Raw genomic sequence first — 70017 nt, 5'->3', positions numbered from 1 at the left:
CTGTCGTTCTGCCCTTGAACAGGCAGTTAACCCACTAGGCCGTCATTGAAAATAAGAATTTGTTCTTAACTGACTTGCCTGGTTAAATAAAGGTTAAAATAACAAATTTAGGTTGGTATTGTGGAGTAACTGCAATGTTGTTGATCCATTATCAGTTTTCTTCTTTCACAGCTGTTAAACTCTGTAACTGTTTTAAAGTCACCATTGGCTTCCTTCCACTCTGGTAACTGAGTTAGGAAGGATGCCTGTATCTTTGTAGTGACTGGGTGTGTTGATACACCATCCAAAGTGTAATTAATAACTTCACCATGCTCAAAGGGATATTCAATGTTTGCTTTTTATTTTATTTTGACACATCTACAAATAGGTGCCCTTTGTGAGGCATTGAAAAACTTCCCTGTTTGTGGTTGAATCTGTGTTTGAATTTCACCACTTGACTGAGGGACCGTACAGAGTATGACTGGGGTACAGAGATGAGGCTGTCATTCAAAAATCATGTTAAACACTATTATTGCTCACAGTGAGTCCATGTAACTTATTAAGCACATTTTTACTCCTGAACGTATTTATACTTGCCATAACAAAGGGGTTGAATACTTATTGACTGAAGACATTTCAGCTTTTCATTTTTAATTAATTTGTAAAATGTCTAAAAACATAATTCCACTTTGACATTATGGGGTATTGTGTGTAGGCCAGTGACACAAAATCTCAATTGAATCTATTATAAATTCAGGCTGTAACAACAGAATGTGGAAAAAGTCAAGAGGTGTGAATACTTTTTGAAGGCACTATCAATGCTTTAAACAAAACATAATGGCTAACTCCTCTGTTTCTACAGTTGTTTGGAGGAACAAGGGACACTTGAATAAAGTCAGCCTGCATACATCAATATTCAATACAGATATTCAAAATACAGTTGATGAATTTAAACATGATTACATGAACTCATAATAAGCTTTTTACCTTTTTCGACTGCTCTACTGAATGTATCGAATGTCCTTTCCTTGGTGCTGTTCACACAAGCCATGGAGAGCTCTAGTGAAAGGATGTCAAGGAAGTTTTGTAGCGATTGAGTAATGCTGAGCTTATGTGGAGGCTTACATCTGGTCACCAGCGTTCTACATGTGCATGTAGGTTCCAATATTTATTTGAGATCACAACAGACAATTTGGAGTAGGAGCAAGATTACATTGGCACAGAGTCAAATAGAATAATTTAATTAATTTGTATTGTATTACTTGATAATTCATATTTCTGGAGGACATTAAGATATTATTCCAGACTCTGTATTTTGTTGGTAGTCTTTAAGATAGGCCTATAAAATAATAAGACTAATTGTTGTTGGACTGGCCTCTCCTCTCCTGTGTTCAGGCATTCCTCAACTTCTCCCTAAAGTAGCCAGCCCATTAGCTGCAGGCAAAACATTCACCTGATGAAGAACAGTGTGGGTCATTGTCCCAAATTGCCCCCTACTCCTTACATAGTACACTACTAGAGCCCTATGGGCCCTGGTCAAAGGTACTGCACTATATAGGCTATAGGGTGCCATTCAGGACTTATGCTGTGAGTTAGATGGTCACAGTGGGAATCCACTCTGGTTTAAACCCTGGTGAGGCTGTGCTGACAGGACATAACAGGAGGGAATGTCTCAAAGTAATGGGAAGAGTGGCCCTTTTAAGCATCATTGTTTCCTGAGCAAAGTCTCTGAGAATTTGGTTTGACCCCTGTGACTTTCATGGTTGAAGAGTTAAGTGTTTTGTTAGAAGTCTAATCACTCAATGCTGGATGGATCCCATTAACTTTGTCTAAAATTAGATATTCTAATTGTGCTGAAAAGCAACAATTTAGTACTATTAAATGGAATCACTCTCTGTAGTGTAATGAGACCGTATAGAAGTGCTCTATTTGCATGCTGACTTTAAAATTCATTCTCATGCAGATGGACAATAAAGTAAATTGTATCGTTGAAGAAGATGAACATAATTGTGTATTTCTGCAGGGCATTGTGAAAGTGGACTTTCCCTTGCTCCAAAATTAAACAAACCATAACATTTTATGCACAAAGAATACTTTTAAGTTTTCACCGAAAATGTAACAACATTTATTTACTTACAATTTTCAGTGGGAATTTGAGTCATTCTGCATAGAGTTGTATAGTTTTAACTTTCCAATCATTGGTTTTTGTTTGACGTACATTTTAAAGTGAAAAACCTGAGTCTGTGTCACTCTGTTACCGTGGAATTGCCCAACAGTGCAAGTACAGACACTCATTATCTCTCAAAATAACCTTGTCTACTGTAGGTGTCATCTTGGCTCATTATCTTGATCGTTGCTGCTCAGGAGTGGGCAGAAACAAGTCAGGATTGGAGCAACATTTTTGTTTGCATTTGTATTGCCACCTTTTCTCGATTTGGACACAGTTTATTCTCCCCAACCAGTTGGGTTATCTGTGGGATACAGCTGCAACCATATGAAATTGACAAGCAAGCATTACCAATTGTAAACATGCCAAAAGATTGTGTCCAGCTATCTATAGCCTTGCTGTTTTCAACCCTGAGACCTTACAGTAGCCTCTTTGTCATTGTGTGTCCAAGGCCCTGATAGTCCTTTCACGATTATGAAGGACGTGATCACTCATACCCGGGCCGTCAAGCTCAAGCATCAGTCTCTGGAGGACCGGCTAGAGCTCTGCCTACTGGAGCTGAAGAAACTCTGCATCCGAGAGGCTGTGAGTACCCCTGGATATAGCACATACACTCTCCACTCCATCAGGGTTCAGATCGTTTTCACCATAATGTCAGTGTGAATTTCCCCATAAGTGATACTGTGATAGAGCAGCAGGTAGCGTAGTGGTTAGAGTGTTGGGCCAGTAACCGAAAGGTTGCTAGATCGAATCCCCGAGCTGACAAGGTAAAAATCTGTCGTTCTGCCCCTGAACAAGGCAGTTAACTCACTGTTCCCTGGTAGGCTGTCATTGTAAATAAGAATTTGTTCTTAACTGACTTGCCTAGTTAAATAAAGGTTAAATAAGAAAATGTCAACAGTTACACATTATTTAGATAGATAGTAGAATAGATGGAGGAGTGATGTGATTCAAGATCTGACAAAGGCAGAGAGGCTGATACGTAAGCTTTATAAACTAAAGTGATACCAGCTAGAACAGTGTGTGTTTTTTATATTCTTTTGAGATGTTAATCAATAATTGCCTGGCAATCAAACTACTTAGCCAATAAAGGCTGCCTAGTCTGAGCTGAAAATATTATTTGGTTTGGTGCTCCTGACCAATGAGAACACTACTGTTCCCTTCTCTTTCAGTCAGGCTGATTTGTTGGGATTTTAAGTGAGAGGCAGCCAATGGACCTTAAGTGTCCCTATTATACCACACTAGATTATATCTCCCGTATCTGTCTCAGAAACAAATTCAGCCCGAAGAATGTCACTGTGCCATCCGTCATCGTTACGAGCTATGGGGGAGCCAGTCCCCTGTTCAGCTGCTGTTGAGGGATACATTGAGTGGGTGTACCAAATGACACCCTATTCCCTATATAGTGCACTACCTTTGACCAGAGACCTATGTCGGTAATAGGGTGCCGTTTGAGACGCCGCCCAGGTCTGATCATTCTTTTCTGTTGACAATTGGGCGTGGCTCTCCTGTCGGGACTTGTCCTGTCGAGGTGTGCTGCCTAGATGGAGGCTCTGATAACTCCTCTTCCTGCTCTCAGGAACACGACAGCGGCTGAGATCATGAACAACACTATTGTCTGGGGGGGATATACACCTTTTATGTAGATTAACTCAAAACAAACACATTATTATGTCTGTTCCCAAATGAAATAAATAATATGCACTATCGCACGTTCAGGTTGAATGTAGGTTTAGCTAGAGGGCAGGCCAGTTTGGTTGCATTCACTGGGCAGGTGAGGCCCTGAGAATTTGTTGTGAAAGAGTAGGATTCTATGGAAAGGCAGCATTGCGAATGATCTAAAGTGTCATTTAGGAAGCAAAGATTTTTGTACAATATTTCAAAATTAACTCAATGAGGGTCCATCAACCTGGTTGATTTGAGGGGAATGGGGACATATTACCTCTGAAGTAATAGTGGTCCTCTCATAATTTTCTTATTTTCTAACTGAGTGGGCTCAAAGTACTGGGATAGTGACCATTTTTCTTGTTTTGGCTCTGTACTCCAGAACAAGGACTATGCGGTTAAAGTGCAGACTGTCGGCTATAATTTGAGTGTATTTTCATCCATATCTTGTGAACCATTTAGAAATTACAGCACAGATTACATCAAGCTTGTTTGTTTTGGTTGTGTTTCAGATAATATTGTGCCCAATAGAAATGAATGGTAAATAATGTATTGTCATTTTGGAGTCCCATTTATGTAAAGAAGAATATAATATGTTTCTAAACACGTCTACATTAATATGGATGCTACCATGATTACGGATAGTCCTGAATAAATTGTGAATAATAATGAGTGAGAAAGTTACATACGCTCTAATATCATACTCCCGAGACCTCTCACCATTACAATAACAGGGGAGGTTAGCATTTTCGGGGGGTTATGATATTTGTGCGTCCAACCTTCTCACTCATCATTATTCATGATTAATTCAGGATGATCCGTGATCATGGTAGCATCCACATGAATATAGAAGTCTTTAGAAACATTCTTATTTACAATAAAAGTGACTGCAAAATGACCCAATACATTATTTACCATTTAATTTATTTTGGGCACAAAATAATCTGAAACACAACCAAAACAAACAGCAAATGCATCCAACAAGTTTGTAGACTCACAAGCTTGACATAATTATTTTGTGCTAGGAATATGTGACCAAATTATAAACTTTTGACTACTTTAATAAACACAAGTGAATTTGTCCCAATACTTTTGGTCCCCTAAAATGGGGGGACTAGGTACAAAAAGTGCTGTAATTTCTAAACAGTTTACTTGATATGGATGACAACACCCTCAAATTTAAAGCTGACAGTCTGCACTTTAATAAACTCACTGGATTTAAAATGATACAATGCCTACGTGTTGGAATCCAGAGCCAAAACAACAAAACGTGTCACTGTCCCAATACCGTTGGAGTACACTGTATATTAACATACAGCACATGATTTGTTGTGTTGCATTAAAATAATATGATTCAACACATTTTACTTAAATCTGGTGCCTTCTTTCCATGTCATATAGGAGCTAACTGGTCGGCTGTCTGCAGATTACCCAGTGTTGCCTGGGGAGAAGCCGCCTCAAATTCGCCAACGCATCGGAGCGGCCTTCAAACAAGACGAGCAGAGCATCCCACAGGGAGCAGCGGTAAAGAGCCTGACAGGGGTTGGACATGGACACTATTGTCATTTACACTCACTCTCCCTTTAACAGTGGTTGTAAAGCCCCACACACAGGTGTACTTAATACTGAAGGCCACTCCTGTGGTTCCCCTTAGGGAAAAAATACATTTCTCAATTCAACCCATCGCCCTACCTTCCTTGACACCAATCGTCATTAGTCAGGCTTCTGTCATTGTAAGAGCCAGGAAGAGATATTTGATGTTCAACCACTCACTTCTGCCCAACGTCCTTTTTTTGCTTCTTGTAGGACTCAGAGCTGAACTCTGTGGAAGCTGAGTTATCACTTCAGCTGCAGATATACAAAGCGGCCCGAAGACTGTGCCATGAGGAACACCTCAGCAAGGCGCAGAAGACAAGCCGGTTACAGCAGTGCAAGCGTGAGGAGAAGAAAGTCAAACAACTGCAGACAGCATTTCAGCTGCACCTACAGCACGGGCGGTCTTCACCACGGCCAGGCTGCATCAGCACACAAAGAGGTGAGTGACGATCTACTGGCCGACTAATAAAACAACATTAACATCTCTCCTCTCTGATCTGAGAGGTATGTAATTCCAGTGCCATTCCCGTGGATTAATACGATTGTTTGCTTTGCTTTTGTTTCCAGATCAGGGCACTTCTGATGATAGCTCTCTGTCCGATTTGGCGCTGCTCAATGAAGGTTAGAGCGTTACTAGGCAAAAATGACTCTTGTGAAAGTTGTATAGATAAACATGCTCTGACAATAGCACCAGAGTACTGTCTTAACTTCATTATTTATATTTTTCTCCAGAAAAGCTGATCAGTCAGTCATCTCAACCATCCTTGGAGGCCCCTCACCCAGGAGGACCAGCAGACCCTCCCCAGCCCCCCCCAGACCCCTCACACCTCCCTGGGCCTAGCCCCCACAAGCCAACACATACTACTCCAACTCTGGAGGAGTTACAGTCTATCTTCAACACCAACCTGGAATTGGAGGCCCCTCCCATCGAGCACTCCCCTTGGACTGAGTCCAGTCTGGACCAGCCTTACCAGAAAACCAAGAACAAGTCACACTCTTGTAGCAGCAAGTCAAGGTAAAGGCCAAGGGAGAACCCAGCGTACCTCCTGTAATCAATGCTACCCTTGAATTTATTGTACAGGAAAGCCCAAGAATAGCCATAATGGAAGCCTCACGGGTTGTTGAAACCTCTTATACACAAGCCATTATGTAGCCTCATGTAAGATTGCCTTGACCTTTTGAATTAATGCATTTATAGTGCTCTAAGCTTCATAGTTGAACTCAAATGCAGAGTATACCAAACATTAGGAACACCTGCCTAATATTGAGTTGCATTTATTCGGGGCAGGGACTCTACAATGTGTCAAGTGTTCCACAGGGATGCTGGCCCATGTTGACGTCAATGCTTCCCATAGTTGTCGAGTTGGCTGGATGTCCTTTTGACAAACTGGTGCACCTGGCAGCTACTACCGTACCCCATTCAAATGCACTTAAATATTTTGTCTTGTCCATTCACCCTCTGAATGGCGCACATACACAATCCATGTCTAAATTGTCTCGAGGCTTAAAAATCATCATAACCTGTCTCCTCCCCTTCAACTACATTGGTTGAAGTGGATTTGGCCAGTGACATCAATAAGGGATCAGAGCTTTCAACTGGTCAGTCTGTCATGGAAAAGTTAGTGTTCTTAATATTTTGTATCCTCCGTGTATACAAAATATGCTTTGGCAGCACTTCTCTGCAACTTAAACTCCATTTGATATTTAAAAAATGAGTTCCTTTTGAAGTGGTTTTGCTAAAGTAGGCATTAAGGTGTACCTTGTTATCTCGGGGAGGATATTACTCTGGAACATTCTGATTCAGTCACAACTTGTCTTTGAGTGGCAGCGCAAATAGACTGAGATAAGGGCACATGGAACAGGTTTAAGCATGGAACGCACATCCACTCATTTGGCCCCTTCATGGCCTGTTTTCCATCTGAATGATAACATCTTCAGGGTTTAGTCATTAACCCACTTATCTCTCCTTCCTGTCCATGTTACCTTTCTGCAATAGTCCAGCCGTGACCCCTGTGTTGCCTCCAGTGGAAGCCTGTTATGAAGACACTGCTCTGCCCCTGCAGTTCTCCCATTTTAGACTGTGCCCAATCCAGTCAAACAGCGCCCCCTCCACCCCAGAGATGCACCTTCGCCGTCAGTTTTCTCTCAGGTCAGCACATTTTTAAACTTTTTTTAAACATTTTGGTATTTTAGCAGACCCTCTTATAGAGCAACTTAGTCAGTTCATTCAAATAAGGTAGGTAAGACAACCCCATATCACAGTCACACAGCACCATTGTATATTTCATCCACACTGTCACCACACTGCTTAAATCTTGAAACTGTCTCACTTTATCTTACAAATGATTTTCATTTTGTACGGTTTTGGCCTAGTTTGTAATGCTTCTTTGTGATATTTTACAGGCTTCCCAACAGTGAGCCTCCGTTGAACCTGGATAAGGACCGGGGTCGTACCCGTGTTCCCAGGAGGCTACTGACGGAATACGTGGTAACGTCTCCAGGCGAGTCCCCCGTCCAGAGGGGAGGCTACAGAAACCACATTTACCACTCCAGCTCTGAGACTAAGGACAGTAACTCTAAACACTCTGCCCCATCCTATACTAGCTACCTGTGTCGTGAGATGCCCTGTGACCTGCCATGGCAGTGTCAGCCCACCTATAGGTACCAGTCCAGCCCCAACGACAATCATGGACCAATGGCCTACCCCCCAGGCCCCGGCTTCTACCAAAATCACCAGCATCAGTCCACCCCCAGCTTCCACAGAGGTTACTATGACCACGGGATGGTCTACCCTTCAGAGATGGACATGGCCAGGTTGTATCACGGCCCTCCGCCCCCCTGTCACTCCAGCCGATATGAGCACTGGTATGAGGAGGCCCCTGTGCACCCCCAGCGGGCTCTCAAGTCCCTTTCCCCCCACGTCAGACTGTCCCGCGCCCCCTCACTCAGAGAGTGCCCCCACCACCCCTCCAGAGGCTTCCCCCGGCAGGTGGTAAACGAGGAGCTCAAGTCATGGCACCAGCGCAACCAGTTCAGACCTCACTCCCTCGACCGACAGACTGCGATCAGGGTGAGGAACGTACCTGGCTGCGAGTCACCTCTCTCCCACCACCACAAGTACCCTGAACAGGTAAACAGCCACGACAGCACTTCACTCACTACATGATTACAATGTAGTTGCCCAATCTTAAATTATTGCCTTTGTGGAGTTACTGTCAGCCCCACCGTAATAATGAATATCACTGGAGTATAAAAATGTTTATTTATCCTTATTTTACCACGTAAGTAGACAGAGAACACATAATCATTTACAGCAACAACGTGGGGAATAGTTACAGGGAAGAATGAGCCTGAGGATGATGGTCAGATTGGTAATTTAGCCAGGACACCAGGGTCCCTAATCTTTGATAAGTGCCATGGGCTCTTTACTGACAACAGAGAGTCAGGACACCCATTAAACATTCCATCCAAAAGATGGCACCCTACACAGGGCAATGTCCCCAATCATTGCCCTGGGGCATTGGGATATTTAGACCAGAGGAAAGGGTAACTCCTACTGGCCCTCCAACACCACTTCCAGCAGTATCTGGTCTCCCATCCAGGGACCAACCAGGACCAACCCTGCTTAGCTTCAGAAGCTTGTGCCATATCTAAATACAGTTACTTACAAGCCAACTTACTTTGTGTTATACTGAACTGTGTGAGTTTGGCAATCACACCTGACACACAAACAAGTATTACACAAACAAGTATTACCGCCAGTATTACCTCCATGAACTAGTAAGCACACTATGACAAAAGGAGTCATTGGACAAAACGCAACTGTTCAATGATCCTTGTTTCAGCTCGTTTTATGACTTCCAATGGTTGTTTTGAATTGTTCAGGAACCACTGTTCACACAATATCATTTTTTTCTGGTCCCATTGTCCAAGGGCAATATTCACGCTCACTAAATTGCATTGAGAGAGAGAAACCATGATAAATCAAAATCAAATTTATTTATATAGCCCTTCGTACATCAGCTGATATCTCAAAGTGCTGTACCGAAACCCAACCTAAAACCCCAAACAGCAAGCAATGCAGTTATAGAAGCATGATACACTTTGTGTTCATCCCAAATGGCACCCAATTCCCTACATAGTGCACTACTTTTGGCCAGAGTGCTATGGGCCCGGGTAAAAAAAATGGTGCACTATATAGGGAATAGAGAGCCATTTGGGACATAAACGGTTTTCCAGTCCCACCCCATGGCCTCCTTACTGCTGTTTTGTCAGCCTCACACTCGCACACTGTGCGTCATAAAACGCTGCGAATTACCCTGAGTTTCGCTTCAGGACAAAGCCTATTTCGTTACATACTTTATATATCTAAAATTAACCTCAAAATGCCTGATTTAAGAACTGACACTTATATTAACTACAATTATTTGTCATCTTTTGAGCTGATACAGTTTAAGAAGATCTATGGAGGCAATGTGATCTTGAGACATTGAAATGGTTATAATATGAGAGGCAATTGGTATCCTGAGATTTTCTCTCCAGAGGGCAAGGCATGGGAAAGGTCTTCCGTAGGTGTAAAACCCAGGTGCCACATTCCTGTATCGTTTTACTGTCTTTACTCTTCAGCGACGATTTATATCGCATGGTAATACCGCTGTAGTACAGTAGTGGATCTAATATTTCTCAGTAGCTTTTGGGTTGAATATTTCTCAGTAGTAGTGGTGACTATTCTATATTCGAGGGGAGGTTCTGATCCCAGAAAGTAAATCACGCAATGTCACTGAGTCACAGTGTGGTTCACTGTAAAGAAAAACACCACACCCTTGTTGTGGATCAGCTGCTAAAAACATAATGGCTGAACTCAAATTAGGTTTGATTTGGTTTGAACGTTTATGCCCTTCTCATTATGGAGCTCTAAATGGTGAAGTTATACCACACCGTGCTATGTACAGTACTTCCTTTAACATCACATTTGTGTCTCCAACTTCCTTGTGTTGTGAGAACTGAGTAATATAGCAGCTGAGGGCATGGTCTCTGCTGTCACTCCTGGCCCAGAAGGGTTGCAGGGAACCACAAGCAGAAACATCATTGTGCTTGTAGGCACGGATCTACTTTGTTGCCTTCTTTCCATACTGTGAACTTCCAATAATGTTGTTGCTAGTGATATTTAAAAGTATAACTCTGTTAGTACTGAATTGGTAGACTTGACAAACCAGACATTGAAATACATGTTCCCTGTTTTTGTTATTCTGCCTGCAGGCTCCCCAGAGACGGGTCCTCCAGAAGGCAGCGGATGGGACCCCGGAGCAGTGGTTTGTGGGTGACGAGTCAGAGCTCATCAGTCAGGTGTAGGACTAGGGAGAGGGCCCCAAGTGCCACACCTTCTCTGGAACACTAACCTCTGCCCCCAGTCCACAAAGCCCTATTTATTCATTAATGTATTACACTAATGGACCTGGTGCAGATATGAGATGAGGGAGACCGGGCATAATATGAAAGAGGGCCTTAGGCTTTATACCATTGACCTCAACATGTTACCTGGGCAACAACAAATGATCAACTTAAGGCAGGAAGTAACAGACCACAATGCTAAAATAGTGCTGCCCTTTTTACTGTGAAAGAGCTACTGTTTTGAATTAATTCATAGTTAGCTTTATTTTGTACGGATCTGTTTAGTACTATGAAAAATGTTTCTAAACTGTTTTTCTAAAAGAAAATATTTCTCTGTAGAAGTTAATAAATACAGATTTATACTGTTAATCCTGTCAGTGTCATTCTGTTATGAACTTAATTTTCTTCAGAATTGAGAATTCAATTCCAACAGGAAAGTGGACCAGTCTTTTGTTTCATAGGATCAGAATAAGTACCTGTATTCTTTTTGTCATCAATCGACCATTCAGCATTGAAGATGCACTATCCTTTATCAATTTACTATTTACCTGGCAAACATTTAGAGCAAAAAGCTAATTGAATGGCAACTGAGTTCAACTGTTGCCTTTATTTCTTACCTTTTGCCACCTGGTTGTGGAAGTTAATTACACCATTGATAAACCATTTTATTATGCATATGAATACACTTTCTGTACATAGATACATTATACTTAAGTTGTACCATTTTACTATGGATGTCACATTGAACAATGCCACAAAACATATGTAATTCTCTCATATTCCACGTATCCGATGAATGATATTAATAGTTGTACTGATCTGTAATCAGGTTCTGGCTTTTTTTTGTTTACATAAGATAGTAATTTAGCTGGCTGGCTAAAACTGGCACTTATACAGTAATGTTGATTTAATGTGCACAGTTCCTGTAAAACTACATTTCATAAATTTAAGTATTTGTTTCAATAAATAAAGTTCGTATCTCTGAATCTCTTCTGAAATGTATCCATGTTACATGCCAACTCATGATTGGACCTCTCATTTAGAGGTTCCCGAGTTGTGCAGCGGCTTTTGGGTTTAGCCGGGATAGGCCGTCATTGTAAATACGAATTTGTTCTTAAAAAACTGACTTGCCTAGTTAAAGTTTTTTTGTTTTTTTTTAAGTGTCACTTTTGCGCAGTAAATCCAAATCCAAAACAACCGGTTTTACAGCTGCAAATTGTTTTTTTCAATACATCGGAAGTTAGACGCGGCGACAGCTAATAGTTTAAGAATCACATTTACCCATTCATTCAATATGGAACAATCTCTCAAGCTGCACTCTGATCTAGCAGAGGACTTGACCACGTCTTCGAGCTTTCCTCAATTCAAGATAAAATCACTTCCACTTGGATCTAACCAAGAACTTTGAAAGGAACTGAAACGCAAAAGCTGCACCTGTGCACCTGTGAAATTATCATGCTTATAATCAGCTTCTTGAAATGCCACATCTGTCAAGTGAATGGATTATTTTACCAAAGGAGAAAAATGCTCACTAATAGGGATGTAAGCTCATTTTTGCACAAAGCTTATTTCTCTTAAATTTTTGGTGCATCTGACATTTCTGGGATCTTCTATTTCAGCTCATGAAACATGGGACCAACACTTTGTATATGTTGACGTTATATTTTAAGTATAGTTCTTTATGATAGCCACATTAGCAGCAAATGAGCATTTCATTTTTTTGGGGGGCGGTAAATACAGGTGAATATATTGATAAAGATAGAGAGATTTACACGGTTATCAAAACGTCATGCCAGGGTAAGCCTACACGAAACAGCCCTTATTTTCTGTGTTTCTGAAATTCCCTATGGGGAAAAATGAATGGTGGAAAAAACGATTGGAATCATATCCTTGTTTGACTGCTAAGTTTTATGGGTATTATGACTCATACTGTGGAACTCTATTAGAACCTTCTTATAGATCAGTGATTAGAACCTTCAATCCCTGGCATTCAACTAGGGTTACGCGGCCCTGAGGTACTGCAGGGGGTCCGCAATTATACTTATTTTTACCCCCCAAAATAAATATTATATACACTGCCTTCGGAAAGTATTCAGACCCCTTGACTAGCCAAATTGTGTTACTTAACAGACTTATTCTAAAATTGATTTAATTTTTTTTTTTTAAGAATCTTCAGCACTCTACACACAATACCCCATAATGACAAAGCGAAAACAGATCTCAATTTTTTTTGCAAATGTATTAAAAATAAAACAACAGATACCTTTTATATACATGCGAATTCAGACCTTTTGCTATGAAACTCGAAATTAAGCTCAGGTGCATTCTGTTTCCATTGATCATCATTGAGATGTTTCTACAACTTAATAGGAGTCCACTTGTAGTAAATTCAATCGGGGGAGAAGGGTCTTGGTCAGGGAAGTGACCAAGATACCCATGTTCACTCTGACAGAGCTCTAGAGTTCCTCTGTGGAGATGGGAGAAACTTTCAGAATAACGATCATCTCTGCTGCACTCCACCAATCAGGCCACTCCTCAGTAAAAGGCACATGACAGCCCTCTTGGAGTTTACCAAAAGGCACCAAAAGACTCTCAGACCATGAGAAACAAGATTCTCTGATCTGAGAGAAGTCATTTAGGTCAACATTGGATCATTCAGAGATCCTCACTGAACTTCTGGAGAGAGTTTGCTGCACTGAAAGTAAAGGGGCTGAATAATTTTGCACGCCCAATTTTTCAGTTTTTGATTTGTTAAAAAAGTTTGAAATATCCAATAAATGTCGTTCCACTTCACGATTGTGTCCCACTTGTTGTTGATTCTTCACAAAAAAATACAGTTTTATATCTTTATGTTTGAAGCCTGAAATGTGGCAAAAGGTCGCAAAGTTCAAGGGGGCCGAATACTTTCGCAAGGCACTGTACACTTCCTCCTCCAATTTATAATGTGGGAAGGTCAAAATAATGAAAACTATCTAACAAATATATTCATTGGGATGTTGATTACTTCTCCTTGCCATTATCATTCAGCTGATAAGATGTGATTTTTTATTTTTATGGATTGGGGTCCCTGGGCCGCCGGTTTGCCTGGCAGGGGGTCCCTGGGGAAGAAAAGGTTTAACAACCCTGCTATAACCCATACATTAAAAATGATTGAAAACCTTTTTCCTTTCAAATTAGATCAACTATGTTGTCTATGCATTATATATTTATAGCCAGCAGCATTACATAATTTTAGTTTCACTTCATATCTTGCAAGTATTTTTTACATATGTGCAACACTTTAGAGCCTATTCATGAATAAACAGTGATTCTCCCTTAAACCAATGCACCACCCTTATTAAACCCAGCGTACATCTGTAGATGTCATGGCTGGAGCCTGTTCAGACTGGCGAGAAGAAAGAGCCCTTGACTAAGCGCCCCCTACTCGGCTGCTGTGAAGATAACGTGAGCCCCTACCATCACACTCAAGCCCTGGTCTCTCTGCTCCCCCTGACCCACTAGGTGTGCTGGCTGGAACCAGTGCAGACTGCTGAGAAAGCCAAGCCCTACATCTTCACCCAGGACCAGGCCGTGCTCAATCGCACCTTCTTCCACTGCTTTTACACACTGGCCGTCAAGAGCACCTACTCAGCCTCCGTGAAGGTGAGCCCTTGGACTGGACTCTGACTGAGCCAAATGTCCAGGGGAGGATGACCACAAAAAAATATTGTGTGCTGCTGTATGTCAATCTTATTTTTCTCTTTGCAGTGTAAACAAGCTTTTTTTCCCCCTTTTCTTTCTATTGTCTTGTTGACTCAATTTTGTGCTGTTATTAAACCTCATACTCTGCTTGATATCCAATAGTACAGAACTCTGAATAATAGGTCTAATCCACCACTACTACTCCATGTCTGTTTTAGTAATGGATTATACCATCATCAGTCATGTTTCTACATCTGCATTGCTTACTCATTGGGGTTTTAGGATGGGTTTCTGTATAAGCACTTTGTGACATCTGCGGATGTAAAAAGGGCTTTATAAATACATTTGATTGATAATTAATTGATCTTGGCACAAGACTGCCCTGTCTGCCTCTCACAGGTTCCTGACGACTTCACGGCAGTTATGAGTGCCAGTAAGGGAGAACACGCCGTCGTTCCCCCTCGGGAGCATGGAGAACCCCTGACACACCTTCATCACAACCTGCATCCTGGCCTGAGACTGCTCGCTTGCTGACGTCATTGTGCGCGAGATGGACAACACCGGAGAGGACCGCCCACTCAAAAAACTGCGTGTGAAGATCAAACCAAGTCAGACTTGGCTTACATTTACCCTTTACTGCTAAGGCCAAGTCCAATTTAATTAGTTCAACTGACTGCGATTTTGCCTTAAGCTGCAGACTCAATAGAACTGATACACTCGATCATGACTGCTTAAGTTAAAGCAACAAATGTCATCTGTATTTTCTCCCCTCCCTCAGGTGTTGACCCTGATGACACCTATAATGATATGCCCTATGAGAAGGGCTTCTGTTTTGTCTCCTACCTGGCCCACCTGGCTGGAGATCAGAGTTGTTTCGATGCCTTCCTCAAGGTTGCTGTTACTTCTCATTTTGTGTATATATTACTGTGCTACTCATCAGTAAATACCCTGAGTGTCTGCTTGATACTTTTATTAAAGGTTAATACATAAGCACCATCCCTCTCTCGACTGTCCTATTTGACAGAAATGAAGGCTTCTTGCATGTAGTAGGCTCTTTTGCAGAGAGGGTATGAGGGTAGCAGTCTGACATGTAGGTGTTTCTTCTCACAGGCCTACATTGACAAGTTCAAGTTCTGCAGTGTTATGGCAGAGGACGCTCTGGAGTTCTTCCTGGAGTATTTCCCTGACCTGAAGAAGAAAGGAGTACACAAGATTGAGGTAAAGGGCAGTGTAGTTGACTTTAGACAGCTGTTACAAGCTCACTCTCATGCTTAAAGACACAATCTGACCTGTCACTCTCCCTGTGGTTCCTTTGCTAGGTCTGGAGTTTGATAGCTGGCTCAATGTGCCTGGTTGGCCTCTCTATCTCCCTGACTTGTCGGCTGGCCAGAGCCTGATGAAGCCTGCTGAGCAGCTGTCAGAGCTGTGGGCTGTCGAGGGCCTGGATATGGCCAGCATCATGAAGACCAACATCCAGGCTTGGAAGACATACTTCCTGGAGAAGATCATAGAGAAGTCCCCACTTTCTAGAGGTAGGACATGATGGTAACAACACTTCTGCGCTGATACCCCTAGCACTATCATTGTACTGGATATACAGTACCAGTCAAAAGTTTGGGCAAATCTACTCATTCAAGGGTTTTTCTTTATTTTTGCTATGTTCTACATTGTAAAATAATAGTGAAGACCTCAAAACTATGAAATAACACATATGGAATAAGCTACTAACCAAAAAAGAGTTAAACAAATCAAAATATATTTTCTATTATAGATTCTTCAAAGTAGCCACCCTTTGCCTTGATTACAGCTTTGCACACTCTTGGCATTCTCTCAGCCAGCTTCATGAGGAATGCTTTTCCAACAGTCTTGAAGAAGTTCCCACATATACTGAGCACTTGTTGTGAAGCGCTTACTTACAAGCCCTTAACCAACAAAGCTTTAAGAAGTTAATAAGAAAAATGTTGTTGGTAATATGTACATGAAGGTAGAGTTAAAGTGACCATGCATAGATAATAAATGGGGAGCAGCAGCAGCGAAAAAGAGGGGTCTGGGTAGCCCTTTGATTAGCTGTTCAGGAGTCTTATGGCTTTGGGGTAGAAACTGTAAAGAAGCCTTTTGGACCTAGACTTGGTGCTCCGGCACCGCTTGCCGTGCGGTAGCAAAGAGAACAGTCTATGACTAGGGTGGCTGGGGTCTTAGACATTTTTTGTGGCCTTCCTCTGACACCGCCTAGTATAGAGGTCCTGGATGGCAGGAAGCTTGGCCCCAGTGCCGTACTGGGCTGTAAGCACTACCCTCCTGTCAGGAAGTCCAGGATCCTGTTGCAGAGGTAGGTGTTTAGTCCCAGAGTCCTTCGCTTAGTGATGACCTTTGAGGGTACTATGGTGTTGAACGCTGAGATGTAGTCAATGAATAGCATTCTCACATAGGTGTTCCTTTTGTCCAGATGGGAAAGGGCAGTGTTGAGTGCAATAGAGATCGCGCCATCTGAGGATCTGTTAGGATGGTATGCAAATTGGAGTGGGTCTAGGGTTTCTGGGATAATGGTTTTGATATGAGCCATGAGCAGCCTTTTAAAGCACTTCATGGCTACAGACGTGAGTCCTACGGGTCGGTTGTCATTTAGGCAGGTTATCTTAGTGTTAATGGGCACAAGGACCCTGGTGGTATGCTTGAAACATGTTGGTATTACAGACCCAGTCAGGGACAGGTTGAAAATGCCAGTTGGTCAGCGCATGCTCGGAGTACACGTCCTGGTAATCCGTCTGGCCCTGCGGCCTTGTGAATGTTGACCTGTTTAAAAGGTCTTACTCACATCGGCTATGGAGAGTGTGATCACACAGTCATCCGGAATAGCTGATGCTCTAATGCATGCTTCAGTGTTACTTGCCTCAACGCGAACATAGAAGTAATTTAGCTCATCTGGCAAGCTTGTGTCACTGGACAGCTCGCGGGTAAAACGGATTTAATGAGGTAAAACAAATTTGAGTCCTTGGCCACTAAGAGTGCCGCCTCTGGATGAGCGTTTTCCTGTTTGCTTATGGTCGTATAAAGCTCATTGAGTGTGGTCTTAGTGCCAGCATCGGTTTGTGGTGGTATGTAGACGGCTACGAAAAATACAGATGAAAACTCTCTTGGCAAATAGTGTGGTCTACAGCTTATCATGCAATACTCTACCTCAGGTGAGCAAAACCTTGAGACTTCCTTAGATTTCGTGCACCAGCTGTTGTTTACAAATATACATAGACTGCCACCCCATGGCCTACCAGAGGCTTTTTTTCTATCTTGCAGAAAAAGCTTAAAGCCCGCTAGTTATATGTTATGTCGTCGTTCAGTCAGGACTCGGTGAAACATAAGATATTACAGTTTTTAATGTCATGTTGGTAAGATATACGTGATCGTAGTTCGTCTATTTTTATTATTGATTGATTGTATGTTGGCTAATAGGACCGATGGTAAAGGTAGATTACCCTCTCAGCGACGGATCCTAACAAGGCACCCAGATCTTCGTCCACAATACCTCCGTCTCTTTCTCCTGCAAATGATGGGGATGAGGGCCTTCTCTGGCGTCTGAAGTAAATCCTTCCTGTTTGACTTGTTGAAGGAAAAAGTATTCCTCCATTATACGGTGAGTAATCGCTGTCCTGATATCTAGAAGCTCTTTTCGGGTCATAAGTCAAGGTGACAGAAACATTATGTACAAAATAACTTACAAATAACGCGAGAAAACATGCACAATTGGTTACAGGATCGTAAAATGGCTGCCATCTCCTTCGGCGCCATTCTTAAAACAGGCTGGAGGTGTGTTGGGTCATTGTCCTGTTGGAAAAACACTAAGCGCAAACCAGATGGGATGGCGTATCGCTGCAGAATGCTGTGGTAGCCATGCTGGTTAAGTGTGACTTGAATTCTAAATAAAGCACCCCCACACCATCACACCTCCTCCATGCTTCACGGTGGGAACCACACATGCGGAGATCACACCTACTCTGCGTCTCACAAAGACACAGCGGTTGGAACCAAAAATGTCCAATTTGGACTCATCAGACCAAAGGACAGATTTCCACCGGTCTAATGTCCATTGATTGTATTTTTTTTAGCCCAAGCAAGTCTCTTCTTCTTATTGGTGTCCTTTAGTAGTGATTTCTTTGCAGAAATGTTGACCATGAAGGCCTGATTCACGCAGTCTCCTCTGAACAGTTGATGTTGAGATGTCTGTTACTTGAACTCTGTGAATCATTTATTTGGGCTGCAATTTCTGAGGCTGGTAACGCTAATGAACTTATCCTCTGCAGCACAGGTAACTCTGGGTCTTCCTTTCTTGTGGCTGTCGTCATGAGAGCCAGTTTATCATAGCGCTTGATGGTTTTTGCGACTACATTTAAAGAACATTCAAAGTTCTTGACATTTTCCGCATTAACTAACCTTCATGTCTTTAAGTAATGATGGACTGTCATTTCTCTTTGCTTATTTGAGCTGTTCTTGTCATAATATGGACGTGGTCTTTTACCAAATAGGGTTATATTCTATATACCGCCCCTACCTTGTCACAACATAACTGATTGGCTCAAATAGGGTTAAGGGTTCATGTACCTCACTCTGACTTTGATAAGGTCATATAGAGAAACAGGAAGGAAAGAAGGAAAGAAGGAAAGAAATTCTACAAATGAACTTTTATCAAGGCACACCTGTTATTTGAAATGCATTCCAGGTGACTACCTCACAAAGCTGGTTGAGAGAATGCCAAGAGTGTGCAAAGCTGTCAAGGCAAAGGGTGGCTACTTTGAAGAATCTCAAATATAAAATATATTTGGATTAGTTTAACACTTTTTTGTTGGTTACAACATGATGCCATATGTTATTTCATAGTTTTGATGTCTTCACTATTATTATACAATGTAGAAAATAGTAAAAATAAAGAAAAACCCTTGAATGAGTTGGTGTGTCCAAACTTTTGACTGGTACTGTACATGTGATTTACCAGAATGTGATTCACCCCAATTCATCAGTGTGAGGATATCTATCTATTCTTTATTTCATTACTTTACGTTTTGTACCTTGCATCTGTAAGTCTGGATGTGCTTAAAGTACTTTTGAAATTAGTCACACCAATCATGTACCTTCACTCTGACTTTGATAAGGTAATATAGAGAAACAGAAGGAGCAGTACCCTCACATCGTAAAAGTCAAACAACGCTGAGCTACGACTTTGCTGGGCCCAGATCATTGCCAAGAATCGGCACCAGCCAGGATATCAACATGTGCGCAGCTTCCTCAGCTGCCAGGTTAGAAAAACAAATGCATTTGGGCCTCAACCATCAATTACAGTATTTGTCAAGCAAGTGTTTTAGGCCAGTTTAATGTTTTATTATAGTAAATATAATGTATATATTTATGATATAAGGTGTGTTTTTATAGTGTCAGTTTAAAGTTAGATTAGTGTCTTTAAACATCATGTAAATAGTAGTATCTTAGCAATAATATATGAATAAATAGATTGTTTCATTGTATCTTGCTCCCAGGGGAAACAGATGTACACTCTGCCTGTGTACCGTGCACTGTGGAATGCATCGGAGGAGGCCAGGTCTCTGGCCACAGATCTTCAGTGCCACCTCACATCAGCTCCACGTCAATGTCCGCAACTACGTCAAGAAGATCATCGCCTGAGTGCCGTCATAAGAGCTGAAGATGAGATCCAGAGTGTAGTCTAGCTGACCCTGGCCTTGAGATATTATAGAGGAGTAGCAGTAGTGGTCTGTCCCAGTACTTTTAGCTGGCCTGTTCCTTAAATGTACTGTCAGGTTGAGATGCCAACATTATCTTGTTTTTTACTGTAGCCTGGTCAGTGGTTACAGGAAAAGAGTCAATTTTACATATTTCACATGCAGCTTGAATGGTAAATTCTTTGCATTTACACAGCCCAGCATGAAAGGCTCTGCTCTGGGCATATCTTGCCTAAAGCATAGATATGCCCATGCTAATTAAGCAGTACTTGTGATGAAAAAAATCAAGTGGATTAAGGAAAAATAAAATTACTACTTTTGATGTATTGAGTATGTATAAAAACATTTTTATTGTTTTTTCATCCAAACTAAGCTGTATTTTAAAAACTGTTCCAAACAATAAAAATACATTATTTTGAAGTAAATCTGTAGTGGTTGGTGTTTTTCCTCCTGAAAGATTCAATGTATCTTATTGCTTTTATTTGCTGTTCACTGTATACTTTATTTTATTACAATGAACAAAAATATAAACGTAGCATGGAAAGTGTTGGTTTAATGAGCTGAAATAAAATATCCCAGAAATGTTTCATACGCACAAAAAGCTTATTTCTCTCAAATGTTGTGCACACATTTGTTTACATCCCTGTTAGTGAGCATTTCTCCTTTGCCAAAATAATCCATCAACCTGACAGAGGGGGCATATCAAGAAGCTGATGAAACAGAATGATCATTACAGAGGTGCACCTTGTGCTGGGGACAATAAAAGGCCACTCTAAAATGTGCAGTTTTGTTAAAAAAACAAAGCAACAGATGTCTCAAGCTTTGAGGGGGTGTGCAATTGGCATTCTGACTGCAGGAATGTCCACCAGAGCTGCTGCCACATAATTTAATGTTAATTTATCTACCATAAAATGCCTCCAACTTCGTTTTAGAGAATTTGGCAGTATGTCCATCTGGCCTCCCAACCGCAGACCACGTGTTTGGTGTTGTGTGGGCAAACGGTTTGCTGATGTCAACGTTGTGAACAGAGTGCCTTGCGGTGGTGTTATTGTATGGGCAGGCATAAACTACGGACAACGAACACAATTGCACTTTATCCATCGCAATTTGAATGCACAGAAATACGGTGACGCAATCCTGAGTCCCATAGTAGGGCTCATTTAAAAATAAAAAAAATCTGTATTCCCAGTCATATCCAGGGCGGCGCACCATTGGCCCAGCGTCGTCCGGGTTTGGCCAGGACAGGCCGTTATTGTTCTTAACTGACTTGCCATGAATGTATTTCAATTGACTGATTTCGTCATATGAGCTGTAACTCGGTAAAGTCTCTGAATGTGTTGCATATTGCGTTTATATTTTTTTTCAGTATATTTCATGGTAGAATATATCATTTGACTTGAGAAGAGAACAAATCTGGTATACTCCCTATTGTTGTATCATAATCGTGCTGCTGTATAAATTGGTGGCATTTCCGTTTCTCTCCAACGGATGTTGTACAAATTTGGTGTAACCGCTAAATTCGTCCTCCCGTCAACACAATCTTTTTTGGGGGTGTGCACTCTCTGATGAGAAACTAACTAGCTAGCCAAGTAGTTCTTTGCGCTGAAGATTCGGAATCGCCATGAAGTACGCATTGGTAAGAATAACCTGTCGATATTATTTCCAGGGTTGCTTTGGTTTCCCTTTTTGTCTGTGGTGGTAGTAGAAAAGTAGCTTGTCAGCTAACGCGGTAACGTTACTTTGATAAGTTAAACAGAGAGTAGTAACAAGGCACCGCAGCTATCACTCCCTGTCAGATAATTTATCTGGCCTGAACTGGTCATATTATGTCAAATTAAATGCACAAAATGTGAAGTTTTGGCTCTGCGATTGACCTGATTAAAAAATCACTAACTAGCCTAGTGCAGTTAGCTAAGTGACTCAAGTACAGTAAGCATTTCATTGAACAGTGTATATATACTATTTGTATCCTGTACATACGACGAATAAAAATTGAAACTCATGTTGTAAACTTCAGCATGCGACTCGTCTTGGCTAGCAGTCTGCCAAGCAACCAACTGTCCTGGTACATCTGACAACGTTAACAGCCATCTAAGCAAGTTAAGTTTATTTCACCTTAGAGAATCGCAAATACCATAATTTACTGAACAAAAATAAGTGAAACATTTATGTGTTGCTTTCATGAGCTGAAATTTAAAAAATCCTAGAAATTTTCCATACACAAAAGCTTATTTCTCCCAAATGTTGTGCACAAATTTGTATACATCCCTTGCCAAGATAATCCATCCACCTAACAGGTGTGGCATATCAAGAAGCTGATTAAATAGCATTCTCATTACACAGATTCACATTCTGTTGGAGACATTACAAAAAATGCCACTAAAATATGCAGTTTTGTCACACAACACAATGCCACAGAAGTCTCAAGTTTTGAGGGAGCATGCAATTGGCATGCTGACTGCAGGACTGTCCAGCAGCGCTGTTGCCAGAGAATTTTATGTTAATTTCTGTAGCATCTAACGTTTTGGAGAATTCGGCAGTAGGTCCAAACGGCCTCATAACTGCAGACCATGTGTATCCCCGCCAGCCCAGGACCTCCACATTCGACTTCTTCACCTCCAGGATCGTCTGAGACCAGCCACCCGGACAGCTGATGAAACTGTGGGTTTGCACAACCGAATAATTTCTGCACAGACTGTCAGAAACCGTCTCTGGGAAGCTTATCTGCGTGCTTGTCGTCCTCACCAGGGTCTTGACCTGACTGCAGTTCGCCATCCTAACTGACTTCAATGGGCAAATGCTCACCTTTCGATGGCCACTGGCACGCTGGAGAAGTGGGCTCTAAATGGATTAATCCCAGTTTCAACTCTATCGGGCAGATGACAGATGGCGTGTATGGGGTCGTGTGGGCGAGTGATTTGCTGACGTCAATGTTGTGAAAAGAGTGCCCAATGGTGGGGTTATGGTATGGGCAGTCATGAGCTATGGGCAACGAACACTTGCATTTTATTTATGGCAATTTGAATGCACAGAGATACCGTGACGAGATCCTGAGGCTCATTGTCATGCCAATTATCCATTACCTCATGTTTCAGCATGATAATGCACAGCCCTGTAACGCAAGGATCTGTACACAATTCCTAGAAGCGGAAAATGTCCCACTTCTATGGCCTGTCAACCATTTGAGCATGTTCGGGATGCTCTGGATCGACGTGTACGATAATGTGTTCCGGTACCCGCCAATATCCAGAAAATTCACACAGCCATCAAAGAGGAGTGGGTTCCTTTCCACAGGCCACAATCAACAACCTGATCAGATCTATGCGACGGAGTAGTGTCGTGCTGCATGAGGCAAATGGTGGTCACACCAGATACTGACCTGTTTTCTGATCCACACCCCTACCTTTAATGTGTCTTTCACCAACAGATGCATATCTGTATTCCCAGTCATGTGAAATCCGTAGATTAGGGCCCAATGAATTTATTTCAATGTACTTATCTATATGAACTAACTTAATAAAATCTTTGACATTGTATGTTGCGTTTTATTTTTTTCAGTGGCGCAGTGAACTTCTAATTGTCTGACATTGTTTGTATTTGAAGAACAACTACTCAAGTACTGTTAGTAGCCTACACAAGCTGATTCCCTTTTGTACTTTATCCTTAAACAGATGTATTGTTCTGCGACAATGTTATGCCTGACAATAACTGCCTTGATGTAATTTACTGTATAATAGCAGGGCATTTGCAATATGAAATTCCCCTTATGAGTTTGGTTTCTGAGTTTAGCACTTTTTTTTATTTAAAGGGTCAATCCTTAGTTGAAACGATAACAAAGCAAACACTGCCTGTGTTTTGGTAAAAAGCTGAGGGATGGGCCTGGAGAAGTGTAACCTCTTAAATTCAAAAACAGAGTTTTGGATGCAAGGACTGACCATCCACTATATCAAAATGATAGTTTCAAGCATGTGTTGAGGCTATACAGTTTGTAAACATTGTAAATGTAAACTAATATTAGTGTAAAACATGATTATATTTTGGGTACTGAAGGGGTTTGACAGTTCAACTATGTGCATCAGGCATTTGTAAGTGATATTCTTCAAGAATCATTATCTATATAACATTAATTTAAGTCTAAAAATTGATGTACGAACTGCAGATTGCCCATTTAAACAGTCCAATATCTGTTTAACACTGCTTCTCTTATTTTTGTTTTATTTTTTCAACAGTAGCCATGTTATACATTGATTATGCCAAAACAATCTTCTTTCTATTTTGTATTTAGTTCTCGACAGTAGCTGTGACTGCTGGAGTGTTATTGCTGTCCACTGTGGGCATAATTATAGCCCTCTACCTAGGCAAGAAGAAAAAGCCTCCAGTCACCTTGCTTGACCCTACCCAGAAATATCAGCTAACGCTCATCGATAAAGAGGTACATGTGTGCTATTGAAATAAATGAGACATTTTGCTATGTGTGTCAGAGGCCTGTGCTTAATTAAATTATATACTCCATGGAAATTATTTTTGTCTAACATTTAACCAAATGTTTGTAGTAGATGTCTTTGCATTGAATTTACACACTATTTGACAAAACCAATGTATGAATAGTTCGATATGTCTTTGGCCTCTTTCCATAGGTGATCAGCCATGATACTCGTAGGTTCCGCTTTCGGCTTCCCTCAGCAGAACATATCCTGGGGCTGCCCGTAGGTAAGTCTTTTGTCAAGTGACAGTGTTTGATCATTTATTATTATTTGATACAGTGCCATGCTCTTAATAGAAATTTAGCAGACCCTCTTATCCAGAGAGACTTACAGGAGCAATTAGGGTTATGTGTCTTGCTCAAGTTTACATCTATCTGTTATTCACCTAGTCGTCTTGGGGATTCAAATCGGCGTCCTTTTGGTTACTGGCCCAACTCTCATAGTCCTTTAGCTCACCAGCATTATAACTACCCTCAAAACGTTATACTTGATGCCGTTGTATTGCACTGATGGGAACTAGAACGCTTAGCTTCCCAGTCCTTGAATGCCCTCTAGTGTATGGGTAATTTAGCAGAACAATCAGAGGATAAAGCCACACCAAATGACCCTATCAATTTTCAATCAGTGTTGTCTTTGTGTTTCTAATCTCCTTATTTGTTTCCTCTAGGGAAGCATGTATACCTCTCTGCCCGTATTGACGGCAGCCTGGTAGTCAGACCATACACACCTGTGTCCAGCGACGACGACAAAGGATATGTTGACTTGGTTGTGAAGGTATGTTTGGTTTGTCAAAGCAATCTTATATATTATACTGATGACATGCTGGACCTGTTAGTAGATCATCTTATTCTTTGGGATCTAAAAGAGAAAAACCTATCCTAAATAATCACTGCTACTGTGAGGCGCTTGATATATAAGGACCCTGATCTGCAAACCATATTTAATGTAGAAAATTCCTCCCCAGATCTACTTCAGTAATGTGCACCTCAAGTTTCCTGATGGAGGCAAGATGTCCCAGTACCTGGAGAGTCTGCACCTGGGAGATGTTGTGGACTTCAGAGGACCAGGAGGACTGCTGGAGTACAGAGGGCATGGTACGACCAGTCCACTGCCCGGCACACCCTCCTGATATTTACTAATGATGTGTCGCAATGTTATTTTTGGATGATATAATATCGATATTTGACTAAGTATCAATTTGTTAAACAAAAATACAAGTTAAACTTATTTTTTTTAAGTGCTAATGTAAATGGCATTAGCTAGCGCTAGTTGGCTGTACCTGTGGCAAAACTCAGCACTTTTATTTCTCTCATTGATCAACTCATTTTTTTTCATGCTCTCGTCTTTTTGCAGCAGACATATAGCGAGCAATATGTTTGGAACATCAAATCGCAATAAAATTGCAGTGTCAACGCGCAATACAAAATCATGAGCATTTCAATACATATTCTATTTTTTTTACCCCTTTTTCTCCCCAATTTTGTGGTATCCAATTGGTAGTTACAGTCATATCACTGCAACTCCCGTACGAACTCAGGAGAGGCGACGGTCGAGAGGCGACGGTCGAGAGGCGACGGTCGAGAGGCGACGGTCGAGAGGCGACGGTCGAGAGGCGACGGTCGAGAGCCGACGGTCGAGAGCCGTGCGTCCTCTGAAACACAACCCAGCCATGCCGCACTGCTTCTTGACACAACGCCCGCTTAACCCGGAAGCCAGCTGCACCAATGTGTCGGAGGAAACACTGTACGCCTGGCGACCGTGTCAGTGTGCGTTGCGCCTGGCCCGCCACAGGAGTCGCTAGTGCATAATGGGTCATGAACATCCCTGCCGGCCAAACCCTCCCCTAACCCGGATAACACTGGGCCAATTGTGCATGGCCGGCTGCGACAGAGCCTGGACTCGAACCAGAATCTCTAGTGGCACAGCTAGCCTCCTGCAGTGCCTTAGACCACTGCGCCACTCGGGAGGCTGCAATACATATCTTATTGACACCTACGTTTGTGAGGCCCCTGGCAATTCCCAGCCCTAATATTAGTGCATTCTTTTTTACCATGGCCCATAAGGCTCTGGTCTTTAGAGAATCTGGTGCCATTTGGGATGCGCACACAGTCTAATGGAATGGGGGTTTTAGCTTTGTGTACTTGGGTGTGGCTGGCTGAGAGTGATTGTGTGCACACACTTATAGTCAACCTTAAGTCTACTGACTATGTCAACAGTAAATGTACAATATCTCTGAGCAATTTCCTGGCTTGCTGCATCGCATTTTGCAACTTTCATTCCCCAAAGGTTCCAGAATAGCACTGCCGAAAGAATATACTTTTACTGTGTTGTCACTTAAAATGTTTATTATTTGATACGATGTTCCACAACATAGTTGTTGGGTGTGTCCATCATCCTGTCTTCAATTTGGGACCAGATAACTGTTAATTTGCTCCCCAAGCACACTGGAAAATTAAAATAATCTCTGGATTGTTTTGGTATAATTTGTCTCATTGCTTTCTCCCATTCCATTCAACAGGGCAGTTTGCAGTTCAGACAGACAAGAAGTCTCCTGCGGAGATAAAAGTTGCCAGTACTGTGGGTCTGATAGCTGGAGGAACAGGTGAACTTTCCCTTCACAACCCTGCACTCTGAACCTAAACACTTAAATGTTGTCTTGTTATAGCCCATGGGTCAATGTAGAGTGAGTGCTTTTAGTTCCTGGTGCTGAACTCCCTTCCCTATTTGTAGGCATCACCCCTATGCTACAGCTGGTGCGTGCTATCATGAAGGACCCCAGTGACAGGACCACCTGCAGCCTGCTGTATGCCAACCAGGTGTGTGGCCGCTGCTCACACTGGCCTCTCTCCTAAAAGAGACTTTTAATATCAATAGGTTAATTTATATAAATAAAGAACAGATACTGTAAATCTACTAGCTTCACTGTGGATGTAGTTCATAGGTTTGCTTAGGTTTAGAGTTAACACTGAACTGTCTGTGTGTGGTGTGTTCATGGCAGACTGAGAAGGATATCCTGCTGAGGGATGAGCTGGAGGAGGTCCAGGCCAGACACCCAGACCGCTTCAAGCTGTGGTTTACAGTGGACAGGGCACCCGAGGGTATGTGCCTTACGGCTTTTGCTTGCATTGCTCAAGTGTTGACATCAAGATTTCAGAAGTCTGAACAAAATGTGTACATATTTTGAATATGTTTTAATTGTATTCATTTTTTAAATGTTCATGTCAGATTGGCAACCCATACCAAATGGAATTAATTGAAATGTAAACAGATATTACAATAATTCACTGTGGAATTCAATGATAATTCTTCCGGTGTTCTCTGCATTGCGCATCACATAAAGAGTGAAAATATAATAATGAAATCCCTATAGCAGTAAATAACACATGCATGCAGAAGGCGTTTGAACCCAGTCTGGCACCAAAGAGAAGTTAAATATGGGAGACAAGCTTATACACAATCTATATAAACATAGAAGCTAAATATTTTTGCAATTTGTGTTGTGTTTTATGGCAGAATCATTAAGCATATTGGTACTTGTTTACGACCCCATGAAAGACTGAATTATGATCAATTTGTGTCACTCAGGCTGGGAGTACAGTGAGGGCTTCATCAATGTGGATATGATCCAGGAGCACCTGCCCACCCCCAGTGAGGACACCTTGGTGCTCATGTGCGGTCCACCCCCCATGATCCAGTTTGCTTGCAACCCCAACCTGGACAAGTTGGGCTACTGGCAGAGTCAGCGCTTCGCCTACTAGTCACCAGCCTAGGAACTATCCTCCCAGCCCCCCCCAGCATGGGCTTTCTCAATGCAACAATGACATCAATTCAGTGTTTGATTGGGCTGGAACTACTGCTTGAGTACCGGCATCTCTTATAGATTATTGGCTAAACATTTGCAGAGTTCCAGCACCTAAATATATACAGTACTGGCACCCAAAATAAGTATGTGCACCATTTTCAGTCTGCTTAAAGCACTGCATCAATCTACTGCCAAAAGCCCCATATGGTAAGTGCAGACAGGTTGAGCATTAAATGCTCACTTGGAACCAAAGTCCTACCTTTGTATTATTAGCCTCCATCTCCTGCTGATATCTACAATTGTATTTTTAGGTGAGGTTTTAAAGCTTTGATTTATTATTGATGTTCTTAGCCTTGAGCAGTCCTAAAAACAGGACAGAGCGAATAGAACTTAAAGATAAAGCTGCATACTGAACTAAATTATGCCCAGGGATGCAGTGCTGAATATAAGGAGGCTGCCCAGGCAGCTTTGCTTTAAATGCGCACACCACAAGTGATATGCACTTAAGTATAACAGCTTCTGTAGAGATGTGTTATACTGTATTTTGGCACATGTGGGGCTTTTTGATGTGGGTATGGGATCTGACTGCATTTCTTATTGTATTTCTGTGAGATTGTGTGAGCATAATTATTCAAGGCTCTTTTGTTTTATATAATTTCAGAGTTTAATCTGCAATGCACTACAGTCTTTGAAAAAATGGATTGAAGAGAAAAGACAAACATTTCTGCCACCACTTCAAATTGTCTCCACTCATATACGGGATCCATAATCCTGTTCTCTTTATGTATTGACTGGACTGTTCCTTAGATATTATCCCTTGTTGTAAAATAAAGTATTGTGGAGGTTAAACATTTGGACATTCAGTTTGCCGGAACAACGTTTCTCTGATTGCAACAGTTGAATGCTGTCACGACAAGGAGTAATCTGTGCTTGGTGCAGACAATGTAGTGTGGTCCAAATGCTGTGACAGGGTGGTAGTTGGGAAAAAATGTTATCTAATTCCACAGCCTACTACAGTACAGTTCCCCTTTGACAGGGATTATTGAGGATTGGAGTTGCTGATGGTAGTTGGTTTACAGGTAGGAGTATCTCTATCCACAAGTAAAGAGCTGGATGAGGGTATCTTTTTTTAATTGAGCCTTTCTTGCGCTGCTAAAATGTGGTTTAGACAGCTCAGTGCTGAAGACAACTTTTCACATACTGTACATCCACTACTGTTAAGTTTGGGGGTTCATGCAGGCACCATTATGGAGGTAATGTGATTCCACTCAACAATTTATAGGAGAAGCACGTGCATGACCTGGGAATAAAACTGTACCACTTAAATCTATGTTGATTTGATATAATGGCTACATATACAGACAGTATTTTGGTGTTACGTCTAAAACATTTTACATTTGTATTTTTAACCACTAGATGGAGACGCTGTTACGTTGTTTATGAGAACCAGTTGAAACTCTTTGCTTGGCATTGACTTGTCATTTTCGTTAACCGTGCTGCGTTGACTGTTCGTTCGGGGGTTCGGCTTGTTTTTGTGAGAATCGGGAAGAGATCACATTTCCTTTGACGTCTGGAGTATCAGGTAGCTACGTCCGCTGAATGAAAATGCAAAAGTTAACAAGCTACAACAATGAACAATATTGTAGCATTGTATTTGCAACTGTGTCAGTGTGTTTGGTATTTGTTCGATACAGCCAGACGTGACCAGTTTTCTTCGTGTATGCGAAAGCTAACTAGCTAGCCTATCATGCTAGCTAATGGCATTAGTAATGCTAGCATCTGCGGTTAGCGTACGTTACCTTGGGGCTCTAGCTAGCTATAATTTGCTGGTGTACGTCAGGAATCATGTCAGCCAAATCATATTATTGAAGTCGTTGTCTTGCTATTCCAGTTCCATGTTTATTCGGATGCTATTGTATGATTGCTTTGTTCTAAGGTAGCCAACCAGCTGACAAGTCTTTCCCAGTTTTGTTTGTTAGCTGCCAGCTAACGTTACCGTTAGCTAACTACATTTTTCGGCCGTCTCGCAAGAGCAATTTTGGTCTTCCTGCCATGTTAGCTGAGTAGCTTATTCGTCATAACTGTTGTCAAATACTAATTTAACGAGTGAATATTTTCGCGACATGGTATTATAAGACTTTGTTGATGGTGTAAAAATGTAACGTTATGTCAAAGTAATACTGGAAGCTGCAATTTTTACTTCAGTGCTGAGTGCAAGGACCATCTGTCGGTGGGAAATATAGACCTACCAAAGTCCACATCAGGTCCAATTGTCACAGGTGAAGTTAGTTACAATTTGGAATAAAGTTATTTCAGTGAAAAACTACATTAACTAATGTATTTATTTGTCATGATTTCTTGACTCTTCAGCGCTGGGCCAACTGCGGACTTGAGTGCCAGGCTTTAGTAGTACACACGGGCAGAGGACAGGTCATCAGGCAGTCTCCCTATGTCAGGCCGAAACGGGTCTGCGAGTGATGCAGACTGTCGGATCTCAGAGGACTGCCGGGTCCCGGATGTGGAGCTGATGGAGCTGGGACCCCTGCTGGAGGAGACAGGACGGCAGACAGCGGGGAAAGGCATGATGTCAGAAGTGAGAGTGGGGGAGACAGGTTACGTCCCATATGGCACCCTATTCCCTACACAGTGCTCAAATTTTGATCAGCGCCCTAGTCAAAAGTAGTGCACTATATAGGGTGCCATTTGGAATGCCACCTGACTCAACTCCTCGATTACCACAGGTATTAGGTATTTTCTAAAGTGGGCGCAGAATCTTCCAAATCAACATTTGGAAGATTCAGGTGTCTAGTGAACCATGGGGTGTATTCAGAGAGGTGAAAGTTCAGAACGTTGCAGATCTCCCCATTGGCCTATTCTACATCCAAACAAACTGTGAATATGCCCCAGTTGAAGACAAAACCAATCTAAGTGGTCATTGGGCAATAGAGCTAAGCTTGGGTGGGGTCGCACCTAAGTAATGGTCAGGGAAATGTAGACCAAACCAACTGGGATTCGTTCCCATGTTTTCACTTTTATCCTGCACTGCAAAAAGGCATATGCTCTACTTGCCTAACTAAATCACCTTCTCTCTCTGCAGGAGGCCTCAGTTCTGCCTGATGAGGATGATGAAGAGGTGGAAGAGGTCCTGACGCTGCCCCTCCAGGCTCACCACGCAATGGAGAAGATGGAGGAGTTTGTGCACAAAGTAGGCATCATTGGGCTGTTCCAGATAGCAGGATCAATAAGTTAGCCAGCTAAGTTTGATAAGCAGCTAAAGTATCTCTTGATTTTCTGATTCATTTAGAAAGCTAAACTTGAATATGAGTTGTTGGTTGTCGAGTCAATTATACCATGCCCATTTCAAGTCTATATTTCTCGAAAAGATGACGTTATTTCAGAATTTCTGGGACAGTTAGCTGGCTAACTCATTGATCCTGCTTTCTGGAACAGCCCCCATGGCTGCTCTGTCTAACTTCATACGCAGAGATAATAAGAGAATAAGAGTGCGGAGATGAACAGGACATTCATGGTAGCCTTAAACCCTTGTGTTTTAAGGTGTGGAAGGGTAGCTGGAGGGTCATCCCATTTCATGTCCTGCCGGAGTGGCTGAAGGACAACGACTACCTCCTGCATGGACACCGTCCCCCCATGCCCTCCTTCCGCGCATGCTTTGGAAGCATCTTCAGGATCCACACAGAAACAGGCAACATCTGGACCCACCTTCTGGGTGAGTGAGTGTGTGAGATATCTGAGGAAACTGAATCCTCACATGTTGAACCTCACACCATTGCCTATAAAGTTACAGTGAAGCACAAGCCCACGTTCCCCACAACTAGGGCACATTCAGTGGGTCCTAAGTTCAGCATGCTGCCATTAAGCAATGTACAGTTGAAGTCGGAGGTTTACATACACCTTAGCCAAGTACATTTAAACTCAGTTTTTCACAATTCCTGACATTTAATCCTCGTAAAAAGTCCCTGTTTTAGGTCAGTTAGGATCACCACTGTATTTTAAGAATGTGAATTGTCAGAATAATAGTAGAAATAATTATTTATTTCAGCTTTTATTTCTTTCATCACATTCCCAGTGGGTCAGAAGTTTACATGCACTCAATTAGTATTTGGTAGCATTGCCTTTTAAATTGTTTAACTTGGGTCAAACGTTTCGGGTAGCCTTCCACAAACTTCCCACAATAAGTTGAGTGAATTTTGGCCCATTCCTCCAGACAGAGCTGGTGTAACTGAGTCAGATTTATTGGCCTCTTTGCTCGCATATGCTTTTTCAGTTCAGCCCACACATTTTCTATAGGATTGAGGTCAGGGCTTTGTGATGGCCACTCCAATACATTGACTTTGTTGTCCTTAAGCCATTTTGCCACAACTTTGGAAGTATGCTTGGGGTCATTGTCCATTTGGAAGACCCATTTGTGACCGAGCTTTAACTCTCTGACTGTTGTCTTGAGATGTTGCTTCAATATATCCACATAATTTTCCTGTCTTCATGATGCCATCTATTTTGTGAAGTGCACCAGACCCTCCTGCAGCAAAGCACCCCCACAACATGATGCTGCCAACCCCGTGCTTCACGGTTGGGATGGTGTTCTTCAGTTTGCAAGCCTCCCCCTTTTCATCCAAACATAACAATGGTCATTATGACCAAACAGTTCTATTTTTGTTTCATCAGACCAGAGAACATTTCTCCAAAAAGTACAATTTTTGTCCCCGTGTGCAGTTTTAAACCATTGTCTGGCTTTTTTATGGCGGTTTTGGAGCAGTGGTGTCTTCCTTGCTGAGATGCCTTTCAGGTTATGTCAATATAGGACTCGTTTTTACTGTGGATATGGATACTTTTGTACCTGTTTCCTCCATCATCTTCACAAGGTCCTTTGCTGCTGTTCTGGGATTTATTTGCACTTTTTGCACCAAAGTACGTTAATCTCTAGGAGACAGAACGCGTCTCCTTCCTGAGCGGTATGACGGCTGTGTGCTCCCATGGTGTTTTTACTTGCGTACTATTGTTTGTACAGATGAACGTGGTACCTTCAGGCATTTGGAAATTGCTCCCAAGGATGAACCAGACTTGCGGAGGTCTAGAGATTTTTTTCTGAGGTCTTGGCTGATTTCTTTTGATTTTCCCATGATGTCAAGCAGAGGCACTGAGTTTGAAGGTATGCCTTGAAATACATTCACAGGTACACCTCCAATTGACTCAAATGATGTCAATTAGCCTATCAGAAGCTTCTATTTCTGGAATTTTCCAAGCTGTTTAAAGGTACAGTCAACTTAGTGTATGTGAACTTCTGACCCACTGGAATTGTAATACAGTGAACTATAAGTGAAATAATCTGTCTGTAAACAATTGTTGTAAAAATGTGTAGATGTCCTAACCGACTTGCCAAAACTATAGTTTGTTAACAAGAAATTTGTGGAGTGGTTGAAAAATGAGTTTTAATGACTCCGACCTAAGTGTATGTAAAATTCTGACTTCAACTGTATGTATTGTGCAGTTACTTGTCTATACTACATAGCAAAGAAATGTGCCTCTTTTACACAACGCGTTTCCATTTATAATGCTCCTGATTGTGTCCCCCATTGTGTTTATACAGTGTGCCCCATAGAGACCCCTTCCTATATGCTAATATTCATTTGTCATGATATGCCCTGTATGATTACTAGTTCACAAATGATGGCCTCACCTCTCCAACCCCCAGGGCTGATCCTGTTTATTGGTCTGGGCACGTACACCATTCTGCGGCCCAATATGTACTTCATGGCCCCGCTGCAGGAGAAAGTGGTGTTTGGGATGTTTTTTCTGGGTGCTGTGCTCTGCCTCAGCTTCTCCTGGCTCTTTCACACCGTCTACTGCCACTCTGAGAAAGTGTCCCGGACCTTCTCCAAGTAAGGCCGCATGCCCCCCTCCCTCTTGCTCATCTTGATTAGCTTTCCTGTATTTCTGAAAATAAATGTGACGTTTCAGTTCAGGTTTTTATACTTTAAAGTGTCATTTAAATGGATGCTCCTCTTCTAACCTCAGTGTTTTTGTTTTCCCTCAGACTTGACTACTCGGGTATCGCCCTGCTGATCATGGGTTCATTTGTGCCCTGGCTCTACTACTCATTCTACTGTTCCCCACAGCCACGCCTCATCTACCTCACCATTGTCTGTGTGCTGGGCATTGCCGCCATCATAGTGGCCCAGTGGGAACGCTTCTCCACGCCCGCACATCGGCCCACACGAGCAGGTGCTGCACCACATATTAACCAGCCTGTCAGAGAGTGTACTGTGACATGGATACAGAGCAATGACATATATGTAAATGTGTTAATACAACAGCTAAAAACATGAGAAAATCATCAGGAAATGCATTTTTCTTCTACATGTGTGTGAATAGCTGGTATAAGTTTGACCATCTTATTGTATCCTATACTATGACTGATCCAGCTGCTCCTGCTTCCACCAACCAACCTTTCCCATCCATGTCTCTCACAGGAGTGTTCATGGGCCTGGGACTGAGTGGCATCGTCCCCACAGTGCACTTCACTATCGAGGAGGGCTTCGTCAAGGCCACCACTGTGGGACAGATGGGCTGGTTCTACCTGATGGGCGCGATGTACATCACTGGCGCCGGACTGTACGCCGCCAGGATCCCAGAACGCTACTTCCCTGGCAAATGTGACATCTGGGTAAGTGTGTAACAGAGGTAAAAAATGTAACCCTATTCCATTTATACTGCGCTACTTTTGGCCAGGGCCCATAGGGGGACCCAAGAAAGAGTGTGGCTAATTGGGGATCATAAGAAAATACTAAATAGAGCTCTGGTCAAGTGGTGCACTATATAGGATATAGGCTGCCATTTGGGATGTAGACGCAGGCTTGTAGCTAGCTCCTGAACTAACCCCATGTCCTCATTTATATGATTATTATAATGTTATCGTCATTTAATGCGATGTTTGTCACACATGTTCTGCACTGTGGTTATTTCCTATATAGTACACCACAGAGGACTCTGGTTATTCCCTATATAGTACACCACAGAGGACTCTGGTTATTCCCTATATAGTACACCACAGAGGACTCTGGTTATTCCCTATATAGTACTGAACTGTACTGTAGGAATATGTGGCCCATGTAGTAATCAAACTACTAGAACTTGTGTTGCAAACACCATGCTCTAACCAGAGGAACCTTTGGACATACATTCCCTATTTAGTGCACTACTTTTGACCAGAGCCATATGAGAATAGTGCACTAAGTAGAGAATAGGGTGCCATATGGTAAGCAGCCTCTGACCTCCCTCTCTCCTCAGTTCCACTCCCACCAGATCTTCCACGTCCTGGTGGTGGCGGCAGCCTTTATCCACTTCTACGGCGTCTCCAACCTGCAGGAGTTCCGCTACGGCCTGGAGGGAGGGTGCACTGACGACACCCTTCTCTGAGAGGCCCATCTGTGGCCCCCTCAGCCATTTCCTGGTCGTTCCCCGTCCCTATAAAGTGCTGCTGGAACACGCAATGGTCCTCTGTAGCTCCTTTTCTCCGCCCTCCCCCACCCACCCGATTTGCTCATGTCATTTTTGGTTTTCTTGTGGTGTGTTTTTCTGCTTGTGCTACTTTTTCCCCATATAAAGTAGCTTTAGCCAGTGAACTATATAGAGGGGCATCCCGGTGATGCAGCAGCACTTTTTTTATTTTTTTTTTTATCAAAAGGGAGCTCTAGGCTCCACTTTAGCTCATGAAGAACAACAGGGGATTTTGACCAGATTGATTACATGTTTCCTTCAAGGATGGGAACCTCTGAGAGGTGTTGCCCTCCAGAGCTTCCCAAATCAGGCTGTAGGAGGCTTATGTGATAGAAAGGGTCCGGGTTGGGGTCAGTTCGTTCCATTTTTATTCTGTCATTATAAGGAATTAATCTAAATTAAATTCATTTTTAAAAATGTAAAAGTCATAATTTAAAACAGTGGGCAATTCCAACAATTGATTAAGAGTATTTTGTTGATTTCAATTTAGTTGACATACAATCAACTCCAATCGGGGTTATGGAACTTAAAGTCAAACAATTGAATGACTTACCTATAAGACACTGCTTGGTACCCTTACCCCTCATGTCCCTTTTCAATTGAACAGGATCTTGTATGATTGATAGCTGGTATGAAGCTAACCGGGAAACGCACAATGGGCAAATCTGGGAATAGGTCAACTCTTTCCCTTCTCAGCTTGAGATTTGTTTAATTTTAAGGCTATATTTCAGAACTCTTAAAGGTCAAATTATTGCACCTTAACAATATGTTATTACCATTAAACTTTGTCACTGCATGGGGTCCACCATGTAGTGAGTAGGAAATAGGAATAATATTTTAGTATTCCTGTGCCTTAGGCCAATGGAAATAGTTTTTAAATAGATGGGCCAATATTGCAGTCAAGTGAACTTCATTAGGATCTCCAGATATAATGATAACAAACTTTTTTGTTTTCTTGTCCTTATACCCAATGAAATCACTATTAAACTTTTGACCTCCAATAGTTTTCTCAAACTGCTGTTTAAGATTATTTTTTTTTTAAAGCTGACTTTCTGTGGCTTTATTACAAAGACTAAACAATCTGTGTATTCTTGACTTTGTGTTGTGTCCTGTGTAGACAAGTTGATGAATCATACATTTCCCTGAAATGTAAACCCATAATAAATATTTATTAATGTTAAAATGGGGAAACTAACCCAAGTCATGCATTTTCTGTCCCATATAGTGATATAACACTTCATCACACTTTACATTTCACACACATGAACATGGTTTGTCGAGCCAAATACAACCTTACAGTGAAATGCTTACTTACAAGTCCTTAACCAACAATGCAGTTTTAAGAAAAATAAGTGTTCAGTAAAAAAATAGATATAACAAATAATTAAAAATAACAGTAGCGAGGCTATATACAGGGGTAACGGTACAGAGTCAATGTGTACAGGTAAGTTGACTTAATATGTACATGCAGGTAGAGTTAAAGTGACTAAGCATAGATAACAGAGTAGCAGCATTTAAAGGGGGGGCAATGCAAATAGTCTGTAGCCATTTGATTACCTGTTCAGGAGTCTTATGGCTTGGGGGTAGAGGCTGTTTAGAAGCCTCTTGGACCTAGACTTGGTGCTCCGGTACCGCTTGCCGTGCGGTAGGGGAGAGAACAGTTTGACAAAGGTGGCTGGAGTTGTTAACAATTTTTTGGGCCTTCCTCTGACACCGCCTGGTATAGAGGTCCTGGATGGCGGGAAGCTTGGCCTCAGTGGTGTACTGGGCCGTATGCGCTACCCTCTGTAGTGCCTTGCGGTCAGAGGCCGAGCAGTTGCCATACCAGGCAGTGATGCAACCAGTATGCTCTCTATGGTGCAGCTGTAGAACTTTTTGAGGATCTGAGGACCCATGCCAAATCTTTTCAGTCTCCTGAGGGGGAATAGGCTTTGTCATGCCCTCTTCATGACTGTCTTGGTATGTTTGGACCATGATAGTTCGTTGGTGATGTGGACACCAAGGAACTTGAAGCTCTCAACCTGCTCCACTACAGCCCCGTCGAAAATGTAATGCTTGGTACTCCTTTTCCTGCAGTCCACAATCATCTCATTTGTCTTGATCATGTTGAGGGTGATGTTGTCCTGGCACCACACGGCCAGGTCTCTGACCTCCATATAAGGGTGTCTCATCGTTGTCGGTGATCAGGCCTACCACTGTTGTGTCTGTCGTCAGCCAACTTAATGATGGTTTTGGAGTCATGCCTGGCCATGCAATCATGAGTGAACAGGGAGTACAGGAGGAGACTGAGCACGCACCCTTGAGGGGCCCCCGTGCTGAGGATCAGCTTGGCGGATGTTGTTACCTACCCTTACCACCTGGGGGCGGCCCATCAGGAAGTCTAGGATCCAGTTGCAGAGGGAGGTGTTTAGTGCCAGGGTCTTTAGCTTAGTGATGAGCTTTGAGGGTACTATGGTGTTGAATGCTAAGCTGTATTTAATGAATAGCATTCTCACAAAGGTGTTCCTTTTGTCCAGATGGGAAAGGGCAGTGTGGAGTGCAATAGAGACTGCATCATCTGTGGATCTGTAGGGGCTGTATGCAAATTGGAGTGGGTCTAGGGTTTCTGGGATAATGGTTTTGATGTGAGCCATGACTAGCCTTTCAAAGCACTTCATGGCTATAGACGTGAGTGCTACGGGTCGGTAGTCATTTAGGCAGGTTACCTTAGTGTTCTTGGGCACAGGGACTATGGTGGTCTGTTTGAAACGGGTTGGTATTACAGACTCAGTCAGGGACAGGTTGAAAATGTCAGTGAAGACACTTGCCAGTTGGTCATGCTCGCAGTACATGTCCTGGTAATCCGTCTGGCCCTGCGGCCTTGTGAATGTTGACCTGTTTAAAGGTCTTATTCACATCGGCTACGGAGAGGGTGATCACACAGTCGTCCGGAACAGCTGATGCTCTCATGCATGCTTCAGTGTTGCTTGCCTCGAAGCGAACATAGATGTAATTTAGCTCGTCTGGTAGGCTCGTGTCACTGGGGAGCTCGTGGCTGTGGTTCCCTTTTCAAGTTTTCAAGCCCTGCCACATCCAACAAGCGTCGGAGCCGGTGTAGTACGATTAATCTTAGTCCTGTATTGACGCTTGTCCTGTTTGATGGTTCGTCGGAGGGCATAGCGGGATTTCTTATAAGCTTCTGGGTTCGAGTCCCGCTCCTTGAAAGAGGCAGCTCTACACTTTAGCTCAGTCACTGTATGTTTTAGAGTTACCAATGCTACTTCAATGTAGTTAATTCCATATTTGACCATATTTATACCACATTTTGTCTATAGCCCCAGCTTTACAAATCATATTTTATCTGGGGTGTTGCGTAGCAGTTAATCACTCATTCTATATGTTATGGAATGTAATTGTTACTTTCATGCAGGGGGCTATTCATCTGGGCTAGTTATGTAGCTAGCTGCATGCATGGTCACAAAAAGTTGGAACATTCTCTTTACCCAATGCAAACTATGTCTCTTAAGACCACACACCTTGGGAGTTCTAAAATTCTACCTGAAGGTACCAGAGATGGGGAGACTGGTTGTTTGCAATGACTTCCACTGATTATAAATACAGTATCTTAGAACTTGCAGTGAGGTACAGTCTATGTATGATAACTCAAAAATCTGGTTCAATTGCATGTCAATGCAGGTAGATTAGCGGTTAAGTAACTGGTGGAAAAATCTGCTGTTCTGTCCTTGAGCAAGGCAGTAAACCCCCAACAACAACTGCCCCATGTCGATTAAGGCAGCACCAGCACCTCTGATTCAGAGAGGTTAGGTTAAATGCGGAAGATATTTCGGTTGAATGCATTCAGTTGTGAAACTGACTTGTTTCTTTCCCTTCTATGGTGCCCTTTCACTATGAATAATGTGTGCGGTATCAGTCACATGATGGCACCTTCTATATTGTTGACCTTACTCTAACGAATTGGTAAACTGGGTGGATATGGTTATCACTCAGATTAATCCGATTTTATCACAAGTGTATGTCTATTTTGATCTTATCCAAAGGTAAAAATTGTTTGGTTTTAAACATATGCGATATAGTAGACTAACTATTTCCCAAAAATATAGATGAAATTACATTATTTGTTTAATTGTAGATAAAGAACAACCTAGCAGCAGTTATTTTAAAATCAAACCAATCAATCATCATATATGATGAAGGAACGATATAATTGAGCGATGTGGACTCTGAACGGAAGTTTCAGCGGGTGCACACTCCAGCAACGCTTGTTCGGTCGTTTTTTTTTTGACAAAATGTTGGTATGGCCGTGTGCTTTTACTAGTTACATTACTTGCACTAGCCGCTTGGTAATAGTTTAGGTATACTCTTTCTGATCAGCTTATACAGCAGAGGTGAGTTGACGCCTCAAAATTCACATTAATTTAGCTAGCTTGGTTACATTAGTTGAAATAAATATATAGAGCAGTGGTTTGACTATAGCTAACCACCTTAGCATTCGCTTTATAAGTGTAGTATAGTCACATAAATTGCGTTCAACATGGACAACCAAGAACAGTGCTCTCCCTCTGAAGGATGCGTCGACCGGTCTACGCTGGTGTCGGGGGTTGGAAAGAATATCAAGTCAGTTTTGTGCCAACGTTGTGGATCGAAGGTCCTCTGCCCAGGGATGGCGGTGTTTACGGAGAAGGAGGTAAGGTTTACTTTAGACAGTTGTAACCCCTAAAGACAAATGACCCTTTAAATTACGAGTTATATTATTCACAATAGACCTATTTTCTATCCGAATGGGCATTCATCAGTTTTATTTCAAGTCAGTGCACTGTCTAACCACCACCTAAACTACAGCTCAAAATTATATTTAGCATACAATGTGCAATTTGCTATGCCATGATGTGACTAAACAATGTCAGGGAGTGTAAAATCACTTCTGTATATCTATTCATATTTGTGGGCATTGTCATGATGAATCTGGCCTTCTATTTCCTCCCCAATATCCACCAGCTGTTCCTGCCCTCAATGCGCAAGAAGACCACTATCACCCAATCAGAGGGATCCGTGGATGGGGACACACTGACTACCCACTGGTTAGTCGACGACATGTACACTTTTGAGAATGTGGGCTTCACAAAGGATGTGGGGAGAATCAAGTACCTCATTTGTGCAGATTGTGAGATTGGACCCATAGGCTGGCACTGCCTGGATGACAAAAAGAGCTTCTATGTTGCATTGGAAAGAGTCAATCATGCCTAGTGTGGCCCATTGTAAGAACCTGGGGAAACTAAAGAGGGTGTACACATTTGGAACTGAAGGACAAGACAGACCAACACGAACGTCAGCCGTGCGCAGTAGATTACTTGTTGGGTGTCGACGGACAGTGCCTATTCAACATGTAGAGAAGTCAACAGAAAATGGCGGCAAATGTTCTGTGGTCAGAGGCGATAGGACGGTCACCCACTGCGCATGGGCAACATGCATTGGTCTCTCTTGTCCTTTAATTCTTTCCGGCCTTCACTTTCCCCTCTGGCTGGTGCTCGATGACTCTTAGTTCTTCAAAGCCAAGTGTTCTTCAATTTCTTTGTTTATTACTGATCAACAATGGTATTGATGTGGTTCTCTGAACAAATGTCTTATCAGTCTATAAAACTGTTATTCAATCTAATACTGTAACTAACCCATATTCATGTGTTATGCTTTGGTCTGAGGTTAACCCTACAGCCTTTGGAATTGTATTACTTGTATAGGCCTACTTGATATTACTTTCTACTTCTGAAATATTATCAGACTATCTCTGATTCTACAAATGTGGCCCATTTGTACTTCTACTGTTTGAATGATTAGTGTGCTTATCAGCATAGCACACCCTTCACATTCTGAATAATGGGAGTGGTTGTATTTGTTGAGTGTGCTGTATGCATTTGTTGCTGATACACTTCAAGTGACAGTGTTCTGTCTGTTGATATACCACATTGGCTTTGACTGCTGCTCTACCGTTATGTTGGCCCTCAGCTATTGCCATCTAACTCCAGAGGACCCCATTAGATCTCCACAGTCCATGCTCATCATGGACTCATCATTTTGATTCTCTTTCAAACAGTTATTAACTCTGTAAAATAAAATGTATCCCTGTGATTTTTGACCTGTTTGTAAATTCTAGTTCTAGAATGGAGTTCACCCTCATTGACTTGACTGCATGGGAAATTGAAAGTCACTTTCAAGACCCCTTTTAGCTGATGGAATACTTTATCTAATTTACACACATTCTCTATTGGCTATGGCTTGTCATTTTTACATATCACTTGTAAAGTCGGTGGCCCCACTCTGTGCACCTTCCCTCACACCAGAATCCAAGGAACTACACCCAATCATCGAGCCCATCGAGTCCATTTAAAAAAAACAAGTCCCGGTCACCACGAGGCTTTAGTATGAATGCGCTCATCTGTTTCACTTCCACTAGAATGCATAACTCAAATGTAGCCTATACTTTTGTGTACTGTAGGATGAATAAATAAGAATCAATATATTGTTTGGTACATTTATTCGTTTTATTTTAAACTGTACAGGACCAGAGGACAATTATTTTCACTTCAATATTTATCTTCGACCAATTGTGAATTACAAACGGTAGGTTGTGTACACCATATTTTGATTTCATGGGTTTTTGTTTTGTTTACTGACCGTTTGTTTGTTATTTACAGTAATCAATTTAGTTTCGTTGCTAGTGCATGTTTTTAGACAAGCCCCAATCCCGGAAAAAATGGCATGCCATGAATTTACCTTCCATGTGTAGTTATTTATTCAAACAAATATGTTATGTTTTGTAGCTAGTATGCCATTGTCGTGTGTGTGTGAGGGTATCTACTTTCTGAAGCGGAAGCAGCCTAGGTGCTGTCCCCCGACCAGATAATGCGAGTGCGACTTCAATGAGCGTGTGGTGATGTTCTTAATTGACGGAGTTAAAGGGAGCAGTTCTTCAAAGGGGACAGCTTTCATTGAACTTTAATTAAAATACTTTCAATCGTAACTCTCCACTATTTAGAACGAAGATGCGACGATGACCCAATCTCGGCCAAACGAGTTCATTGCTCCACCGGAGTGTCCTGTTTTTGAGCCCACTTGGGAGGAATTTGCCGACCCATTTGCGTATATCAACAAAATACGACCTATTGCAGAGAAAACTGGCATCTGCAAGGTCCGACCGCCGAAGGTGAGTGTCTTTAATTAGGGTAAAATTTCAAACTCCGAGTGGAAACATTTTCTAACTGTTGTTGATGACATTTGTGGTCGTTTAGTTATCTTTTTAGACATATTTTCAACATGGCGGATTGCGGCTTGAATTGAATTGCCAGCTTCTATGCGAGCGTAGGTTGTGTGTGCCTCTGTGTAGGTGTGCAAGTACACGCCCAGTGATCTCTGTGCAGACACACTCGCGACAAAGTTATAAAGTATCGCTTATGTTCCATAGAACGTTCAACCCAAGTACAATGCATCTTTAGAGGCTTTTGGTTAAATTGATGGGTGACGAGGTTGGTTACCTTTTTTCTTCCCGGGAGTTGTTCATTGTAAAATGATACGGAAATAAGACAATTCACCAAGTCACTTTAATGCCTTCCAGCTTGTTATCAATTCAATATTAGAATGTGAAATTGTAAAATATGTGTAATATATCAGACCATATTGCATTTTATATTCACTTGTATTGACAACACAATGTTTTGATGCTGGATTTCCGTGTGACAGCTACGTGCACAATGACGATCTCTTTATGGAGTGTGATTCGTTGGAAAGGAAAACCGATTAGTTGGTGAGGAAACTGCATTGTTGACTACAGTGCTGTAATTTTCATACGTGGGTTTACTTGTTTCTTGAACATGGGGGAGGAAGGTTCCTGGTTCTGTATTGGTCTGAACTACTTGTGACATTTCAAGCTTTCAGCCCATTGCTTATTTGACCACATTAGGTAATGGTGAGCACCGAGCGACCTTAAATCTCAAGGGTATTAGGGACAGCTTATTGTGCTGACTGAAATGTTGTTGCCTCTTGCCTACACAACCTAGATTATTTGATCATAACTGAGTGGGGCTGATTTTAGAGGCCTGTATGTTGTAGGCCTGCTGAGAAGACTCTTCTAGCTTGTTAATGTCCTTTCTTTGTGGTTGGGTGTCGACTGGATTGTGTACCAAGTGGATTTTCATTGGAGTGTAGTAACATTTATATTAAAGAATATTACAATTTTGTTAAGGATAATGTATAATTCACCTGTGAAAATGTGTACCGCTTTTCCAATGGTAACCAAATGGTTTACTTGAAGGGCTGGCCTCTGAACATTGGTTATCAAAACAAATGCCTCAAAGTAGCCTAGGTATTAAAGACGCAGTCAAAGTGCATTTTCATGTGTTTTTTTTTTTACATACAATTCCACACTGAGATTGGAATGTTGTGAAAATGATAATGCCCATTTGTGAAAGAGCTGTTTGAAAATACAGCCTAAAATTTCAGCCAATTTGGTGGGATGAAGTTTTGACCTTCCTGGTGGAAAATTAGTTAAATCCAATACAGCCATTTTTGTTTCAATATCAAATCATTTCTGGGTAACAATTAAGCAAATTACTGTGTGTTCAATTAAAATGGTCAAACATGAACATTGCTTCTTAGTAAAGAACTGTATATCAATCAAGAATATTGCTTGGACTGTCTTAGCTGTTATTGGCAGAGATTTGCAACTCTTTATTGGTCTACCAACTAATGTACCACCTGGTGATGTCATCAGTCAGGTCAAAACTCCATCCCACCAAAACAGGCTGAAATGTCATGCGGTCTTCTCAAACAGCTCTTACACTTAAAGGGCATTATCATTATTTTCACATTATCATTATTTTTGTTTCTTTTTGACCATTTTAATTAAAAACAATCATGGTAAGCTACCTAATTGTTACCCAGAAATTATTTGATATTGAGAAAGTTTGCATTGGACCTTTTTTGAAGATACACTATGTAGAAATCACTCTGCCATTTCCTGGGTGCTAAAATTCGAATAGTTGGCCTAATTTGTTTGAAACACAACAAGCATAGTGTAAGGAATCATTGTACCATCTAAACCACTGAAATATATTTTCCATAACCATAAATATTGTATTTTCAGATGTTTTGAAGCTTATACAAAACCGAAAGTAAAAGACTCAAACTCAAGACCCGGAAGCATAGAAATACTGCACATAGAACAGATCTACTGCTTTATATATGCTTTCAATGAGAGACAGATATATAACTCATTATTCTATTTGAATTTGGTCGGTCGCCCAAAAAAGTTATATATACAGGGGTTGGTTGTTAAGCGACAAATGACGTATGCGGAACCATGGGGCATAACAGAAGAGGTTGGCTTAGATTGGATACAAAATATAGCTTACATGTTGTCAACAATGTATATTGAAAACAGAAATGCATTTGCACAATGGCCACTTGTTGTCAAATACATCGTTACAGTTGTTGGTTGGTTAGTTAGCACATTTTTGCCATATTAGCATTGCCATGAAATCAGTCCAAAGGCTTCAAAACAACAAGCTGAATTGAGACATTTACATCTTGCACAGCAATTGTGTAATCTGAAATGTTGTGTTCATACAACACTGGATTAACATAAAAATATGCACTCCAGATCACTCTGGAGCTGTGCCTACTGTAGGTAGTCTAATGATGGCTGAATTTGGCTAGCCGTTCAGAGAATGGAAGTTGTTTGTGCAGAATGGGAGTGGTTATGCAATGGGCCTGTGTTGTCGTTGCTCAAATACTCCACAAAGGGGCTGGTGGAAATACAGCCAGAGCTGTTCTTTCATAAGCCATGCTCCCATCTGGGCCGTGCACTGCAGACGAAGAGTGCAGAGTCAAAGGGTAATCTATGGAGGCCAAATTTATGGTGGTCTTATCAATTCCCCGGCCACAGGGATCCATATTTTTTTTCCCCCCAGCATTTTTTGATAACTGCACTTTGACTGACTCGTCCACATTCCCAGCTGGATCACTTCTCAGTCTGAAGTGTCAGTTAGGTCTTCTTCTTTAGGAATTTGGGTTTTAGGATGGAGTCTTCCACTTTTGATCAAAAAGGGTTTTGCCCTATTTGTCACTTGGGATGAATTTGCCAAATAGCTGTGAGATAGAGGCTAGTGCTTGTGTAGCCTATTTAAAATTATACTTTTCTGTGTTCCTGAGTTATTATGCACATTCAAACAGGAATGCTGGCACTCCGATGCCATGCAAGGTCACAGAGACAGTGTAGTCTCCAAAGATAAGGAGGCTGTAGTGACCTTAATGTTCTATCTGCACCACAGTTTCTCCTGATGATTCCAGTCAAACAGTCTCTCTCTTTCTACATTGTAGAATAAGAGTGAAGACATCAAAACTATGAAATAACACACAGAATCATGTAGTAACCAAAAACGTGTAAAACAAATCAAAATATGAGTTTCTTCAAATAGCCAACCTTTGCCTTAATAGCTTTGCACACTCTTGGCATTCTCTCAACTAGCTTCACCTGGAATGCTTTTCCAACAGTCTTGAAGGAGTTCCCACATGCAGAGCACTTCACTCTGTGGCCCAACTCATGCCAGATCATCTCAATTTGGTTGAGGTCGGAAAATTGTGGCGGCAAGGTCATCTGATGCAGCACTCGATCACTCTTCTTGGTAAAATAACCCTTACACAGCCTGGAGGTGTGTTTTGGGTCATTGTCCTGTTGGAAAACTGATAGTCCCACTAAGCGCAAATGAGATGGGATGGTGTATGGCTGCAGAATGCTGTGGTAGCCATGCTGGTTAAGTGTTCCTTGAATTCAAAATAAATCCTACAGTGTCACCAGCAAAGCACCCCCACACCATAACACCACCTCCATGTTTTACAGTGGGAAATGCACGTGCCGATCATCCGTTTATCCACACTGCGTCTCACAAAGGCACAGCGTTTGGAACCAAAAATCTCCAATTTGGACTACAGACGAAAGGACAAATTTCCACCGTTCTATTGTCCATTGCTCGTTTCTTGGCCCAAGCAAGTTTCTTCTTCCTATTGGTGTCCTTTAGTAGTGGTTTCTTTGCAGCAATTCGACCTTGAAGGCCTGATTCATGCAGTCTCCTCTGAACAGTTGATGTGTCTGTTACTTGAGCACTGTGAAGCATTTATTTAGGCTGAAATTTGAGGCTGGTAACTAATGAACTTATCCTCTGCAGCAGAGGTAACTCTGGGTTTTCCTTTCCTGTGGAGTTCCTCGTGAGAGCCAGTTTCATCATAGCGCTTAATGGTTTTTGTGATTGTACAGCCATGGCCAAAAGCATTGAGAATGACACAGACATTGTGTCTTTAGAAATTTGTCAGATGTTACTATGAAATACTGAAGTATAATTACAAGCATTTCATAAGTGTCAGTCTTTTATTGACAACATGAAGTTGATGCAAAGAGTCAATATTTGCAGTCTTGACCCTTATTTTTCAAGACCCCTGCAATCTGCTCTGGCATGCTGTCAATTAACTTCTGGGCCACATCCTGATTGATGGCAGCCCATTCTTGCATAATCAATGCTTGGAGTTTGTCAGAATTTGTGGGTTTGCTGCTTTAGGATGCTTTACTGTTGGCATGACACAGGACTGATGGTAGCGCTCACCTTGTCTTCTCCGGGAAAAGCTATTTTAGGCATGCCCCAAACAATCGGAAAGGGGATTCATCAGAGAAAAATGACTTTTCCCCAGTCCTCAGCAGTCCAATCCCTGTACCTTTTGCAGAATATCAGTCTGTCCCTGATGTTTTTCCTGGAGAGAAGTGGCTTCTTTGCTGCCTTTCTTCACACCATGTCATGCTCCGTCTTTGCCTCACTGTGCGTGCAGATGCACTCACACCTGCCTGCTGCCATTCCTGAGCAAACTCTGTACTGGTGGTGCCCCGATCCCGCAGCTGAATCAACTTTAGGAGACAGTCCTGGCGCTTGCTGGACTTTCTTGGGCGCCCTGAAGCCGCCTTCACAACAATTGAACCGCTCTCCTTGAAGTTCTTGATGATCCGATAAATGGTTGATTTAGGTGCAATCTTACTGGCAGCAATATCCTTTTCTAAAGCCCTTTTTCGTGCAAAGCAATGATGACGACACGTGTTTCCTTGCAAGTAACCATGGTTGACAGAGGAAGAACTGATTCCAAGCACCACCCTCCTTTTGAAGCTTCCAGTCTGTTATTCGAACTCAATCCGCATAACAGAGTGATCTCTAGCCTTGGCCTCATCAACATTCACACGTGCGTTAACGAGGGAATCACTGACATGTCAGCTGGTCCTTTTGTGGCAGGGCTGAAATGCAGTGGAAATGTTTTTGGGGGATTCAGGTCATTTGCATGGCTAAGAGGGACTTTGCATTTAATTTCAATTCATCTGATCACTCTTCATAACATTCTGGAGTATATGGAAATTGCCATCATACAAACTGAGGCAGCAGACTTTGTGAAAAATAATTTTTGTGTGTTTCTCAACTTTTGGCCACGACTGTACTTGATGAAACTTTCAAAGTTCTTAATTTCCCAATTGATTGGCTCAAAAGCATTAAGAAGGAAAGAAATTCCACAAACTAACTTTTAAGGCACACCTGTTATTAATTTAAATGCATTCCAGGTGACTACCTCATGAAGATGGTTGAGAGAATGCCAGAAGTGTGCAAAGCTGTCATCAAGGCAAAGGGTGTCTATTTGAAGATTCTCAAATATATAAAATGATTTGTTTAACAATTATTTTTGTTTACTACATGATTCTGTTTTTTTCATAGTTTTGATTGTCTTCACAAATTTTTTTTTTCAATGTAGAAAATAGTAAAAAAGAACATCCTTGAATCAGTAGGCGTTCTAAGACTTTTGCTCTATTTTACTCAGGTTTGATTGGCATTTAGCCAAGTGTTTATTAGGAAGAGTGTAACAAATATGGATTTAGACTAAAGATGAACAGCCTACATTTATGTATGGAACATGGCCTGCCATGTCACAATGTTTCTAAACGGTGCAGTATAGATGACTTAAATAAACATGTATTCAAATACAGCATAGACTGTGGCTCAACTGATAATGATTCTTCAAAATGGAGGATGAGCTATGAAAAATGTGAGTGACTCCTCAGTCAGTTTGACAAGATGGTGTTGTTTACTCCTGCAGGAATGGCAGCCACCGTTTGCGTGTGATGTGGACAGACTGCACTTCACTCCCCGGATCCAGAGACTTAATGAATTGGAGGTATGTTCATTTTACTAAACTGGTTTATCCATACAGTACTGCTTTTTAATAATAGTATATCTAGTTACCATTATTATGAGAGACTGAATATGTACGTAAGCAAGTTTTTATTTTGAATATGTGGATTACTTTTTTCAAAATGAAAGTTATTTTGGGGGTTTTGGCCTTTCTTGTACATCGTCTCAATCCACATTATTATCCTACTCTTAAGTGGTAAAGAAATAAAAGAAAATGGACAAATAAACACATTAGTCAGATTAAGCCTAAAGAATAAGCTAAAGTGACTCAGAAGGCTACATTGATACATTTGTCTGTAGAACAGTGGCTTCAACAGGCTTATAACACCCAGCAGCAGGGTGTCTTTTGAAGCCAGAGTGCTCCCTGGCCCCTGAAGTGTGCCTTATAGAGAAAGTTGATGACCTCAAGTCAAAGGTCACTGGTACCTAGACCTTCTTTAACCCCTCCTTTTGATACAAGTTTGGGTGGTATCCATATTGCCATAACTTCATACTGTGCCTGTGCTATACCGGTGCTGCATGCTCTTACCGGTGCATGCTCATAAGGGCCGCTATTGTTTTGTTTGTTGGTAAACCCCGCCCCAAGAAATGCTAACCTACTAAGGAATTCCCATACTGAATTCTAATGCTCACAGGCAAACATAAGTTGCAAGGACAGACAACCTGGCTCATAAAGTGAAGTATCTCAAAAGGCTACTCAGTTTAAGCATACACAAAACAAATATTAGTCAGCAGGGATCTTAATCCAGGAGGGGATTGTCTCTGCTTTCACCAAGATTCAAGAAGCTTGTGAACATTAGTAGTGAATTTCATGCATCTTCATCACCTCACTTAAGTTGCACTGCAGGAGTGACTCGCCTCACCCCTTATACACTGATTTTTACAAGGCCATATTGGGTAAAATGCCATTTTCTCTTTTTTAATCAGGTCGGTAAATAAATATCAATTACGGTCCCATTCTCATTTGCTTCTAACAGTACCAACAATTAGAATTAGTTTTAGTTACTCAGCTCCGTGGTCCTGGAATTCTTAAATTTGATGATCTAGTTTCGTTGGTGGAGTTGAAACACTTGATCAACATATTTATCATGGAGTGTAATTGTCTTTAGGTCAGCTGTTTTTTAGTCAAGACTTTTGTGTTTTTTAACTGTTTAACTGTTTAACTATATGTAATTGTTGTACTGTGTGTTTTATAGTTTTGTTTAATCCTGTGTTAGTCTGAAGTTGTTTTGTCTGAAACGTTGTTCCCCCTGCTGCTATTGGACCAGGTCTCTCTTGGACAAGAGATGTTATCTCTCTGAGAGAAACCTGTATAAATAAAGGTTAAATAGAAAAATCCAAGCGGGCTCAATCAGCTGTTTTGGGGGAACTACCAGTAAATGTAATAATGAAAAGTAGCATGTGGAATGAACAGCACAATCTGCTTTATCCTTTAACCTAGTGCACAACTTGACTACGGGTATTTATTTAAAAGTACAAATATCGAAATCTAGTAAACTAGCATTTTTATCAACAGTATTTAAAATCATACCGTGGGTATTTAAAAAAATACCCTGCTATATCGCCTAACCTTAATGTCCTGTCATCTGCACTTAAGTAGCACAGCATGGGATGAATTATTGTAGAAACAATGGCTTTTTGTTTTTTTCTTTTATGTTGATGTGTAAAATGTACCTTGTGTTGATGTTGAGTAGGCTCAAACCAGAGTCAAGCTCAACTTCCTGGATCAAATCGCAAAGTTCTGGGAGCTACAAGGGTGCACCCTGAAAATCCCTCATGTGGAAAGAAAGAATCTGGACCTGTACCAACTCAACAAGGTATGTAGCTACAACTTCTGGCACACCCTGGATGCAGGAAACTGGCCAGCTTTTCTTGGATATGAACCAGGGGGCGTTTGTGTTGTACACTTATATACTCATGGGAGCTCTATATGCTTCTTATTGTGCTATGTTTACACATTTGTATACACTCTCACAGTAAAGGTCATTGATTGGCATCCTTTCTTTCCCAGTTGGTGAATGATGATGGGGGATTTGATGCGGTTTGCAGAGAGAGACGCTGGTCTAAGATAGCCCTAAAGATGGGCTTTGCTCCAGGCAAGGCCATAGGCTCTCATCTGCGCTCTCACTATGAGAGGATCCTCTACCCCTACAACCTGTTCCAGACTGGAGCCAACCTTCTGGTGAGTTAGATGGGTCGCGCTCTCTCAGCAGATGGCACTCTGCTCTGTGCTGTTTACTAATGTGCTCTTATTTCGAGTTGAGGACTAACATGCTGAACACACCGGTCGTGTTGCGTGTGCTTCAAAATAAATGTACACGTTATTCAATCGTTGCACCCACTTTGCTCACACGTGGCAACGAGCGTCTGTGTTGCCAGGCGCAAAAATAGATGATTCAATTTGTGATGCAGAACACACTGCAGGTCCTGCCCCTCATCTTCTCATTGGTTTTTAGGAACATATATCCATGTGGGTGATTGAAAGATGAACTGAGGTCAGTTGTGGTAATGCACCTTATTATGAAAGTTAGTTGCCAATCACCATATAAAGTCCAAAGAAAAATAAGAAGCCTGGAAGGAGGAGAGATGTCTAGAAATGATGCGATTGACTGTTTTATGTGTGGATTAATTGTCAGAGTAGAGGAACTTGTACATTTCAGGTCAAATAACTCAATGTTTATATCCCATGACAAATTAGCCAGCAACTGCAAGGTAGCTAGCTAAATTGTCATAAATGTTTAATGCTTTTTGACCTGTCCCCAAATGAATATAATTGGTTCAGAGTTTGTTTTGATATTTCAAACTGCGTGTCGTGATCTTGTTTGTTGTGGGGGGACAATGGCACATGCGGTCTGGTTTGGGCATGGTGTAGGAGGTTGTGCTGCGTCAAAGGTGTAGACATTGTCCATAGCGAAATGGCAGGTGTGTTTGTTTATATATGTATGTATGTATGTTTTAGCTGTTGAGAGAATTTATTTTCCATTAAATATCTGCTCCAAGATGGAAGCAGGGTCAACTTTATAAATGGGTCAACTGAACAAATATTTGGCAGTTATTATTTCCTGCATTAAGTGACTCGTCACTCCCTGCTCTGTCTGTATGTAGAGCATCACCCTAAATTAAGCTAATACCAGACAATCTCATTATTAACTGCCCTACTACTGCAGAGAAGGCACGTCAGAAGTGAACTGGCACTCACATGGCCTCTTTTCCACACTACTCTGTAAGTTTGATATTTGGCCAGCGATTATGTATTCAGTAGGTCTTAACTGCAGTAGATCTGCTTTGTTCCTTGGTATAACGAGGAGTTGAAGGAGCCTGGGTTTTGCACACAAATTGAGTTATATGCCAGATGAAGCCTGGGACTTTTAAAAAGCATGACTTGAATCCTGACAACAAACTGGCAACAAGCCAACCATTTTTTTTAGCAAGCTCTCCTCCCCATTGGGTTATTTTTGTAGAACTTAGTACCGTTTTCCTCTTTCCGTGTTTATTTTATTGAAGGCCTCAGTTGTCTCTTGCAGCTTCTCTGATTGTACCTTGGGGCCCTGGTTGGGCTTTGTGGTTAGCAGCAGCTCATCCTCTCTCCGCAGTGCTGCATGCCTCTCTCTCAGCCTGCTGGTGTTGACCTCCCCTGATCCCCTCCCCTTTCACCCTCCTCCCTCTCGCCCCGCCCTCCCTGTGTAGAGGCCTAGCTGTCTCTGGCCTGGCTGCTGCCCTTGCACTGTCCTCCTGATACACCAGAGACAGCAGAGCGTCAGTGTTCCCAACCCCCACCTCACCTCAGTGTTGCTGCCTGTCTTCCTCTTTGTCATGTGAGTGGTGTCAACAGAAAGACCAGAGACCCATGTGTTGATCTTGCAAGACAAAAACATGTATCAACAGTTGAAGTTTGAATTAGAAGGTTGAATTTATTATCACGCCATGGTATTCAACAACTATTTCAATTATTTTGTTCAAAGGCAACAATGAAAGATTGGAAATCAAACCCCCAAAGGAACTGTTAGACAACTAAGCACCTAAACAACCACATGGCCCTGCCTCTGTTTATAGATGCCTAGTTTGTTCTTGGCAAATGGAATTTGTCACAGCATAATAGTAAGAGTGACAAGGAGCAAGCAAAGCACTTTCTTTTGTCATTCAACAGAATGATTGTCATTTGCCTCATTATTTTCAAACAACATGTTTGATATCTGTGAAAAATGTGTTAGATTTCTACATGCCCACTCACTCCCCCATGTCTCCCCTACAGAAGCCTACCCTGACCAATGACACCAAGGATACGGACTACATCCCCCATGACCTGCCCCAGCGCCAGTCTGTCCAGCCCCTGGAGACTTGCAGCATCGCTCGCAGAGCCAAGCGCATGAGAGCTGAGGTGAACCTCTTCCAGGGTCCCCATAAGTAAACGTTCTACCTCCGTCAGTGGCTCTGGTTCCCCATAAGTCACAATTCTAACCCACAATAGGTCCCGGAAACCTAATAAGACATCTTTATCTAGGTTATTGTGTGACAAGTCCAGTAGCACAATTTACCAATGCAGACAAGCGGCGGTTCGCAGCTTTGAGTGTGTTTCTGGATATCGACCAAAAGAGCCTGTGTGTGTGTGTGTGTGCGTGCAGTGGTGACCTCGAGAAAAATATGTTGCTTTTCCTTCATCTCCTGTCGTAGTCCACGTGGCATGAACCCCTCCCTTTTCTCCCCTCTCTCTGACAGGGAGGCTGTATGAAGACTGAGACAGCGGAGGACTGTGAGAACCGGCCCAACCTGAGGAGGAGGATGGGTTCCTATGTGGCCAAGCCAGAGCCACAGCTTGGTAAACACAAGCCTTTGGCAAAGTCTTGTGAAATAATGTAATATTTTTCATGAACAAATGAAAATGTTTCTCTGGTTTAATTTAAGTTTAGATAATTATTAGATTTTAAATCTATATAAGAACAGGGTTGTGTTGATATGAATACATACTGTATGCCCTGGCCTCCATTAACCATGTGATGTCTTTCAGTGCTAGTGAAACCTGTTGAGGTGAAACTGGAACTCACTGAGCACGAGGATCCAATAACAAGTGACAAAGAAAGCGTGTTTAGTAAAAAAAAGGACCCAGCGGTGAGTAAAATACGTTTATATGCTGAGCTAATCAAGGCTAATTGTCTCTTCATTATGACTATGATAATAATCCTAATGGATAGCATTTATTCAGGTCTCTCACAAAAGTACAAATGATTGAGTTCTTTACATTTTAATGGTTAGTTAACTCATCCCATCCACCCACCTGGGTGCCATTTTTACTGATTAGTGGATAAGAATCCTCATTGTCTTGTGTGTCTGTGTGTCTGTCTCAGGTGGATCAGTACATGTGTCTGGTGTGTGGCAGCGGTAGCGAAGAGGACCGCCTGCTGCTGTGCGATGGCTGTGATGACAGCTACCACACCTTCTGTCTGATCCCGCCCCTGCATGATGTTCCCAAAGGAGACTGGAGATGCCCCAAGTGCCTGGCTCAGGTGACAGACATGCTCCTGCTCTCCCCCAGCCCCAATTACCGTACTACACTGTCACTCTGGAAACTCCACACACCATCCACTGGGGAAGCTGAATACAGAAGCAGCAGTCGACTCTTATTAAAGCTAAACAAAAGCATGCTTAACCTCTATTTTGTGGTTCTTATATACCGGAGCTTCTCAGTAGAATCCTACTCCTATTGGTGTTCGGCAAGTATAACTTCATGTTGATATTAGCTACATTAGTGCTTCTCATCCTTGTCTTCCCTACAGGAGTGTGGCAAACCCCAGGTAGCCTTTGGCTTTGAGCAGGCTGGCAGGGACTACTCTCTACGCACTTTTGGGGACATGGCTGACTCCTTCAAGTCAGACTATTTCAACATGCCAGTTCATGTAAGTTTGACAGCTGATGTACTGTCCTCATCAGTGTTATGTTCAGCAGGGACAAAACAGGAAAATGTTCCTATTAGACAAGTTTTAAGATGGAACCTCGGTTTCAAAGTATTTTCCCAGTGTCATTGTGCCTACTTTACCCCCACCTGATATACGCTGTATTATACTTAACTCATCCAAACTCCGCCTGTAGTTGAAATGAGTTGAGGTAATGGTTTTTCTGTCTCTCTGTTTGTCAGATGGTTCCCACAGAGCTGGTGGAGAAGGAGTTCTGGCGACTGGTCAGCACCATTGAGGAGGACGTCACTGTGGAGTACGGAGCAGACATTGCCTCCAAGGAGTTTGGGAGCGGCTTCCCCATCAGGGGTGGACGATTCCATGTCTCCCCTGAGGATGAGGTACACAAAGGCTCTACTCTTACAAGTTAACATATGCTAGATATTGGGATGATTCTGAAGTTGACTGTACCACAACATCATGGCAACAGTACACAATTTCAGACCAAGAGAACTGTTGTGGAAAACTCTCGCAAATAGTTCTATAGCTCAAAACCCCCATACATCTATGCTCTTAGAGACAGCGGAAGCACTTGTGGCTTATATTTAAGGTGATATTGGAGTTCTACAGGAGATTAAGCCCTAGCCAATATCACCCGCAGTTGAGTCGAGCCTTAACTTGTACTTAACTTGTCTCTGACCCATAGGATTACCTGAGCAGTGGCTGGAACCTGAACAACATGCCCGTGATAGACTCCTCTGTGCTGACTCATGTTACGGCTGACATCTGTGGGATGAAGTTACCCTGGCTGTATGTGGGCATGTGCTTCTCCTCCTTCTGCTGGCACATTGAGGACCACTGGAGCTACTCCATCAACTACCTGCACTGGTACATAAAGGCTGCCCCACAGGCCACTAGTATGGGACTGGAGTTTTACCTGACCTTGTAACTGGACCAGACAAATCTCCTGGCCTGTGGTATAATGCACTGTATAGGTCAAAGCAAATGGCCTCTGCTTCTTTCATTTTTAGGAATCTTGTCAAACCCAATTGCTTGCTTAGTATTGGAGTTAGTTTATTGGTTGACATGGTATTAAACACAAGAATACTCTTCAATCTTCAAAGTGATCAAATCAAATTTATTTATAAAGCGCTTCTTACATTAGCTGATATCTCAAAGTGCTCTACAGAAACCCAGCCTAAAACCCCAAACAGCAAGCAATGCATGTGTAGAAGCACGGTGGCTAGGAAAAACTCCCTAGAAAGGCCAGAACCTAGGAATAAACCGAGAGGAACCAGGCTATGAGGGGTGGCCATTCCTCTTCTGGCTGTGCCGGGTGGAGATTATAACAGAACGTGGCCAAGATGTTCAAATGTTCATAAATGACCCGCAGGGTCAAATAATAATTATCACAGTGGTTGTCGAGGGTGCAACAGGTCAGCACCTCAGGAGTAAATTTGATTTGGCTTTTCATAGCCGATCATTAAGAGTATCTCTACCGCTCCTGCAGTCTCTAGAGAGTTGAAACAGCAGGTCTGGGACAGGTAGCACGTCCGGTGAACAGGTCAGGGTTCCATAGCCGCAGGCAGAACAGTTGAAACTGGAGCAGCAGCACGGCCAGGTGAACTGGGGACAGCAAGGAGTCATCAGGCCAGGTAGTCCTGAGGCATGGTCCTAGGGCTCAGGTCCTCAGAGGGAGAGAGAGGGAGCGAGAACTTAAATTCACACAGGACACCGGATAAGACAGGATAAATAATCCAGATATAACAGACTGACCCTAGCCCCCTGACACAAACTACTGGAGGTTGAGATAGGAGGAGTCGGGAGACACTGTGGCCCCGTCTGACAATACCCCCGGACAGGGCCAAACAGGCAGGATATAACCCCACCCACTTTGCCAAAGCACAGCCCCCACAACACTAGAGGGATATCAACAACCAACTATCCGTCCTGAGACCAGGCCAAGTATAGCCCACAAAGATCTCTGCCACGGCACAACCCAAGGGGGGGGGGGGGCGCCAACACAGACAAGAAGATCACGTCAGTGACTCAACCCACTCAAGTGACACACCCCTCATAGGGACGGCTTAGAAGAGCACCAGTAAGCCAGTGACTCAGCCCCTGTAATAGGGTTAGAGGCAGAGAATCCCAGTGGAGAGAGGGGAACTGGCCAGGCATAGACGGCAAGGGCGGTTCGTTGCTCCAGAGCCTTTCCGTTCACCTTCCCACTCCTGGGCCAGACTACACTCAATCATAGGACCTACTGAAGAGATGAGTCTTCAATAAAGACTTAAAAGCTGAGACAGAGTCTGCGTGTCTCACATGGGTAGGCAGACCATTCCATAAAAATGGAGCTCTATAGGAGAAAGCCCTGCCTCCAGTTGTTTGCTTAGAAATTCTAGGGACAATTAGGAGGCCTGTGTCTTGTGACCGTAGCGTACGTGTAGGTATGTACGGCAGGACCAAATCGGAAAGATGGGTAGGAGCAAGCCCATGTAATGCATTGTAGGTTAGCAGTAAAACCTTGAAATCACCTCTTGCCTTAACAGGAAGCTAGTGTAGAGAGGCTAGCACTGGAGTAATATGATCACATTTTTTGGTACTAGTCAAGATTCTAGCAGCCGTGTTTAGCACTAACTGAAGTTTATTTAGTGCTTTATCCGGAAAGTAGACCATTGCAGTAGTCTAACCTAGAAGTGACAAAAGCATGGAATAATTTTAATGCATCAATTTGGACAAAGTTTCTGATTTTTGCAATGTTATGTAGATGAGGAAAAGCTGTCCTTGAAACAGTCTTGATATGTTCGTCAAATGGGAGATCAGGGTCCTTCACAGTTTTATTTGAGATAACTGTACATCTATCAAGATGAATTGTCAGATTCAACAGATCTCTTTGTTTCTTGGGACCTAGAACAAGCATCTCTGTTTGGTCCGAGTTTAAAAGTAGAACATTTGCAGCCATCCACTTCCTTATGTCTGAAACGCATGCTTCCAGCGAAGGCAATTTTGGTGCATCTGCATAGCAGTGAAAGTGAACATTGTGTTTCCGAATGACATCACCAAGAGGTAGAATGTATATTGAAAACAATAGTGGTCCTAAAACAGAACCTTGAGGAACACCGAAATTTACAGTTGATTTGTCAGAGGACAACCATCTACAGAGACAAACGGATATCTTTCCGACAGATAAGATCTAAACCAGGCCAGAACTTGTCCGTGTAGACCAATTTGGGTTTCCAATCTCTCCAAAAGAATGTGGTGATCAATGGTATGAAAAGCAGCACTAAGGTCTAGGAGGACCGATGCAGAGCCTCGCCATTAAAAGGTCATTTACCACCTTCACAAGTGCAGTCTCAGTGCTATGATGGGGTCTAAAACCAGACTGAAGCGTTTCGTATACATTGTTTGTCTTCAGGAAGGCAGTGAGTTGCTGTGCAACAGCTTTTTCTAACGTTTTTGAGAGGAATGGGAGATTCGATATAGGCCAATTCGTTTTTTATATTTTCTGGGTCAAAGAGTGACAACAGTCAGTGTTTATGACAAACTGGCATATGTCCTCAGGGGAGAGCCCAAGACGTGGTACGGCGCTCCGGGGTATGCTGCGGAGAAGCTGGAGGGGGTGATGAAGAAACTGGCCCCCGAGCTGTTCGAGTCTCAGCCTGACCTCCTGCACCAGCTGGTCACCATCATGAACCCCAACACACTCATGAACCACGGTGTTCCCGTAAGTACCAAACGCGCCCCCGCACACACACACACACACTGTGAGTATAGTTATAGTTTTACCATAACTTCATACCCGCTCTTCTCTAGATCTATCGCACCAATCAGTGCGCTGGCGAGTTTGTCATCACTTTCCCTAGAGCCTACCACAGTGGATTTAACCAGGGCTTCAACTTTGCTGAGGCTGTCAACTTCTGCACCATGGACTGGGTATGATGACTTGAAGTCCCTCAATAGCATACATAAGCTAATAATTGAATAACTGGAAGGTGTTTCTATTGAGCAGTGGTCATTACACCTGGTCCTGCAGAGCTACATGATGTACAGGTTTATCATGGTCTGGATGAACAATACATTTGCTCAGTCAGGTGTGTTAATGCTGGGCTTGAACAAGAGGCGGCATACCTTGTAGCTCTTTGGATCAAGTTAGGGTATTACTGATGTAACCAGCACTGTACACAGCTCAGCTCGATAGTGTTAAATTAATAGTACAGTTTCAACCCAAAGCCTTGTGCTCTGTAATTTCAGATGCCCATGGGCCGCATGTGTGTGGACCACTACCGACAGCTGGACAGGTACTGTGTCTTCTCCCACGACGAGATGGTCTGCAAGATGGCGTCCAAGGCAGACACCATGGACGTGGCCCTGGCCTCGGCCGTGCAGAAGGACATGGCCGTCATGCTCCAGGAGGAGGACAAGCTGAGGGACAAAGTCAGCAAGATGGTGAGAGGCCTCTCATGCTGGCACACTTTCATTTGATTTTTGAATATCAATGTTTTTTTTCCTTCTGGTTTCAAATTGACCAATACTGTGCCCCTGTTCAAAGACATGCCATTCAAAGCATCTTAGTTGTAATTGAGACATCATTAGAGAAGCAAATGGCCACAGTTAACTTTGCTCCAATAGTGTCTGTCCCTGTGTCATCCATGTTTCTCCTAGTATGACACTACTGATGTGGGTGTCTGTGTGATCTCTGTGACACTACTAATCTGTGGGTGTGTTTATGACACTACTCCTCTGTCTGTGTCCCCAGGGTGTGCAGCAGTCCCAGCAGGTGGAGTACGACCTGCTGCCAGACGAGGAGCGCCAGTGTTCCAGGTGCAGGACCACCTGCTACCTGTCTGCCCTCACCTGTCCCTGTAACCCTGGCCAGCTGGTGTGTCTGCACCACGCCCAAGACCTCTGCTCCTGCCCCCCCAACAACCTCACACTCAAGTAGGTCTATCAACAGCTAAGTTCGTGCTAAATGGCCACATTAAAATGTTTACTTTCATCCCTCATTACGTACATCCCACATTGTACAGAAACGGGCTATCAACAGAAGCTCATGTTAATATTGCCATTAGTTTTACAGATCCAATGCACGGATTATAACACTTGTTTTGAAGTTTGATTGAAATGCCCCTTTAAGAACATCTATCAACTTAAAGTAAGGGTCAAATTCAGAGTGCGCAGCATTGAAATGTCTAAAGGCCTTCTAGAACCTTCTGATGAAAAACAAACACCTGTCACCTCACCTGACCAGAAAATAAACAGTTGTGACAGCTGTTACTCAGCCAAGATTCCAGTCTTCAGAAACATTATAGACCTGTATTTACCTGGTTGTGTGTCTACAGCTTCAGGTTTACCATGGCTGAGCTCTACCCCATGATGGAAGCAGTCACTCTGCGAGCCGAGTCCTACACAGGCTGGGTCTCGCATGTCACTAACATACTGGAGGCGAAACAAGACAAGAAAAGCAGTGAGTACTAATCCTAAGTAGGATAACTCTTTGGGTTCAAGCGTCAATGGAATTGAAATTGGTCATAACATAACACAAACTTTATTGTTGCTTATTTGCATAACCCCAAGTGGACAGGATGTTCTCAAATGTGTTATGGAATGTTTTTTACTTCTCTTCACCCAGATATGTTGCATTTGTCTAATTAAACACATAATACCAGAATAGAATAGAGTATTTTCTACCCTTTGCTAATAATACAGTTCACTTGATCATTGGACCATGATTCTTTGGATGCATTGACTGTGTCTAAAGCAGTGTTCTGAAGCACTGTTTGTTTGTGTTCAGGCTTGGAGGTGCTGAGGTCACTAGTGGAGGATGCGGAGGTGAAGCAGTTCCCTCAGAGTGACCTCCTACGGCAGCTCTGTGCTGTTACCCTGGATGCTGAGAAGTGTGCCGTGGTGGCCCAGCAACTGCTCAATGGGAAAAGGCAGACCAGGTGTGCTACACACACAATTTCTATTATTGTATTATTATTATTATTTATGTTTTTATTCACTTTTATTTAAACAGGTAGGCAAGTTGAGAACTAGTTTTCATTTACAACTGCGACCTGGCCAAGATAAAGCAAAGCAGTGCGACACAAACAGTTACACATGGAATAAACAGAAGTACAGTCAATAACACAATAGAACAATCTATATACAGTGTGTGCAAATGGAGTAAGGAGGCAAGGCAATAAATAGGCCATAGTAGCGAAGTAATTACAATTTGTGCATATGATGATGTGCAAGTAGAAATACTGGTGTGTAAAAGAGCAAAAACAAAGTAAATAAAAACAATATTGGGATGAGGTAGGTAGTTGTATGGGCTATTTACAGATGGGCTGTGTACAGCTGCAGTGATCGCTAAGCTGTTCTGACAGCTGATGCTTAAAGTCAGTGAGGGAGATCGAAGTCTCCCAACATCAGTGATTTTTGCAATTCGTTCCAGTCATTGGCAGGAGAGAACTGGAAGGAAAGGCGGCCAAAGGAGGTGTTGGCTTTGGGGATGACCAGTGAGATATAACTGCTGGATACTTTCTAAAGTTGAAATTCTTTACCACTTCTAATTTTCGTATTGCTAGCCACATGGTTAGCCAAATAGTCCTAACTAATGCGCAAAGCAATAATGTGCCCTAGTGAAAATAATTTCAGCTTTTGTGCTCTGTAGGCTAGCTGTCTCTCTGATCTTTAGTGTGTTGTTGTCAGGTATCGTTCAGGTGGAGGGAAGTCCCAGAGCCAGAACCTGTTGACGGTGGAGGAGCTCAGGTCGTTTGTCAGGCAGCTGCACAAGCTGCCCTGCAGCATCCGCCAGGCCCCCTTACTCAAGGTACAACTATAGGGCCAGAATATATCCACTACCATCAGTGACAATTCCTGTGTTCCTCTCTTCGCTATCACACCTTACTCCGCTCAGCACATTCTTGATTATTTGATGATGCACTAGGCTGGGAGTCTGTGGCAAAAGCCTATGTACAGCCACAGTGATCTTTCAGGACCAGGATAACACTGAACAAAACAACAGTGTTCATTGATTGACCCTTTTACTTGTTTGTATTTCCCCCAGGACCTGCTTACCCGCGTGGATGACTTCCAGCAGCGCAGCGAGAGGCTCCTCTGTGACGAGGCCCCCAGCCCAGCGGAGCTGCAGAGCCTGCTGGACGTGAGCCTGAGCCTGGATGTGGAGCTGCCCCAGCTAAGCCTGCTCAGGGAGAGGCTGGAGCAGGCGCGCTGGCTGGAGGTGGTTCAGGGGGCCAGCAGCCAGCCCCACAGCCTCTGTCTGGACACCATGCGGAGGCTGATAGACCAGGGGGTGGGTCTGGCCTCGCATGCCTTGGTGGAGAGAGCCATGGCGCGCCTGCAGGAGCTGCTTACAATGTCTGAGCACTGGGAGGAGCGGGCTCTCAGCCTGATGGAGACCAGGTGAGAGAAGGGAGGAAGAGAGCGCCTTAGACAGTACTGTAGTTGAATATGCAAGTTGACCGGTTCTATCCTACATGAAACGATGTACAGGAAAAACCCTTGGTTCAGTAGTTTCATCCTAGCTGTAGTAATGGTCTACAGCCATGTCTCAGGTCAACTCCTTTCCTAACTTGAGTAATACAAAAACTTTAATAGTAAAGCCATAGACATAATATTTTCATTAGGAAATGGTTATGAGATGCACAAAACAAGATGTTTAAAATAGAATGAGATGTAAAACAAAATAAAGCACACTGACATAGTTCATAGTAAATATGTAGCACTGACACCTACCTTGCGAAAAGCTGCTTAGAAGTTCAGCCAGCAGAGAGTGAAAAGTGCAAGGTTTGCATTTGGAGTTGAAAGCTGCTCACTGATGGATTAACTATATCAGTGGGTTGGGACAATGCTCTGCTCAGCTGGCTCACACAACAGTTTATACACAGGCTCTAGTCGCAGAGCTGGCTCCCATTGCTATTAGGGTAAACTGTGGCGGTCGCCTGTATTGAGACATCTTAGACTATAAGGTCTTATTTGAGAACTCTGAACTTTTTGAAATAGAGAATTTATGTACAGAACACTAATTCCACTGTCCATTAACAACATTGCGTCAGAGGTGGTTTATTCTATTGGTTCGGTTCGTTCTCTTCAGACAGGCTGAAATTTAACTACTCATGGTGCTAAAGTGAGATTGAAAAACATCTTCTCGCTCAAGGCAGTCAGATTGTTAAACAGCCACCACTAGCACAGAGGAGGCCTACCTACAGACTTGATATCATAGGACACTTTAATAAATGCAAGTTGGGGCGGCAGGGTAGCCTAGTGGTTAACCGAAAGGTTAACCACTAGGTTGCAAGTTCAAATCTCCAAGCTGACAAGGTACAAATCTGGTGTTCTGCCCCTGAACAGGCAGTTAACCCACCGTTCCTATGCCGTCATTGAAAATAAGAATTTGTTTTAACTGACTTGCCTAGTTAAAGGTAAAATATATATTTTAAAAAAATGGAACACTCGTCACCTTTAATAAGAATGTTTACATATCTCGCATTACGGATTTCATATGTATATACTGTATTCTTCACTTTCTATTCTTACTATATATTGGATCTTAGCTGCTCTGTCACTGTGCATCCATATATTTTATATTTATATATTCTCATTCCTTTACTAGATTGTGTGTATTAGGTTTTGTTGTGGAATTGTTAATGTTACCTGTTAGATACTGCTGCACTGTCAGAACTAGAAGCACTTCACTACACTGGCAATAACATCTGCTAACCATGTGTATGTGACCAATAACATTTGATTTGCAGTAACAAGTGACAACTAGAGCCATATGAACTGTGGGATGTTGTGAAAGGTGTTGACAGAACCTGACACTAAAGATAAAAGCAGTACTGAGTCCACTTGTGTTTTTAAGCCTAGCTTGTATTTTGTCCAGGCCCTGTCACTGTGTGGAAACTCTTGAGGCAGCTCTGCAGGAGGTGGCTAGTATCCCTGCTTATCTGCCCAACTGTCTGCTGCTGAAGGACACGGTGGACCAGGCTAAAGACTGGCTTCAGGAAGCAGACACCCTGCAGGTAGGAGGCTCTTAGGCTGTGTCCCAAGTGGCACCCTACTCCCTATGTAGTGCACTACTTTTGAACAGAGCCCTGGTCACATGTAGTGCACCAGGAAGGGAATATAGCCTAACATTCTAATTTATTAACCCAAGTAATTGGAACATCTCTGAATATAGACCTGTCCTATATTGGTATCTTTTTTATATAACTGCTTCTGGTATGCCAGACTGAAAATAAAAGTTGGGAAAGGGGAAAAAAGCCAGACTGCTTATAAGTGTGTGTTTGTGTGTAGCTGGGAGGCCGTATCCCTGTGCTGGATACACTGACTGACCTGGTGTCCCGTGCCAAGACCATCCCTGTCTGGCTGGACCCTCTGGCTCGACTGGAGGCCCTGGTCTCTGACGTGCAGGCCTGGAAGGAGAGTGCCGCCAAAACCTTTCTAATGAAGAATTCCCCTTACTCCCTGCTGGAGGTAAACTACCTACAACAATCTAATGCCGAAACACATAATCAGACGCCTTAGGGGTTGTTTCACTAAATAGTCAGGCTGTACCCCAAATGGCACCCTATTCCCTTTATAGTGCACCACTTTTGACCAGACTCCTATGGGTGCTGTGATGATACTGTAATCTGTGCAGGATTCGACTCAAATCTTCTGACTGAATCTTTGGTTAAAATGTCGCTTAGGGTGAGATGTTTTGCACTAAGTTGCCAAATAGTTGTTTGAGAGGCAAGCCTAGTATTGGGTAGATTAGTTTAAAATTAAACCTGCCATACCTCTTGCTGAATGTATTATTTCATGGATTTGTTTTATTTCAGTGCCGATAATGTTAATTTTATCCTGAGTGTTTTGGGGATTTGGCTCATTGTCTCCTTTGTCTGTTTAGGTGCTGTGCCCCCGGTGTGAGGCTGGGACGGGGTCTCAGAAGTCAAGGTCTAAAAGGGCAAAGGATGTGGCCCAGTGCAGCAAGAGAAATGGAACTTGGCTGGACTGCCTGAGTGACGTGGAGAAGGCCCTCTCAGAGAGCAAGGACTCCGCCTCTGCTGTACGTGCTGCTCTTACTCAGTCTGTCTACAGACATGTTTTTATTTCCCAAAAGCAGACCGTTGAACTTATTTAACTTCCAACATATTCTAAAGACACCCAACTATCGCAATCAGTGAAGCCTTCACATTGATATGAGCACCCATGATATGAAGGTGCATATCATTAAATGTATGGTTTGTGATACAGTATTGTAATTCCATATACTATGACTGTGTAGGTTACTGTTTGGTTACATGTATGTTGCGGTAGTAAGTATTGTGTTTTGTCATGCCAACCTGTGCTGGTTCCCCTTTCTGTAGATGGCCACTCTAGCCGATGTACGTCAGAAGGAGATGGAGAGTCTGCTGGCTCTCAGGGCCTCCAATGAGTCCAAGCTCCTCCAAGCGGGCGACTGCGTGGCGTTGAGGGTGTGCGTGTGCCACAATGCCCCGTTGGGCCCCATGCTGCAGTGCGAGCTCTGCAGTGACACCTTTCACCGCAGCTGTGTCTCAGGCTCCAACCAGGACCCCCGACCCAACCAGGCCTGGCTGTGTCCCCATTGCCGGCGCTCTGAAAAGCCACCTCTGGACCGGGTGCTTCCCCTGCTCGCCTCCCTGCAGCGCATCAGGGTGCGGCTGCCTGAGGGAGATGCCCTACGCTTCCTCATCGAGAGGACAGTCCGCTGGCAGCACCGCATGCAGCAGGCCTCCGCAGAGGGGGTGCTGGGGGTGGCTCTGATGACATCACATCAGCGCTGGGGCTCATCCAGTCCCACCTCGGCTCCATCTCAGGAATCATACAGCGCATCATTTTACACGGATCACCAGTGCATTCCTCTGCAGGGTCCGTGTCAGGCTAGCAACATCTAATATCTCAACCTCTCATAACAACTCACATTTTTATCAAATTTCTTTCAATGTCCAACACATAAAATGTATTACACAGAAGAAAAAAAATGAACTATTCCTTTTTAAGGGCTGTGTTGAACTGTGTTATTGGTGTGTGTTTCAGGACTGAGCCCTGAGCTGGAGGAGCTGATGGTGGAGGGCTTCCTGCTGCAGGTGACTCTGCCTGAGACCCAGCAGTTGTACATGTCCCTCAGCAGACTGGACTCCCACAACCTCACAGACAACCCCTCTCCCAAGCACAGCACAGAGCAGGACCAACACCAGCACAACCCTCAGGGAGGGAGCCCCCCTCACAACCAGGTAACATACTAGTCTACTACTGTGAGGCTCAGATAGCAGGTCAACCACTTGATTAAAGGGTTGTTTTGATGTATTTGAGACGTTTCTGAACATTTGTTCATGTTGAACTTTTTTTAAGTGATTTTGAATGAATTTATTTGGGTGAAAAATAATATAAGATCTGCGCTGGATCCCAGAAGATGCCACTTAAAAGCATTAATTAAAACGCTTATCTTCAGTGGTCCACGATGGTAAAACAAACATCTAATGATTTTAAAAGACAAAGTTAAAAAACATGACATTTTTAACAAAATTACATTCATACATACAAAAACATTTTACATTCAAACAAAACCATTACATTCATGTGTGACTTAAATGTGTGTTTACTGTTTTCACCAGAACGGAGTAGCCTGTCTCAAGAAGGAGGCTGTGAACGGCAAGCGGACCAAGCGGTGCCTGGAGAAGGAGGGCTCCGAGCGCAAGGACAAAGCCAAGAAGCCCCGCAAGAAGAAGCCCAAGATGAACAAGGAGAGGAGTCAGGAGGCCAAGGGGACCTGTTCACCCACCGCCACTCATTCTGACCTCTCCCTTTCGGACTCTGATGAAGACTTCACCCTGTGCGCTGCACCGTGGTGCAGAGAGCCAGAGGGGAAACAGGTTAGCATTAAACCCCCCTCCACCTCATTATGTTGTGGGTCATTTCAGTGTGTTTTCCCAAACATCACATTGTTTTAACAATTAGACTATTAAACTTATTGTAGTATATTGAAAATAGTATGTAGTATGATTTGTATTAAAGGAAGATTCCACCCAAAACTATATTTTGGTATTTGTTTCATTAGTCCATTATTGATATAGTCCCAAACTGTTTTACATGTAAGCAATGATGTTTTCAAGATGTATAACTTTCAAAATACAGATATACAGCCGGTATGATGCTGCGTTGTGCATTATATTTCCCCTCTGTTTTTCTCAGGTGAATTGGGTCCAGTGTGATGGCAGCTGCCAGCAGTGGTTCCACCAGATCTGTGTGGGAGTGTCTGCAGAGCAGGCAGAGAAAGAGGACTACATCTGTATCAGCTGCACACAGCCAGACCACACCAGGGAGTGAAGACCAGTTTTGAAGGATCATCAGTTTTAGTTTAGTCACAGCTCTGGGTGTATAACCACCCAGTTATTTCCCTTCCCCATTCTCAGCTATGCTCTGGCCCCACCGCCTCTGACCTTCCTGATCTAGCTCTACTTGGTGACAACAGTGCTCCTTCCTCCTCCTTCCCAGCCCAAACTGCTTTTCAGAGCTATTGAGACTCTTCCATCGCTGTTTTGTTATAGTGGCTGCCTTTATACAGCCAATCAACTTAATCTTTCCAATCATCAGCGACATGATGCAGATTGTACTGCGCGAGGTTCCAACTGTTTACGAAGCAGAATAAAGTGGAGGAAACAGGACATTTTCACTTGACTGACTTTACTTGCATGTGTATTAAGACAACGCAGGGATTTTTCAACCAGAAGAAGTCAATTGGACAACATTTTTGGAACCCAGTTTTTGTACATGCATCTGAACAACAATGTGAACCCTTTTTCTTCTCTTGTAGAGCTAATATTATTTATCTGAGCAATAACTGAATTGTTAATTTGAGTTCAGTTTGTCTGAGCTATGTTTGTGCTTAGAAATGGTTCTATACTATAGAACGCCCTTGTAGGTTGAAAGTGATATTTGACTTGCAACATGGCTAACATAAGGAACTGTGTGAATTAACTGCCACGGGTATCATTCTACTTTTTTTCCTCCTTTGGGTAAATATGATTAATGCGTTGCAGTTTGCATAAGAAATAAAAATAATTTGTTCCCACAAGTATGTTGTCTGTAATTTTCTCAGTGTAGAAGCTATCCTCAAGTAGGCATTTAATATCTGTGAGTCCCATGGACAAGAATATTTAATTATCTGAAGAATAACGGGATTATAATGTCTGAGAATAATAATCCACTGGTGTACTGAGTGGGCTAAACAGGATATTTGCTACTTTCAATAAAATATGTAGGATTATATAATCCAAAAACAATTTTTAACTCCTACTGTACATGTCAACAAGCCCTACTGTTAACAGTCTAATCTTCCAATAAAATATTACCAATTGTGTTATTCAGCTCGCGCTGATGCTTGCCTATTTCTTTCCATATTTGTATCTAAATAAATGCAACAATTAATAAGGAAATCAGTCAAATTGAAATTAATTCATTAGGCCCTAATCCATGGATTTCACATCTGGGAATACAGATATGCATCTGTTGGTCATAGATTTGAAAAAGGTAGAGGGGTGTGGATCAGAAAACCAGTCAGTATCTGGTGTGACCATTTTCCTCATGCAGCTCGACATCTCCTTTGCATAGAGTTGATCAGGCTATAGAATGTTGTCCCAGTCCTCTTCAATGGCTGTGCGAAGTTGATGGATATTGGCAGGAACTAGAAATGCTGTTGATGAAGAGCATCCCAAACATGCTCATTGGGTGACATGTCTGGTGAGTATGCAGGCCATGGAAGAACTGGGACATTTTCAGCTTCCAGAAATTGTGTGCAGATCCTTGCGACATGGGGCTTTGCATTATCCTGAAACGTGTTGATGGCGGCGGCTGAATGGCACGACAATGGACCTCAGGAGCTCATCACGGTATCTCTGTGCATTGAAATTGCCATCGACAAAATGCAGTTGTGTTCATTGTGTCTAGTTTATCTGCCCATACCATAACCCCACCATGGGGCACTCTGTTCATAAAGTTGACACCACCAAAATGTTCACCCACACGTGCCATACACGCTGTCTGCCATGTGCCCAGTACATATGAAACCAGGATTAATTTGTGAAGAGCACACTTCGCCAGTGGCCATCGAAGGTGAGCATTTGCCCACTGAAGACGACACTGAACTGCAGTCAGGTCAAGTCCCTGGTGAGGACGACGAGCATGCAGATAGATGCACTTCCCTGAGACAGTTTGACAGGTTGTGCAGAATTTATTTGGTTGTGCAAACCCAGTTCCATCAGCTGTCTGGGTGGCTGGTCTCAGACAATCCTGCAGGTGAAGAAGCTGGATGTGAAGGTCCTGGGCTGGCTTGGTTACACGTGGTCTACGGTTGTGAGGCCGGTTGGACATATTGCCAAATTCTCTAAAACTACATTGGAGCTGGCTTGTGGTAGAGAAATTAACATTCAATTCACTGGCAACAGCTCTGGTGGACATTCCTGCAGTCAGTATGCCAATTGCACGCTCCCTCAACTTGAGACAACTGTGAACTTTTGTCCCAAACAAGGTGTCCCTGTGTAATGATCATGCTGTTTAATGAGTTTCTTGATATGCCACACCTGTCTGGTGGATGGATTATTTTGGCAAAGAGATGCTCACTAACAGGGATGTAATAACATTTATAAGCTTTTTGTGCATATGGAAAATGTCTGGAATCTTATGTCAGCTCATGAAACATGGGATCAACACTTTACATGTTGCGTTTATATTTGTGTTCAGTGTAATTCCAAGTCCTCATTTTTTTCTTTAACCACTGATGAGTGAAGATGGGAGATTTATTTCCCCAATGCTCTATTTTCCACCATTTTGTTTTCTTCTATCAAATCCTCACACCG

General features: G+C 42.6%; 5 protein-coding genes and 1 pseudogene across 8 annotated transcripts in view; all 6 read left to right on the top strand.

Annotated features, from left to right (window-relative positions):
- Positions 1 to 11060, top strand: part of LOC139412652 (innate immunity activator protein-like) — a 22255-nt gene extending 11195 nt beyond the window's left edge. Inside the window, exons 2-9 of the mRNA XM_071159324.1 lie at positions 2598 to 2731; positions 5213 to 5335; positions 5618 to 5846; positions 5975 to 6028; positions 6140 to 6422; positions 7404 to 7556; positions 7811 to 8537; positions 10667 to 11060. Coding sequence (XP_071015425.1) covers positions 2598 to 2731; positions 5213 to 5335; positions 5618 to 5846; positions 5975 to 6028; positions 6140 to 6422; positions 7404 to 7556; positions 7811 to 8537; positions 10667 to 10759 — 1796 coding nt within the window. The 3' untranslated portion in view covers positions 10760 to 11060. The remainder of the gene's footprint in view (positions 1 to 2597; positions 2732 to 5212; positions 5336 to 5617; positions 5847 to 5974; positions 6029 to 6139; positions 6423 to 7403; positions 7557 to 7810; positions 8538 to 10666) is intronic.
- A 3098-nt stretch (positions 11061 to 14158) lies between these two features.
- Positions 14159 to 20146, top strand: LOC139412651 (aminopeptidase B-like; annotated as a pseudogene).
- A 1274-nt stretch (positions 20147 to 21420) lies between these two features.
- On the top strand, positions 21421 to 29337 carry LOC139413624 (NADH-cytochrome b5 reductase 3-like). Its single transcript, XM_071161234.1, has 9 exons — positions 21421 to 21838; positions 24488 to 24634; positions 24840 to 24912; positions 25354 to 25460; positions 25651 to 25780; positions 27205 to 27288; positions 27417 to 27502; positions 27685 to 27784; positions 28272 to 29337. Exons 1-9 carry the CDS (start codon positions 21824 to 21826, stop codon positions 28442 to 28444), a joined length of 915 nt encoding a protein of 304 aa, XP_071017335.1. The 5' UTR covers positions 21421 to 21823; the 3' UTR covers positions 28445 to 29337.
- Positions 29338 to 29950: 613 nt separating this feature from the next.
- LOC139413622 (adiponectin receptor protein 1-like) lies at positions 29951 to 37186 on the top strand. Of its 2 annotated transcripts, XM_071161232.1 has the most exons (9): positions 29951 to 30070; positions 30694 to 30767; positions 30859 to 31081; positions 31586 to 31693; positions 32044 to 32215; positions 34199 to 34385; positions 34541 to 34728; positions 34977 to 35170; positions 35794 to 37186. In XM_071161232.1, the coding sequence occupies exons 3-9, from the start codon at positions 30938 to 30940 to the stop codon at positions 35920 to 35922; spliced, it is 1122 nt and encodes a 373-aa protein (XP_071017333.1). In that variant the 5' UTR covers positions 29951 to 30070; positions 30694 to 30767; positions 30859 to 30937; the 3' UTR covers positions 35923 to 37186. The 2 variants fall into 2 exon arrangements, with proteins under 2 accessions (XP_071017333.1, XP_071017334.1); XM_071161233.1 differs by lacking the exon at positions 30694 to 30767 and having other exon boundaries at positions 29970 to 30070.
- Positions 37187 to 40306: 3120 nt separating this feature from the next.
- On the top strand, positions 40307 to 42515 carry LOC139413621 (guanine nucleotide exchange factor MSS4-like). The gene is made up of 2 exons (XM_071161231.1): positions 40307 to 40687; positions 40999 to 42515. Exons 1-2 carry the CDS (start codon positions 40535 to 40537, stop codon positions 41245 to 41247), a joined length of 402 nt encoding a protein of 133 aa, XP_071017332.1. The 5' UTR covers positions 40307 to 40534; the 3' UTR covers positions 41248 to 42515.
- LOC139413620 (lysine-specific demethylase 5B-like) lies at positions 42455 to 68529 on the top strand. Of its 3 annotated transcripts, XM_071161229.1 has the most exons (27): positions 42455 to 42618; positions 43034 to 43201; positions 49171 to 49248; positions 50960 to 51082; positions 51277 to 51447; positions 53518 to 53643; positions 53982 to 54081; positions 54271 to 54371; positions 54608 to 54766; positions 55037 to 55156; positions 55396 to 55554; positions 55860 to 56041; positions 58715 to 58877; positions 58967 to 59086; positions 59405 to 59599; positions 59910 to 60091; positions 60493 to 60617; positions 60945 to 61095; positions 61847 to 61967; positions 62205 to 62560; positions 64041 to 64179; positions 64454 to 64633; positions 65049 to 65207; positions 65509 to 66031; positions 66200 to 66396; positions 66778 to 67035; positions 67355 to 68529. In XM_071161229.1, the coding sequence occupies exons 2-27, from the start codon at positions 43049 to 43051 to the stop codon at positions 67487 to 67489; spliced, it is 4476 nt and encodes a 1491-aa protein (XP_071017330.1). In that variant the 5' UTR covers positions 42455 to 42618; positions 43034 to 43048; the 3' UTR covers positions 67490 to 68529. The 3 variants fall into 3 exon arrangements, with proteins under 3 accessions (XP_071017330.1, XP_071017329.1, XP_071017331.1); XM_071161228.1 differs by lacking the exon at positions 42455 to 42618 and having other exon boundaries at positions 42878 to 43201; XM_071161230.1 differs by lacking the exons at positions 42455 to 42618; positions 43034 to 43201 and adding an exon at positions 43894 to 43960.
- The last annotated feature ends 1488 nt before the right edge of the window (positions 68530 to 70017 follow it).

Source organism: Oncorhynchus clarkii, chromosome 7, assembly GCF_045791955.1.
Source record: "Oncorhynchus clarkii lewisi isolate Uvic-CL-2024 chromosome 7, UVic_Ocla_1.0, whole genome shotgun sequence".
Taxonomy (NCBI): Eukaryota; Metazoa; Chordata; class Actinopteri; order Salmoniformes; family Salmonidae; genus Oncorhynchus; species Oncorhynchus clarkii.
Note: the sequence above shows the minus strand (reverse complement) of the source record. Positions and strands in the feature narration are given on the sequence as shown.

Excerpts from the sequence above, each read along its gene's own strand:
- LOC139413620 (XM_071161229.1), top strand. The coding sequence starts at position 43,049 with ATGACCCAATCTCGGCCAAACGAGTTCATTGCTCCACCGGAGTGTCCT. Across the intron at positions 64,634-65,048 it reads CCCCTTACTCCCTGCTGGAG|GTGCTGTGCCCCCGGTGTGA; the intron begins GTAAACTACCTA and ends TTGTCTGTTTAG. Across the intron at positions 65,208-65,508 it reads GCAAGGACTCCGCCTCTGCT|ATGGCCACTCTAGCCGATGT; the intron begins GTACGTGCTGCT and ends CCCTTTCTGTAG.
- LOC139413624 (XM_071161234.1), top strand. Across the intron at positions 27,503-27,684 it reads GCCTGCTGTATGCCAACCAG|ACTGAGAAGGATATCCTGCT; the intron begins GTGTGTGGCCGC and ends TGTTCATGGCAG. Across the intron at positions 27,785-28,271 it reads AGTGGACAGGGCACCCGAGG|GCTGGGAGTACAGTGAGGGC; the intron begins GTATGTGCCTTA and ends TGTGTCACTCAG.
- LOC139413621 (XM_071161231.1), top strand. The coding sequence starts at position 40,535 with ATGGACAACCAAGAACAGTGCTCTCCCTCTGAAGGATGCGTCGACCGG. Across the intron at positions 40,688-40,998 it reads CGGTGTTTACGGAGAAGGAG|CTGTTCCTGCCCTCAATGCG; the intron begins GTAAGGTTTACT and ends AATATCCACCAG.
- LOC139413622 (XM_071161232.1), top strand. The coding sequence starts at position 30,938 with ATGTCAGGCCGAAACGGGTCTGCGAGTGATGCAGACTGTCGGATCTCA. Across the intron at positions 31,694-32,043 it reads TGGAGGAGTTTGTGCACAAA|GTGTGGAAGGGTAGCTGGAG; the intron begins GTAGGCATCATT and ends TTGTGTTTTAAG. Across the intron at positions 35,171-35,793 it reads CTGGCAAATGTGACATCTGG|TTCCACTCCCACCAGATCTT; the intron begins GTAAGTGTGTAA and ends CTCTCTCCTCAG.